Genomic DNA, 72,089 nt, shown 5'->3' on the forward strand with positions numbered 1-72,089 from the left:
TAATAACTCATCATGGGGTTGGAGGAGTATTATTGAGGACAGAAAGGTGCTAGAAAAAGGTATACTATGAAAAGTAGGAAAGGGATTTAACATCAGAATCCGAGAAGGCTCATGGGTGAAGGATTATGTTTTAATTACTCCTATTACTACCACTGCAATGACTGCTAATCTAGAATATGTTTCACAATTACAGCATTCAAACAGAACATGGAACCATAATTTAATTCAGTCCAATTTCAATCCAAAAATAGCTACAGCAATAATCAACACTCCAATTCATGAGATGGAGGATAGAGTTACCTGGATGCTGGAGAAAGGGGTGGCTTCACTGTTGCTTCAGGATACAAAATAGCCTTTAACTTCTATCACCCACCAACTGAATACCTGCCAGAACAATGCAAAAGAAAGGACTTATGGAGGAGCATATGGAAAATTAATTGTCAACCGAAAATAAAAAATTTGCTCTGGAAACTGATGCATGGAGGACTCCCTGTGAAAGAAAGGTTGAACGCCCGAATACAATCCATCAAACCCTGGTGCCCAAAATGCAATCGGTCATAAGAAAGCATTTTTCATTGTTTCTGGGAGTGTCCAGATGTGACTGAAGTTTGGAAATGTTCAAATCTGCCATAGTAGATTCAAGCTCGAGACCCATGGAAGTGGTGGATTCAGCTAGAAGAAGAACTGAGAATGGAGGAAAATCCGAATGAAAAAAGAGCAGCAAATCTCTTATGACAAATCTGGTTAGCAAGAAACGCCTAGGTATTTGAAGGTAAAATCACTCTTTCAACAACTATGGTGGAAATGGCTAGAAGAAGTGTGCGTGAGAGAAAATGAGACCCTTAAGTTTTTACTTTACCTCTTTAGTTTCCTTATGCTTAAGTCATTTTATTAAAGTTGGAACTTTCTATTCTCTTTATTACAATTTCTGCTTGTAGTCCAAATTTAACCAATTTTCAGTAATGAATTACATAACTTTGATAAGAAAAAAAAAAGAAATACAATTAATTTAATTAAAAAAAAATTTCACTTAAAAGAAAGCAAATTTCTATTCTAATTAGTATATGCACTCGCGTCCTGCACAGAGTAATATATATTATTATATGTATTTATTTAAAAAATTTAAATATATATTTAAATTTTTTTTAAACAAAAACACATATAATAATAATTATGGCTACAAAAAATTTACAAAAGTTAATTAAATTTAAAGTTAGACTATTTTTAATATTAAAAGCATTAAAAATAATGAGTAATTATTTTATGAATTATGTACTATTTTAATCTTTATAATTTTAATTGAAAATTAAAATTATTTCTATTTTTTATGTGTTTAAAATTATCCCTAACATTAATTTTAATTTTAAAATCATCTTTTCGATTCTAAATATTTTTCTAAGAAAAAATTGTCTCTTTGTTTATTTTCTTCTTTTTTTTCATTCTTATAAAATCTTTATCCACCTTTCATTACTTATAACATAACCCAAAAAAAAAAAATACACACACCAGGATAGTTGCTCAAAATCTTAACACGAATTCTCTTTTATTGAATATGCACTAGTGTTAAGCCTTCAAGTAACTATCTTAGCTTGGTGATTTTTTTTTTCCGTTATGTTATGAGTGATGAAGGATCAATGAAAAATTTTGCGAGAATGAGAAAAAGTAAACAAAACAAAGAAAAATGTTATCTTTAAAAAAATATTTGAGACCTAAAGAATGATTTTAAAATTGAAGTTGAAGTTAACGTTAGGGATAATTTAAAAAAAAAAGGTTAGAGATTCAATTTTTGGTCAAAATTGTAAAGGCTAAGATAATGCATAACCCTTATTTTACTTGTCTTCAAAGTAGAAACAATTACTTATTGCCAGTAATACATAATTTTTGATCAAATTAAAATACTTACATTGGAATTTTATCCTTTTAAAGACTTATCTTAAAATAATATTAGTGGTTGAATTTATAAATATTTTCTCATAAATTATACTAAAATTTTAAACCTTTTTATTTTTATATTAAAATTAATTTAAATATAATTTATCATGAGATAAAGTTTATCTTTAAACTTTTTTTATTATGATGACAAAAGATACTATTATGAATAACTATTTTTATTGAAATCTATTTGTTGGTATTATATTTATTATTGGAATTAAATGAAGGGTATTTACAAATTTGATTAATTAATATTATTAATATTATTAATATTATTATTAATATTATTAATATAAATAAATGGTTATTAACCGTTTTGTACCATTTGGTTGAAGGGACACAACCTTTTAAGGATTGTGTATGTTCAAAACATTATGTCTATTGGCTAAAGGGACACAACTCTTTAAGAGTTGTATATGTTCAAAACATTGTATCTATTGGCAATAGAAATGACACAACCATTTGTATACGTAACTAATCATAATTGCTACGTGCAATATGTATAAATAAGTCCTTGTCCACTATTTCATACATGAAGTACTAAGCGTACAATTTACACTACTATTAAGAGATTTTCTTTGTTCAAGAGAGTTGAGAATTTCTTACTATTGCTAATTAAGAAATTCTTAGGTTTCATTGTATCTTGGGAGAGTATTGTCATCAACCCTATAGCAACTAAGTGTGGGGACAAATATCTCTCTAAAGAAAGCGATCTAATCGTGCCTTGAAACCACTACACAAATATAAGATTTTGTCATCTTCTCATACAATATACACAACAATTTTAGAGAGATACTTCTTGAAGATGGCACAAGATCAAAACACTACGTTCAAGGTCATGAATCAAGAGTTTGTCAAATTAGATCGCTTTGATAGAACAAATTTCAACCGTTGGAAAGACAAGATGATGTTTCTTCTTTCAGTTCTCAATCTTGCATATGTGATTGACCCAAAGACTACACCAATTGCCGATGCCGTTGAAAATTCCACACCGGAAGAGAAAGAAAAGATTGTTCAATTGAAAAAGAAACGTGATGAAGATACTTTTGCATGTCAAGGTCATATTCTCAATACTTTATCCGACCGACTCTATGATCTCTACATGTCAATTCAATCACCATTAGAGATTTGGAAATCTCTGGAAGAAAAGTACAATACCGAACGACAAGGAACAGATAAGTTTATTATGATGAAATATTTTGAATTTATTATGAATGATACTATGCCTGTCATGGATCAAATTCATGAATTACAAATCCTTGTAAGTAGACTTCGTGATCTACAAGTGGTGATCCCTGAATCATTACAAGTTGGAGCAATTATTTCAAAATTGTCTTCATCTTGGAATGGTTATAGGAAGAAACTTTTACATCTTGGTGAGGACTTCACAATTGAGAAATTACTAAGGCATATACGTATAGAGGAGGAAACTCGAAAACGTGATGCTGTGTATCTTTCTCAAAGTTCTAAAGTGAATCATATTGGTAAAAACAACACCAATAAGAAGAAAAGAAAGTTCTCTAAAGATTCAAAGCAAGATAAGAAGAGACAAAGAGAGTGTTATCATTGTCACAAGAAAGGACACTATATCAAAGAATGTAGACTTCTGAAAAGGGAAGCACCAAAGACCAACTTAGTGGAAGAGAAGGATCTAATTGCTATGGTTGTAGAAAAAGTACAAAACATGCATATTGGCATGGTTACCGAAGTCAACATAGCAACACAAGGAAAATCACTTGAGTGGTGGTTAGATTCTGGGGCTACTGTTCACGTTTGCAATGATCGCAACCAATTCAAAACATATGAAGAAGTGAACAATAGAGAAGTCTTGATGGGCAATGACAACTCAGCCAAAGTTTGTGGTCAAGGAAGTGTGGAATTAAATTTTACATCTGGAAAGAAATTAAGTTTAATAAATGTACTTCATTTTCCAGATTTGAGAAAAAATTTAGTTTCTGTTAGTCTCTTGTGTAAGAAAGGATTCAAAGTTGTGATGGAATCCGATAAAGTGATCTTGCTTAAGAATGATGTATTCATAGGAAAAGGATATTGTACTGAAGGCATGTTTAAACTTAGTATTAATAAAGTGAATGTTTCCTTGTATGTTGTTGATTCTTGTGATTTATGGCATAGTAGATTAGCACACTTAAATTACAAATCAATTGAATATATGCAAAAGAATAACTATATTGATCTTAGTAACAAGGATTTTAATAAGAAATGTGATATTTGCATACAATCTAAAATTACTAAGAAACCTTTTCCTAAGGTTGAAAGAAATACACATTTATTAGAATTGATTCATAGTGATATTTGTGAGCTAAATGGCAATATTACTAGAGGAGGAAAAAGATACTTTATAACCTTCATTGATGATTGTTCTAGATTTACTTATGTGTATTTGCTTAGAAATAAAGATGAAGCTTTTGAAATGTTTAAGAAATATAAAATGGAAGTAGAAAATATGCATGATAAGAAAATAAAAGTTCTTCGTAGTGATCGAGGTGGAGAATATTTTTCTAATGAATTTGATCACTTTTGTGAATTACATGGTATTGTGCATGAATCTTCCGCTCCATATACTCCGCAACAAAATGGTTTGGCGAAAAGAAAGAACCGTACCTTAGTGGATATGGTTAATTCAATGTTACTAAATGCAAAATTGCCTTACAATTTGTAGGGTGAAGCATTATTGACATCATGTCATATCCATAATAGGATACCATCAAGACATAGAAAGGTTTCTCCTTATGAAATTTGGAAAGGAAGGAAACCTAATTTAAATTATCTTAAAGTGTGGGGGTGTTTAGCCTTTTATCGAATTCCTGATCAAAAGAGAACCAAATTGGGGCCAAGAGCCATAAAAGGCACTTTTATAGGATATGCTCAAAATTCTAAAGCATATAGAATATTAGACTTAGTGTCTAATGTAGTTGTTGAATCAAGAGAAGTAGAATTTATTGAAAATAAATTTATCAATGATTCAACTTCTAATTCAGAGTATCCCCAAAATGATACTAATATTTCACAAGAAATAAATAATCAAAATAATAAACGTCTAAGCGACAAAGAGTTTATTGAACCAAGGAAGAGCTTGAGAGTAAGAAAAGAAAAGGACTTGGGTCTAGATTTTATTTCTTCTCAGGCTATCACCTTTTTGGTAGAAGGAACTAGGAATTTTGTAACAAATAAGATTCCCATCGTTATGAACATAGAGGGTGATCCTCAAACATTCAAAGAGGCTATGGCTTCAAGGGATTCTGCTTTTTGGAAAGAAGCAATAAATGATGAAATGGACTCAATATTATCTAACAATACTTGGGTCTTGGTTGATTTGCCTCCAGGATCAAAGCCTATAGGATGTAAGTGGGTATTTAGAAAAAAGTATAATACTGATGGTTCATTACAAACCTTTAAAGCAAGGTTAGTGGCCAAGGGGTTTATACAACAAGAAGATCTAGACTATTTTGATACCTACGCACCTGTGGCAAGAATGACTTCTATTAGGGCTCTTATAGCATTAGCATCCATACATAAGCTTCATATACATCAAATGGATGTTAAAACGGCTTTTCTAAATGGAGACCTTAATGAAGAAATTTATATGGAGCAACCGGAAGGCTATGTGCTACCCGGAAATGAAAATAAAGTTTGCAAATTAATTAAGTCTTTGTATGGGCTAAAACAAGCGCCTAAACAATGGCATGAGAAGTATGATTCAGTGGTGTTATCAAATGTCTTCTCACATAATAGTGCGGATAAATGTATTTACTCAAAATTTACTAAAGATTATGGAGTAATCATTTGTTTATATGTTGATGATATGTTAATCATCGGAACAAATTTAGAAGGAATTCGTATAACGAAGGAGTATCTAACTTCTAAATTCAAGATGAGGGATTTGAATGAAGTTGATACAATATTAGGCATAAAGGTGCATAAGAATGAAGTTGGCTTTACTTTAAGTCAATCTCATTATATTAAAAAGGTATTGAAAAAGTTTGATCATCTCACAATTAAAGAATCCAATACGCCGTATAATCCTAATCTTAAATTAGAAGGAAACATGGGAAGACCTATAGCACAATTAGAATATGCTAGTGCTATAGGAAGTTTAATGTATGCAATGTATTGTACTAGACCTGATATAGCATTTGCTGTGTGCAAACTATCAAGGTTTACAGGAAAGCCTAGCAATCAACATTGGAAAGCTATAACAAGAGTTCTTGGTTATCTCAAGAAAACCATAAACTTGGGATTACATTATAGTGATTATCCCGCAGTTTTAGAAGGTTATTCTGATGCAAGTTGGATTACAAATCTTAGTGATAACAAATCCACTTCAGGGTGGATTTTCACCATAGGTGGTTGGTGCACGAAATTGCAATCACACTTTTGCAACTCCGCACAACTAACCAGCAAGTGCACTGGGTCGTCCAAGTAATACCTTGCGTGAGCAAGGGTCGATCCCACGGAGATTGTCGGCTTGAAGCAAGCTATGGTTATCTTGTAAATCTTAGTCAGGATATCAGAAATTATCAGGATTGATTGCGAAAAACAAAAGAACATGAAATGATTACTTGTTTTGCAGTAATGGAGAATAGGTTGAGGTTTTGGAGATGCTCCATCTTCTGAATCTCTGCTTTCCTACTGTCTTCTTCATCAAACACGCAAGGCTCCTTCCATGGCAAGCTGTATGTAGGGTTTCACCGTTGTCAATGGCTACCTCCCATCCTCTCAGTGAAAATGTTCCTATGCTCTGTCACAGCATGGCTAATCATCTGTCGGTTCTCGGTCAGGCCGGAATAGAATCCAATGATTCTTTTGCGTCTGTCACTAACGCCCCGCCTGCTAGGAGTTTGAAGCACGTTACAGTCATCCAATCATTGAATCCTACTCAGAATACCACAGACAAGGTTTAGACCTTCCGGATTCTCTTGAATGCCGCCATCAATTCTAGCTTATACCACGAAGATTCTGATTAAAGAATCCAAGAGATAACTACTTAATCTAAGGTAGAACGGAGGTGGTTGTCAGGCACACGTTCATAGTTGAGAATGATGATGATTGTCACGGATCATCACATTCATCCGGGTTAAGAACAAGTATTATCTTAGAATGGAAGCAAGCATGATTGAATGGGAAACAGTAGTAATTGCATTAATTCATCAAGACACAGCAGAGCTCCTCACCCCCAACCATGGGGTTTAGAGACTCATGTTGTGGAAAGTATACAAAGAAACGTGTAAAGTGTCATGAGGTACAGATACAATGTCAAAAGATCCTATTAATAGTAAACTAGTATCCTAGGGTGTACAAAGATGAGTAAATGACTTAAAAATCCACTTCCGGGCCCACTTGGTGTGTGCTTGGGTTGAGCAATGAAGCATTTTCGTGTAGAGACCTTTTCTGGAGTTAAACGTCAGCTTCCATGCCAGTTTGGGCGTTTAACTCCAAGTTTTATGCCAGTTCCAGCGTTAAACGCTGGAATATCTGAGGCTGACTTGCCACACCGGTTTGGGCCATCAAATCTTGGGCAAAATATGAACTATCATATATTGATGGAAAGCCCAGGATGTCTACTTTCCAACGCCGTTGAGAGCGCGCCAATTGGGCTTCTGTAGCTCCAGAAAATCTACTTCGAGTGCAGGGAGGTCAGAATCCAACAGCATCTGCAGTCCTTTTTGGTCTCGGAATCAGATTTTTGCTCAGGACCCTCAATTTCAGCCAGAAAATACCTGAAATCACAGAAAAACACACAAACTCATAGTAAAGTCCAGAAAAGTGAATTTTAGCTAAAAACTAATAAAAATATACTAAAAACTAACTAGATTATACCAAAAACATACTAAAAACAATGCCAAAAAGCGTATAAATTATCCGCTCATCACAACACCAAACTTAAATTGTTGTTTGTCCCCAAGCAACTGAAAATCAAAATAGGATAAAAAGAAGAGAATATACTATAGACTCCAAAATATCAAGGAAACATAGCTCCAATTAGATGAGCGGGACTAGTAGCTTTTTGCCTCCGAACAGTTTTGGCATCTCACTCTATCCCTTGAAGTTCAGAATGATTGGCATCTATAAGGACTCAGAACTCAGATAGTGTTATTGATTCTCCTAGTTGAGTACAATGATTCTTGAACATAGCTAGTGTATGAGTCTTGGCTGTGGCCCAAAGCACTCTGTCTTCCAGTATTACCACCGGATACATACATGCCACAGACACATAATTGGGTGAACCCTTTCAGATTGTGACTCAGCTTTGCTAAAGTCCCCAATTAGAGGTGTCCAGGGTTCTTAAGCACACTCTTGTTGCCTTGGATCACAACTTTATTTCTTTCTTTTTCTTTTTCTTTTCTCTCTCTTTTTTTTCGAAATATTTTTTTTTGTATCCACTGCTTTTTCTTGCTTCAAAAATCAATCTGATGATTTTTCAGATCCTCAATAACAGTTCTCTTTTTTCTCATTCTTTCAAGAGCCAACATTTTTTAACATTCTCAAAACAACAATTTCAAGAGACATATGCACTGTTCAAGCATTCATTCAGAAGGCAAAAAGTATTGTCACCACATCAAACTAATTCAACTAGTTTCAATGATAAATTTCGAAATCCTGTACTTCTTGTTCTTTTGTGATTAAAGCATTTTTCATTTAAGAGAGGTGATGGATTCATAGGACATTCATATCTTTAAGGCATAAAATTTCAATTTCATTAATTATGAATTAAGAACAAGACTCAAAGATAAATATAAGATGAGACTAGAAAAAATAAAAATAGAAAACAAAACAAAAGAAAGAAAAAACGCAAAAACATAGGCTCCTAATAATAGAGGTTTTCACAGAGTTAGGACTCAACAACCTTGATTTTGAGAAGTGGATGCTCCCTCAGCTTGAGAGGAGAGCTTTTGGCATTTCAACTCTTGGAGTTCACGCCCCTGCTTCTCTTGTTCCTTCAGCAATTTGCAGAGCATGCAGTTCTGATTCTGCTGTTCTTCCTTCAGTTGCTCCATAGTTTCTTGCAACTTGGTGATAGATGCTTCTAGGCTGGTCCAGTAGTCAATTCTTGGGAATTCAGGGAGGAATTCCTACGCCCTCCTCTTGATAGAGTTGTCTTGCATTTGTCCTTCCATTGACTTCTTGGTGATTGGGTGTTCAATGGGTATGAACTCATCTACTCCCATCTTCACCCCAGCCTCTTTATAGAGCAAGGAAATCAAGCTTGGGTAAGCCAATTTGGCTTCAGTGGAATTCTTATTTGCAATTGTGTAGATCTCACAAGCAATCACATGATGAACCTCCACTTCTTTTCCAAGCATAATGCAATGAATCATCACTGCTCTCTTGATGGTGACCTCAGAACGGTTGCTAGTGGGCAATATGGAACGCCCAATAAAGTCTAGCCAACCTCTTGCAATTGGTTTGAGGTCTCCCCTCTTGAGTTGGTTTGGGACACCCTTTGAATTGGTTATCCACTTAGTTCCAGGGAGGCATATGTCCTCTAGAACTTGATCCAACCCTTTATCTGCTCTCACCATCCTCCTATTGAAGGAATCAGGATCATCTTGCAGTTGAGGTAGTTTGAAGATTTCTCTTATTTTGTCCAGATGGAAGTACATAACTTTCCCTCTGACCATGGTTCTGTAGGTATGGTAAGCAGTTCCAGTCATTCTCTGCTTATCTGTTAGCCACAGATTAGAGTAGAATTCCTGAACCATGTTCCTTCCAACCTTTATTTCAGGATTGGTCAGAACTTCCCATCCTCTGTTTTGAATTTGCTCTTGGATCCCCGGATATTCATCTTCTTTCAGATCAAATTTAACTTCCGGGATCACTGACCTCAGACCCATTATTTTGTGATAATGGTCTTCATGTTCTTTGGTTAAGAACTTCTCTTGATTCCAAAGATTCTTTGGATTATTCTCTTTCTTTCCTCTTAAATTGGTTTGTTTTCCCTTAGGAGCCATGATCTTGAGGAATCTTGGCTTAGTGATCACGGAAAAGCACACCAAACTTAGAGGTTTGCTTGTCCTCAAGCAAAAGAAAGGAAAGAAGAGAGAGAGAGGAAGAGGAAATTCGAATGGTGTGGTGGGAAGAGGGAGCCAAACGTGTATTTATAAGGTGAGGAGGGGAGTTTTCGAAAAAAGAGAAATTTGAAAAGAGATTTGAGAAGATATGGAAAGAAATTAAGAGAAAGGTGAGTTTTTTGAACAAAATTTGGGAATGATTTGAAAGATTTGAAGAATGATTTTAAATAATTGAAAATTTGAAAGTGAATGATGAGAGATTGAAATGTATTTTTGTAGAAAAATATGGGTGAGAAAAGGAAAGTTTGAAAAAAATCTGATTTGAAAACAAAATTGTGGTCCCCCCACCTTACTGGCGTTAAACGCCCAGAATGGCACCCATTCTGGCGTTTAACGCCCATTGGATGCCCCTTTTGGGCGTTTAACGCCCAGCCAGGTGCCTTGGCTGGCGTTAAACGCCAGAAATCCTTTATCACTGGGCGTTTTTCTGAACGCCCAGGATGCTGCTCACCTGGCGTTAAACGCCCAGAATAGTGCCCATTCTGGCGTTTAACGCCCAAAATGGCACCATTCCTGGCGTTAAACGCCCAGAATGGTACCCATTCTGGCGATTAACGCCCAAAATGCCCCTTACTGGCGTTTTTTCGCCAGTAAGCTCTTTTTCTCTGCTTTTTGAGCTGAATCCTTCTGTAACTCTGTGAATTCCTTCATTTTTGATACTTGCCTTTGTAAGAATAATTCATACAACTTCCTAATGACTGGGTTGCCTCCCAGCAAGCGCTTCTTTACTGTCTTTAGCTGGACCTTTACTGAGAATCACTCAAGTCTCAGTTTTGAGCATTCCTGCTCAAAATTGCCTTCAAGATAATGCTTGATTCTCTATCCATTAACAATGAACTTCTTGTCAGAATCAATATCCTGAAGCTCAACATATCCATATGGTGACACTCCTGTAATCACATACGGACCCCTCCACCGGGATTTGAGTTTTCCTGGAAACAGTCTGAGCCTAGAGTTGAAGAGCAGGACTTTTTGTCCTGGCTCAAAGACTCTGGTTGACAACTTCTTGTCATGCCATTTCTTTGCCTTTTCCTTATAAATTTTTGCATTTTCAAAGGCATTGAGTCTGAACTCCTCTAGCTCATTTAGCTGGAGCAGTCTTTTTTCACCAGCTAACTGTGCATCCATGTTTAGGAATCTGGTTGCCCAGTAGGCTTTATGTTCCAGTTCCACGGGCAGATGACAGGCCTTCCCATACACCAATTGGTATGGAGAGGTTCCTATAGGAGTCTTGAATGCTGTTCTGTATGCCCACAGAGCATCATCCAAGCTCTTTGCCCAATCCTTTCTTCGGGCTATCACAGTCCGTTCCAGGATTCTCTTTAGCTCTCTGTTAGAGACTTCAGCTTGCCCATTTGTCTGTGGATGATACGGAGTTGCCACTTTGTGGCTAATTCCATATCTAACCATAGCAGAGTATAGCTGTCTGTTGCAGAAATGAGTGCCCCCGTCACTGATTAGTACTCTGGGAACACCAAATCTGCTGAAGATGTGTTTCTGGAGGAATTTCAGCACGGTCTTGGTATCATTAGTGGGTGTAGCAATTGCTTCTACCCACTTAGATACATAGTCCACTGCCACCAGAATGTAAGTGTTTGAGTATGATGGTGGGAATGGCCCCATGAAGTCAATTCCCCATACATCAAACAATTCTATCTCTAATATCCCTTGTTGAGGCATGGCATATCCATGAGGCAAGTTGCCAGCTCTTTGGCAACTGTCACAGTTACGCACAAACTCTCGGGAATCTTTATAGAGAGTAGGCCAGTAGAAGCCACGTTGGAGGACTTTAGTGGCTGTTCGCTCACCTCCAAAATGTCCTCCATACTGTGATCCATGGCAATGCCATAGGATCCTTTGTGCTTCTTCTCTGGGTACACATCTGCGGATCACTCCGTCAGCACATCTCTTAAAGAGATATGGTTCATCCCAGAGGTAGTACTTGGCATCTGAAATTAATTTCTTTCTTTGCACGTTGCTGTACTCCTTTGGTATGAACCTCACAGCTTTATAATTTGCAATATTTGCAAACCATGGAGCTTCCTGAATGGCAAAGAGTTGCTCATCTGGGAAAGTCTCAGAGATCTCAGTAGAAGGGAGGGACGCCCCAGCTACTGGTTCTATTCGGGACAGATGATCAGCTACTTGGTTCTCTGTCCCTTTTCTGTCTCTTATTTTTATATCAAACTCTTGCAGAAGCAACACCCACCTTATAAGCCTGGGTTTTGAATCCTGCTTTGTGAGTAAGTATTTAAGAGCAGCATGGTCAGTATACACAACCACTTTGGACCCCACTAGATAGGATCTAAACTTGTCAATGGCATAAACCACTGCAAGTAACTCTTTTTCTGTGGTTGTGTAGTTCTTCTGTGCGTCATTTAGAACACGGCTAGCATAGTAAATGACGTGCAGAAGCTTGTTATGCCTCTGTCCCAACACTGCACCAATGGCATGGTCACTGGCATCACACATTAGTTCAAATGGAAATGTCCAGTCTGGTGTAGAGATGACTGGTGCTATGACCAGCTTAGCTTTCAGGGTCTCAAATGCCTGCAGACACTGTGTGTCAAACACAAAGGGTGTGTCAGCAGCTAACAGGTTACTTAGAGGTTTTGCAATTTTCGAAAAATCCTTTATAAACCTTCTGTAGAATCCTGCATGCCCCAGAAAGCTTCTGATTGCCTTAACATTGGCAGGTGGTGGTAATTTTTCAATTACCTCTACCTTTGCCTTATCCACCTCTATTCCCCTGCTTGAAATTTTGTGCCCAAGGACAATTCCTTCAGTCACCATAAAGTGACATTTCTCCCAGTTTAAAACCAGGTTAGTCTCTTGGCATCTTTTCAGGACAAGTGCTAGGTGATTAAGACAGGAGCTAAATGAATCTCCATATACTGAAAAGTCATTCATGAAGACTTCCAGAAATTTTTCTACCATATCTGAGAAGATAGAGAGCATGCACCTCTGAAAGGTTGCAGGTGCATTGCACAGACCAAAAGGCATTCTCCTGTAGGCAAACACGCCAGAAGGGCAAGTGAATGTTGTTTTCTCTTGGTCCTGAGGATCTACTGCAATTTGGTTGTAGCCTGAATAGCCATCCAAAAAGCAGTAATAATCATGACCAGCTAGTCTTTCTAGCATTTGGTCTATGAATGGTAAAGGAAAATGATCCTTTCTGGTGGCTGTATTGAGCCTTCTGTAGTCAATACACATACGCCACCCTGTGACTGTTCTTGTAGGAACCGGTTCATTTTTTTCATTATGAACCACTGTCATGCCTCCCTTTTTGGGGACAACTTGGACAGGGCTCACCCAGGGGCTATCAGAAATAGGATAAATAATCCCAGCCTCTAGTAATTTAGTGACCTCTTTCTGCACCACCTCCTTCATGGCTGGATTTAGCCTCCTCTGTGGTTGGACCACTGGTTTGGCATTATCCTCCAATAGGATCTTGTGCATGCATCTAGCTGGGCTAATGCCCTTAAGATCACTTATGGACCACCCAAGAGCTGTCTTGTGTGTCCTTAGCACTTGAATCAGTGCTTCCTCTTCCTGTGAATTTAAAGCAGAGCTTATAATCACTGGAAAAGTTTCACCCCCTCCCAGAAATGCATATTTCAGGGATGGTGGTAGTGGTTTGAGTTCAGGTTTGGGAGGCTTATCCTCCTCCTGAGGAATTTTCGAAAATTCCTTTGCTTCCTCTAGTTCTTCTTGATCAGGTTGAGCATCTTTGAAGATGTCCTCAAGCTCTGATTCTAGGCTTTCAGTCATATTGATCTCTTCTACCAGAGAGTCAATAATGTCAGCGCCCATGCAGTCAATTGGTGTGTCTGGATGCTGCATAGCTTTTACAGCATTCAACTTGAACTCATCCTCATTGACTCTCAAGGTTACTTCCCCTTTTTGTACATCAATGAGAGTTCGTCCAGTTGCTAGGAAAGGTCTTCCTAGAATGAGAGTTGCACTCTTGTGCTCCTCCATTTCCAGCACCACAAAGTCAGTTGGAAAGGCAAAGGGCCCAACCTTGACAATCATGTCCTCAATTATGCCTGATGGGTGTTTAATGGAGCCATCAGCAAGTTGGAGGCATATCCGGGTTGGTTTGACTTCTCCAGTCAACCCAAGCTTTCTGATAGTGGATGCAGGTATTAAATTGATGCTTGCTCCAAGATCACATAGGGCTGTCTTGGTGCAAGCACCTTCTAATGTGCATGGTATCATAAAGCTTCCTTGATCTTGAAGCTTTTCTGGTAAGCTCCTTAATATGACTGCACTGCATTCCTCAGTGAGAAACACTTTTTCAGTTTCTCTCCAATCCTTCTTATGGCTTAAGATTTCTTTCATGAACTTAGCATAAGAAGGTATTTGCTCAAGTGCCTCTGCAAACGGAATCTTTATTTCAAGAGTCCTTAGATAGTCTGCAAAGCGGGCAAATTGCTTATCCTGTTCCGCTTGGCGGAGTTTCTGAGGATAAGGCATCTTGGCTTTATATTCTTCAACCTTAGATGCTGCAGGTTTATTCCTTACAGAAGTGGTTGAAGAAGCCTTGTTAGAGGGATTACTGTCAGCACTCTCAGGTGTCTGATCTTCCCTTGGCGTTTGAACGCCAGGATTGGGTGGAAAATGGGCGTTTAATGCCAACTTTTCCCCCTTTTCTGGCGTTTGAACGCCAGAACTGGGCAAGGAATGGGCGTTTAACGCCAGCTTTCCTTCCCTTTCTGGCGTTTGAACGCCAATAACCTTCCTCTCTGGGCTCTTACTGTCCTCAGAGGGATTTTGAACAGTGGTTTGGTTATCCTCTGCCAATTGATCCTTGTTTGGCTTTCTGCTCTTTTGAGCAGAGGTATTCAGTGTCTTCCCACTCCTCAGTTGAACTGCTTGACATTCCTCTGTTATCTGTTTAGATATTTGCTGTTTTGCTTGATTCAACTGTAGTTCTATGCTCTTGTTAGCAACTTTAGTTTCATGAAGCATCTCTTTAAAGTCTGCTAACTATTCTGTCATCAGGAGCAACTGTTGATTAAGCTCAATTATCTGTTCTTGAGGACTAGGGTCAGTGACTACTGCCATGACTTCCTCTTTTGGAGAGAACTCATTGCTAGAGTACAAATATTGGTTTCTAGCAATAGTGTCTATAAGTTCCTGAGCTTCTTCAATTGTCTTCCTCATGTGTATAGATCCACCAGCTGAGTGGTCTAAAGACATCTGAGCTTTTTCTGTAAGCCCATAGTAGAAGATGTCTAACTGTACCCATTCTGAAAATATTTCAGAGGGGCATTTTCTTAGCATACCTCTATACCTCTCCCAGGCATTATAAAGGGATTCATTATCCTCTTGTTTAAAGCCTTGGATGTCCAGCTTTAGCTGTGTCATCCTCTTTGGAGGGTAAAAATGATTCAGGAATTTGTCTGATAACTGTTTCCATGTCTTTATGCTTGCTGTAGGTTGGTTATTCAACCACCTTTTAGCTTGATCTTTTACAGCAAATGGGAACAGTAATAGTCTGTAGACATCCTGATCCACCTCTTTATCATGTACTGTGTCAGCAATTTGTAAAAACTGTGCCAGAAACTCAGTAGGTTCTTCCTGTGGAAGACCGGAATACTGGCAATTTTGCTGCACTATGATAATGAGTTGAGGATTTAGTTCAAAGCTGCTTGCTTTGATGGGAGGTGTACAGATGCTACTCCCATATGCAGCTGTAATGGGGTTAGCATATGACCCCAGAGTCCTTCTGGACTGATCATTCCCACTTAGATCCATAATGGATTGCAAATAGATATATTTTGTTTTGTTTTTTTTTTTTTTTGAAGAACTAAACGAAAAAAAATAAAATAAAATAAGGAAATTAAGATAAAAATTCGAAAATCAAAAAGAAAATAAGATCAAAGCAAATTGAGAACTGAATCAATTAGTTAATTAAAAGGATTTTGAAAACAGCAATTAAGAAGATATGATTGAAAAACTTTTATGAAAAAGATTTGATTTTTGAAAAGAGGAAAGGGAAAAACAACAAAAAGACACCAAACTTAAAATTTTTAGAAAATCAAACACTAATTTTCAAAAATTTTTAAGGGAAAAACACAAAGAGGACACCAAACTTAGAATTTTTATGAATCAAAGAGGGACTAAGAACATGCAAAATCGAAAATTAAAAGAAAAACAAAAGCATGCAATTGACACCAAACTTAAAATATGAACTAGACTCAACTAAAAGACTCTAAACCAACAAAAATAAAACAGTCCTAATCTAAGCAACAAGATAAGCCGTCAGTTGTCCAAACTCAACAATCCCCGGCAACGGCGCCAAAAACTTGGTGCACGAAATTGCAATCACACTTTTGCAACTCCGCACAACTAACCAGCAAGTGCACTGGGTCGTCCAAGTAATACCTTGCGTGAGCAAGGGTCGATCCCACGGAGATTGTCGGCTTGAAGCAAGCTATGGTTATCTTGTAAATCTTAGTCAGGATATCAGAAATTATCAGGATTGATTGCGAAAAACAAAAGAACATGAAATGATTACTTGTTTTGCAGTAATGGAGAATAGGTTGAGGTTTTGGAGATGCTCCATCTTCTGAATCTCTGCTTTCCTACTGTCTTCTTCATCAAACACGCAAGGCTCCTTCCATGGCAAGCTGTATGTAGGGTTTCACCGTTGTCAATGGCTACCTCCCATCCTCTCAGTGAAAATGTTCCTATGCTCTGTCACAGCATGGGTAATCATCTGTCGGTTCTCGGTCAGACCGGAATAGAATCCAATGATTCTTTTGCGTCTGTCACTAACGCCCCGCCTGCTAGGAGTTTGAAGCACGTCACAGTCATCCAATCATTGAATCTTACTCAGAATACCACAGACAAGGTTTAGACCTTCCGGATTCTCTTGAATGCCGCCATCAATTCTAGCTTATACCACGAAGATTCTGATTAAAGAATCCAAGAGATAACTACTTAATCTAAGGTAGAACGGAGGTGGTTGTCAGGCACACGTTCATAGTTGAGAATGATGATGATTGTCACGGATCATCACATTCATCCGGGTTAAGAACAAGTATTATCTTAGAATGGAAGCAAGCATGATTGAATGGGAAACAGTAGTAATTGCATTAATTCATCAAGACACAGCAGAGCTCCTCACCCCCAACCATGGGGTTTAGAGACTCATGCTGTGGAAAGTATACAAAGAAACGTGTAAAGTGTCATGAGGTACAGATACAATGTCAAAAGATCCTATTAATAGTAAACTAGTATCCTAGGGTGTACAGAGATGAGTAAATGACTTAAAAATCCACTTCCGGGCCCACTTGGTGTGTGCTTGGGTTGAGCAATGAAGCATTTTCGTGTAGAGACCTTTTCTGGAGTTAAACGCCAGCTTCCATGCCAGTTTGGGCGTTTAACTCCAAGTTTTATGCCAGTTCCAGCGTTAAACGCTGGAATTTCTGAGGCTGACTTGCCACGCCGGTTTGGGCCATCAAATCTTGGGCAAAGTATGAACTATCATATATTGCTGGAAATCCCAGGATGTCTACTTTCCAACGCCGTTGAGAGCGCGCCAATTGGGCTTCTGTAGCTCCAGAAAATCCACTTCGAGTGCAGGGAGGTCAGAATCCAACAGCATCTGCAGTCCTTTTTGGTTTCGGAATCAGATTTTTGCTCAGGACCCTCAATTTCAGCCAGAAAATACCTGAAATCACAGAAAAACACACAAACTCATAGTAAAGTCCAGAAAAGTGAATTTTAGCTAAAAACTAATAAAAATATACTAAAAACTAACTAGATTATACCAAAAACATACTAAAAACAATGCCAAAAAGCGTATAAATTATCCGCTCATCAGTGGTGGAGCAATAAGTTGGGCCTCAAAGAAACAAACATGTATTACACATTCTACTATGGAGGCTGAGTTTGTAGCTTTATCAGCCGCAGGTAAAGAAGCGGAATGGTTAAGAAATTTGTTATATGATATAAAGCTGTGGCCACAGCAGACGACAGCCATTTCAATCTTCTGTGATAGTGAATCAACCATGTCTCGAGCATATAATAAGGTTTATAATGGAAAGTCTAGACATATAAGTTTGAGACATGAATTTCTGAGGCAACTAATAGATGATGGTGTAATTACCATCACTTATGTAAGATCTCAAGAAAATTTAGCAGACCCTTTGACTAAAGGTTTGTCAAGGGATAAAATCAAAGAAACTGCTGCTAAAATGGGATTAAAACCTATTATTGCTAAATGATGGGAACCCAACCTTATTCTAGTAGACCACTAGTTTCAAGGTTTAATGGGTAATAACAAGTTATTTAGCAATTGGAGCACTAAGGTATAGGATTTAGTGCTATTTACATTAAATTAGGAGGGTGAGTTTAAACTCTTAATGGAATGATAATATTATCTATCAAAAGATTCCACCTATATGAATATAAGAGTGGTGCCGCTCTAATCGAGAATTTTAGAGGTTTTATTCTCGTAAATATTCATGAAACCAGGATGAGCACAAGGCCATATAAGTGCTTAAAATTGTAAACTCTTGAACTTGGAGGGTATAAGTAATGTGTGTAATTTTGGTACTAGCATATGGAGTATAGGTTTAATCGATTAGACACCTATTACTTCGTTAGAACTTTAAAATTTACACTAAAAGAATGTTTAATCTTAGTGACACATTCTTTATGCATATACTTGTATGACATTTAAATTTTGTAAATAGTGGGGGATTGAAGGGTATTTACAAATTTGATTAATTAATATTATTAATATTATTAATATTATTATTAATATTATTAATATAAATAAACGGTTACTAACCGTTTTGTACCATTTGGTTGAAGGGACACAACCTTTTAAGGATTGTGTATGTTCAAAACATTATGTCTCTTGGCGAAAGGGACACAACTCTTTAAGAGTTGTATATGTTCAAAACATTGTATCTATTGGCAATAGAAATGACACAACCATTTGTATACGTAACTAATCATAATTGCTACGTGCAATATGTATAAATAAGTCCTTGTCTACTATTTCATACATGAAGTACTAAGCGTACAATTTACACTACTATTAAGAGATTTTCTTTGTTCAAGAGAGTTGAGAATTTCTTACTATTGCTAATTAAGAAATTCTTAGGTTTCATTGTATCCTGGGAGAGTATTGTCATCAACCCTATAGCAACTAAGTGTGGAGACAAATATCTCTCTAAAGAAAGCGATCTAATCATGCCTTGAAACCACTACACAAATATAAGATTTTTTCATCTTCTCATATAATATACACAACATTAAAGTAATACGATAATCGTCGTTACTTGTTGAAATTTATCAACTTATTTTATCTGTTCTTGAATTAAAATTGTATTTGTACCTAGAAACAAATTCATATCTTTCTTAATTTAAATATCTAACAAAATTGCTAAGATAAGATAAATATATAATTGAATGTATAATATTTTGTGTTGATTTTCGTAGAATGATAGGAATGATTTGTCTAAATTTTTTGCTTAGTCCAACCACTTTTTTCTCTAAAAGAAAATTTTTTGTTATATTTTAGAAAAAAAATCATGATATATCGCTCAAGTATTTATCGATTAAATTTCTCACAATAGTACTTACTAACCATAGAAGCGTCTTTTCAAATTATAAATCGTTTTTCACTGACATTATTGAAAGAAAATCAGATTAAAGTTTGAATATAAAATTTCATTTGTATTTAGTGATATTTTGAACTTAATCATGCCTCATTTTTCTATTGTAAAAGAGTAAAGATATAATTTCACTTGAAATAAAATTTAGTATATAGCACATTTGAGTGAACTACTGAAATTAAACTCCAAAAAATATTGTCAAAACCTCATAACCATAAACAAAGCCAAAACTCCCTTTTCTAAAGCACAAAACCATAATAACTTTATCAAATATAAATTTTTCTGCTTAAATATATTGCAAAATGCAAAGGCCAATGTGGTTCACGCTATTTGTTTAGTTCATCCCTCTCAAAATTTATTTCTCTCAGAAATTATTTTAGTTAACAAAGAATTATTAATTTTAGTTGCTAAGAGCATAGGAGGATAATCTTTTAAGATTTTAATTATCATAAAATTGTAAGATTTTATCTATATAAAAAATAAGCACAAAAATGCTGAAGATGGTACATTATGTAAAAAACTAATTTTAAATAGTCTCAATTTATATTTTATGACATAATTAAAGTACAATTTATAATTTTTTATTTTGTAATTAATTAATATTTTTAAAATTTTTTGGTTGGGTCTTCTATACTTTATGATTAACAAATTTTTTCTAAAAAAATTAATTCGTGATGAATCATTACGATCATAAACAATTAATACAATAAAAAAATTATAAAAAAATCAAATATAAAAAAGTAGAGTAGAAGTTTGTTTTGAAAGTAAAAATTTGTTGGTTGTGTTAGAAATTCTAAAAGTTAGTATGTTATAAGATAGGACAAATCACACTATTAAATCAGAGTGGAAAAGAAATTACATGATTCAACCAAAGCCAAAAATGTAACATAGATCAATTAGAAGCGTGTTTCTATATAATTCGAATTAAACTAATTCGAATTACAAACCAACAGCAATTCGAAGTTGATCAATTCGAAATATGCAGCCAAAATTCGTACGTAATTCAAACCTATCTTATTCGAATTATGCATGTAGGTTGACCCAGGTTGACCTAGGGTAGTTCGAATTACACTAATTCGAATTATAAGGGATGCAATTGGAATTACACTAAAAAAACAAAATTATATCTATTTAAATTTTAAATTACAAACTAACACAAATTTTATAATTTAAAATTCTAATTATTTAAATAAAATTAAATTGATTAAAAATAAAAATATACTAATACAATTCAAATCGTATTAAAACATAAACAAGTTTGCTAAGTCCATAAACAAAATTTTACGTAAATAAATAAGTTTAGTCAATGTGATAGGTAAATTTTGTGCAAACTTTATGAAAACACAATAAAAAATTATATCCTAAAAAATAACATGATTTTTTTAGAATTAATTTTTTTATATTTTATAATAGAAATAAAAAATCTAATTAACATTGAGCTAGTCCAATATAGTAGATAATTTTTTTTTTAGTGTAATTCGAATTGCATCCCTTATAATTCGAATTAGTGTAATTCGAACTACCCTAAGTCAACCTGCATGCATAACTCGAATAAGGTAGGTTCGAATTATGTACGAATTTTGGCTGCATATTTCGAATTGATCAACTTCAAATTACTGTTGGTTTATAATTCGAATTAGTTTGATTCAAATAACATGAAAACACATTGATCCATGTTACGTTTTTTGCTTTGGTTGAATCTTATAATTTCTCCTCCACTCTGATTTAATAGTGTGATTTGCCCTGTAAGATATGTATAATCAAATTTATTACTCATTCCAACTTCATAGACTTTTTGTATCCAAAAAAAATATATAATGTCACACCTTTTTAAAAAAAAAAATAAAACTCTTCAAATAATACAAGGAATTGAAATCTATCATAATAAAATATAGATCTCAATTCAATAGTTGTCTTTTACATATCTTATTTGAATTTAAATTTTAAAATTTAATCTGTATCTTTTTTTCTCCTAATATATATTTTTTTGCAAAAGAATGAAAAAGAAAAATAAATCTATCTGACCAAAATTATATTTTATCAAAGAATTATTATAAGAAGATTTATAATTGGAGATAATAATAATAATAATAATAATAATAATAATAATAATAATAATAATAATAATAATAATAATAATAATACATAAGAAATGAAGCTCACATTAAAGACGGTTAAAAAAAAGATAATAAAGTTCGTATTAATAATAATAATAATACTGAGGAATATGTAACATTCTACCACACTCAACTTTACGCTTAAGTCGTAAAACAGAGGTGATGTGGTATTACGACCTTTAAAATAAAATGTATACATATGATAGCAGAAAGATTATAATGTACTAGGAGCCTTAAAAAAATAGATGAAATAAAAATCGCGAAATAAAAGTGCAACGCTCAAGAAACGAGTTAACTTGCGTGCTAAGAAAACTATAACTATCAAGCATAAGATAACAAAAGTAGGAATAGGGCCAAAGATATAAAATAACAAGCTCCTAACTCAGCCCGCGAAGACAAGACTGGCCGGAGAATATATACACATATATATACATATCCAAAATCCAAATTTACATAAACAAAATCCTGCCTCTCCATAAGCCTCAAAGAGGGTCAAAAGGAACAAGTCATGCGGAGAGAATACCACACACACACACACATATGACTATACAATCTAAAAAGTAACCCGATAACTACTTCGCTTCAAAAGCTCAGACGCCTAAGGAGGTGCCTCTCGACCTGCATCTGAAAAACAACAACATAGTATGGGGTGAGAACCAGAGGTTCTCAGTATGGTAAAGGTACCACATATATAAGATATAAGGTCCTGGGAATGCCAGAGGCAATCGTAGAACACCGACACTCAGATTATAAAGCTTAAAGTATTAAACAAAAGTCATAAAAGGTGGTTTTCTAAGAGTATCTAAGCCTAACTTAACTTAATCTTGAATCTAGTCTTACTTCCTTCCCTCCATACCTCTATCTCCGACAACATATCACATCATAAATATCAAGGATACTAAGCATTGTACATTTCCGCGTGTTTCAGCTTATCCTATGGTCATCTAGCCTATGTTTTTACCGAACATTATATATTAAATGCACGAAACCTAAACCATACCTTGGCTGGTTTCCTTGTAGTAATTAAGGCAACTCACTAAACAAACATAGCCCCCTAAAAGTTTAATAAACACTAGGTTCAACTTCCTCCAAGTTCCAATATCCACAATTTCAAACTCCAATTATTTATTCACAACCTAATACACATTCAGAACATATATATACCCAATTTAATACCCAAAGCTCAAATTCAGTAAAATCAAAATGGAATTATGGTATCATCACCTTACCCAAGCTTCATATAAGCAAGAGTGAACGTTTCCCTCAAGCTAATTGGATCCTAAAAGATCAAAAGTAAAGAAATTCAACACCCCTACAATATTTTTGAAAATTGGGGGAAAGGAGTGGCTGAGAGTAATTAATGGCTTACCTATGAAATTGTTCCGGTAAAAACATAGAGCTCGACACGGTGGTCACGTGGTTGCAAATGATGCGACAATCAGAACTCGACAGAGGAGTTACGGTGATTTGAGTTTACCGTAAGGTTAGAGAAATTTCTTTCTTCTCTCCTCTGTATGGCTTCAGCATGTTCTGAAATAAGGAGGAGGAAGAAGAGCCCTTGGCTCATTTAAGTGCTGGGCCGATTGGGCCCACAAGCCCGGTTCAATCGGTCCGACCCATTCGGTCCAATCTTGGGCCGAATTTCTTTAAATTAGTGTTAAAATTTTTGTTTTGATGAGCTCTATCCTAATTTAATATAATATTCACATTTCTAATTTTTTATTAAAAAATTAATTTATTGACTAATTATTTTCTAATTTAACGGGGTTTACATCATACCCACCTAAGAAAGAATTTTGCCCTCAAAATTCAAATTTAGTTACTTAAAAAGAGATGTGGGTAGTCTTTTCGCATATCTGATTCGAGTTTCCAAGTATGTTCCTCAATACCAGCTCGACTCCAAGCTACTTTTACCAATGATACTTCCTTCCTGCGCAATTGTTTAACGCTAGTGTCATCGATTCTCACCGGAATTACTGGAAGTGTTAAATCTTCTCTCACTTGAATCGGTTCCGGTTCCAGAACACGACTTGTGTCAGGAGTATATTTCCGAAGCTGTGACACATGAAACACGTCGTGCAAGTTCGAAAGATATGGCGGCAAAGCAATCCTATAAGCCACCGGCCCAATTCTTTTCAGGATCTCAAATGGTCCAATATAACGGGGATTCAATTACTTAGTCTTAATGGCTCTTCCCACTCCAGTGGTTGGTGTAACCTTCAAAAATACATGCTCCCTTTCCTCAAATTCCAAAGGCTTTTGTCTTTGATCAGCATAGCTCTTCTGATAGCTTTGGGCTAGCTACGAATCTTCTTTATCTGCTGAGTAGTTTCAGCTATCATCTCAGGTCATAATAAACTTCTTTCTCCAGTTTCATACCAACATAGTGGGGATTGGCATTTCCTGCCATATAGAGCCTCATATGGAGCCATTCCGATGCTCACATGGTAGCTGGTTATTATAAGCAAACTCCACTAGTGGCATATACCGATCCCAGCTCGCCGGCTGATCCAAGACACAAGCCCTTAGCATATCCTCCAAGGTCTGGATAGTTCTATCTGATTGACCATCTGTCTGAGGGTGATATGCTATACTCAAACTTAACTGAGTCCCAAATGTACGTTGAAAGGCTCCCCAGAACCTTGATGTGAAACGAGGATCTCTGTCAGATATAATGGTGGAAGGCACGCCGTGCAATCTGACAACCTCTTTGATGTACATTCGAGCCAATTCTTCCATTGTGCAACTTATTCGAATGGGGAAAAAGTGAGCTGATTTTGTTAGTTGGTCCACAACCACCCAAATAGCATCACAACCAGTTCGAGTCCTAGGTAAACCCGTCACAAAATCTATTGCGATACTTTTCCATTTTCATTGTGGAATCTCTAAAGGCTGAAGGGTTCCTGATGGTCTCTGATGCTCAATTTTAACCTTCTGACACGTTAAACATTTAGATACATGCATCGCCACATCATTCTTTATCCCTGGCCACCAGAACATCGCTTTCAGATCTTGATACATTTTGGTGCTTCCTGGATGGATTGAAAACCCGCTTTTATGAGCTTCCTTCAAGATACTTTGCCACAAATCTCCGACGTTTGGCACAATAATCCGGTTCTTGAACCTCTATAACCCATTCTTATCTTCTGATACTTTCCACTATTTTTCATGTTCAATTTCCGGCAATACCTTACGTAACGCTTTACCATCTTGATGAGGTTTTTAGAAGTTTCGATTTAAAATTACTTGAAATTTGCAACTGACTCAAACATAGAATTCTGGATTCTTTCTTAACTCCCAGTTTCAAACCCTGCAATGCCTTTAGTAACTCTTCTTCTCGCAGCATCATCCAAGCTGCATATAAAGACTTCCAACTCAAGGCGTCCGCCACAACGTTCGCTTTCCCTGAATGGTAATTCAATTCGAAATCATAGTCGTTCAGAAGCTCCATCCACCTCCTCTAACGCATATTCAACTCTTTCTACTCAAATAGATACTTCAAACTCTTATGATCTGAGAAGACATGAAACTCAATACCATAGAGATAATGCCTCCAGATTTTCAAAGCAAATACAACAGCAGCAAGTTCTAAGTCATGAGTCAGATAGTTCATCTCATGCGGCTTTAATTTCCGTGAGGCGTATGCCACAATATTTCGATGCTGCATTAGAACACACCCCAAACCCTTTAATGATGCATCATAGTACACTTCAAACGGTTCACTTGGCTCAATCAATACCAGCACGGGTGCAGTAGTCAACCTTTGCTTCAATGCTTGAAAACTCTCCTCACACTCTAAAGTCCAGACAAAAGGTGTATCCTTCCTAATCAACTTAGTTAAAGGTAAGGCAAGCTGTGAAAATCCCTTAATGAATCTTCGATAGTACCCCACCAAACCTAAGAAACTCCTGATCTCTGTCACTGAAGTAGGTCGCTCTTAATTCATTACCGCTTCTACCTTAGCAGGATCTACTGCTATTCCTTGCTTGCTCACTATGTGACCGAGAAACTTCACCTCACTCTTTCAGAACTCACATTTAGATAAATTAGCATATAACTTTCTATCTTTCAGAATTTGCAGCACAGTTCGCAAGTGATCAGCATGCTCTTCTTCAGTCTTAGAGTAAACAAGGATATCATCAATGAAGACAATAACAAACTTGTTCAGGTACGGCCAAAAAATCCTGTTCATATAATCCATGAATACTGTCGGAGCATTGGTTAACCCGAAAGATATCACCGTATACTCATAATGACCAAAGCGCGTTCTAAAAGCAGTTTTCAGAATATCTTCACTTCTAACCCATATCTGATGATACTCGGATCGCAAATCAATCTTGGAGAACACGCTGGCACCCTGTAACTGATCCATTAGGTCGTCGATTCTAGGTGATGGATATTTATTCTTCACAATAATCTTATTCAGTTGCCGATAATTGACATACAAGCGCATACTCCCATCCTTCTTCTTTACCAGTATCACTGGCGCTCCCACAGAGAAACACTTGGTCGGATAAAATGCTTACCCAACATATCTTCCAACTGAGCCTTCAGTTCAACCATTTCTAAAGATGACATCCTATAAGGAGTAATTGAAATTGGACCGGCTCCAGGCACCAACTCAATGGTGAATTCAACTTCCCAATTAGGTGAAAATTCATTAATATCATCCGGAAACACGTCTGGAAATTCACATACAACCGGAATCTGCTCTAAACTCTGATCATCACCTGATACTCCCGTAATTAATAGCATAATACACTGACATTCAGTTCTAGAACAATTTATTATCATAGAGTTCAAATAGTAACTATTCACCACAACCGGCGCTTCCGACCCTTCTGGCATAAACTGTACTGATTTCTCAGAATAATCAAGCAAAACATGATTCTTAGATAACCAATCCAATCCCAAGATGAGATCAAGATCAGTCATCAGCAAACAAATCAAATCATGCACAAATTCACGTTGTTGTACTTGAAATGGAACTTGTGGACATCCTAACCTAGTCACCATAACTTCATGAGTAGCATTATGCACTTTCAAATCATAACCTAAAACCACCATCCTCAATCCTAATTCATTAGCCTTTTCAAATTCAATAAATGAATGAGTTTCTCCTGAATCGAATAAAGCATTTAAGATTTTACCAGCCATTTCACAGTTACCCCTCATTAGTGTCTCAGATCTTTCAGCACCTACTGCAGAAGTGGTATACACCCTCACTGGTTGCTGTATCCTACCAGTCTCATACTTCTTCTTCTCCAGACAATTACTGACCAAGTGCCCAGGCTGTCCACAAAAATAGCATACCCCAAGTCCTGATCTGCACAGAACTCCAAGATGATACTTCCCGCACTTCTGACAGCTCAAGTCCTGCTGTGGCTGCTTTCCAAACCTTCTTCCTTGATTAACATTAGTATTCAGTCTTCTGTAATTGCCTTAACCTTGATTCTACTGCGAAACAAATCCACCACGCTTGAAATTCCTACCTCTCGGAGCAAAGTTTCTCCCTAAAGGCCTTTGAAAAGGCACCCTCAAACTTCCTTTCTCTGCTGCCGCCTTCCTCACACATTCCTCAGCTACCCTACTCTTATTCACCAATTCAGAGAATACTCTGATCTCCATTGGGTCAACAAAGCTCATAATATCGCTCCGAAGACCTCCCTTATACTTAATACATTTCCACCCAGCAAAATCTTTAGGCGCACATTGACAGATACGAGAAAAGTGACATAACTCCTCAAACCTGCTAGTATACTTAGTAACAGTCATTTGGCCTTGCTTTAATTGCATTAATTCAAGTTCCTTGGTGTTTCTGACCGAATTAGAAAAGTATTTCTTATAGAAGTCTATTCGAAAGACCTGCCAAGGAATCGCAGTGCCATCTGGCTACAGAATGTGTCGTGTCCCCTGCCACCAATACTGAGCCTCGTCTTGCAGCTGATAAGTTCCAAACTCAACCCATTGCTCCTCAGGAACCTGTTGAGCCTGCAGTGCCCGTTACATAGCTTGAATCTAATTATGCATCAATGGGATTTGAAGTTCCCCTGAAGGTCGGAGGGTGAACTTTCAGAAATGTTGCAAGTGTCATAGGGCCTTCCTCGTCATTATTGTTCCCAAGATTACCCTGGTTTATCTGATTACCCAATCCCTCGGCTGTCGCCTGCAAAGCTACAGCCATATTTCCTAGGGCAGCCATAAAGTATACTGGATAGTTCCCTGCCAGGCCAAGAGTAACGGTGCCTATCCTACCTCTACCTTTCCCGCAACTATGTCCGCGAGTCGACATCTAGTCCTTATATACACCAAACAAGTGATATTAAGTTGATCAGTCTCAATATCGCAGGTCTAATGCTTTAAGTTCCAAATGCATGCTCACAAATGTTTATACCATATTTATCAATCAGATATCCTAATAGCACATAAACACATATACAAAGAAAGCACAGAAGCATAATCAGTCCGTTTTCAAGCTCTATAGGAACAAACTGCTCTGATACCATAATGTAACACCCTACCACACTCATCTTTACGCTTAAGTCATAAAATAGAGGTGGTGTGGTATTACAACTTCTAAAATAAAATGTATACATATGATAGCAGAAAGATTATAATGTACTAAGAGCCTTGAAAAATAGATGAAATAAAAATCACGAAATAAAAGCGCAATGCTCAAGAAACGAGTTAACTTGCATGCTAAGAAAACTATAACTATCAAGCATAAGATAACAAAAGTAGGAATAAAGGGCCAAAGATATAAAATAACAAGCTCCTAACTCAACCCGCGAAGCCAATACTGGCCGGAGAATATATACACATATATATACATATCCAAAACCAAAATTTACATAAACAAAATCCTGCCTCTCTACAAGTCTCTAAGAGGGTCAAACGAAACAAGTCATGTGGAGAGAATACCACACACACACACACATGACTATACAATCTAAAAAGCAACCTGATAACCACTTTGCTTCAAAAGCTCAGACGCCTAAGGAGGTGCCTCTCGACCTGCATCTGAAAAATAACAACATAATATGGGGTGAGAACCATAGGTTCTCAGTATGGTAAAGGTGCCACATATTTAAGATATAAGGTCCTGAGAATGCCAGAGGCAATCCTAGAATACCGACACTCAGATTATAAAGCTTAAAGTATTAAATAGAAGTCATAAAAGGTGGTTTTCTAAGAGTATCTAAGCCTAACTTAACTTAATCTTGAATCTAGTCTTACTGCCTTCCCTTCATACCTCCATCTCCGACAACATATCACATCATAAATATCAAGGATACTAAGCATTGTACATTTCCGTACGTTTCAGCTTATCCTATGGTCATCTAGCCTAGGTTTTCACTGAACATATATTAAATGCACAAAACCTAAACCATACATTGGCCGGTTTTTCGTAGTGATTAAGGCAACTCACTAAACAAACACAGCCCCCTAAAAGTATAATAACAATAGGCTCAGCTTCCTCCAAGTTCCAATATCCACAATTTTAAACTCCAATTATTTATTCACAACCTGATACACATTCAGAACACATATATACCCAATTTAATACCCAAAGCTCAAATTTAGTAAAATCAAAATAGAATTATGGTATCCTCACCTTACCCAAGCTTCATATAAGCAAGAGTGAACGTTTTTCTCAAGCTAATTGGATCCTAAAATATTAAAAAGTAAAGAAATTCAACACCCCTACAATATTTTCAAAAATTGAGAGAAAAGAGTGGCTGAGAGTAATTAATGGCTTACCTATGAAATTGTTCCGGTAGAAATGTAGAGCTCGACGCGGTGGTCGCGTGGCCGCAAACGGTGCGGCGATCGGAGCTCGGACGGAGGAGTTACGGTGATTTGAGTTTACCGTGAGGTTAGAGAAATTTCTTTCTTCTATCCTCTGTATGGCTTCAGCATGTTCTGAAATGAGGAGGAGGAAGAAGAGCCCTTGGCTCATTTAAGTGCTGGGCCGGTTGGACTCACGGGTCCGGTTTAAATTCGGTTCAACCGATTTTGTCCGTTCGGTCTAATTTTGGACAGATTTTTTTGAAATTAGTGTCAAAATTCTCATTTTGATGAGCTCTATCCTAATTTAATATAATATTCACATTTCTAATTTTTTTTTATTAAAAAAATTAATTTATTGACTAATTATTTACTAATTTAACGGGGTTTACAGAATGACATTGCCATTTTAGCTTTCTAGCTTCTGCTTCTAGCCATTGTATTTTTTTCTCTCTTTGCTTTTTTTAATTGTTAAGTCATAAAAAAAATAATTTAACAAAATGAAAATAGCGATGCTATTAGTAACTATACAAATCAAAATATAATGAAAAAAAATAAATTATTATATAACAAAGTTAACATGAATATATTTTATTATTAAATAAATAAAATTAAAGTAAAATAAAATTACACCTAAAGATAAAAAGATAAAGAAAAAAGTTAAAATAACAAAAATAATAAAAAAAAATAATTCTTACAATTTTGTTCTATCATCTTTATACATAAAAGACTTGAAACTAATGAATTTTTAACTAAATTAATTTGTATTTATTGTATTCAATTTAAATTAATAAAAAATTATTTTATTTTAATTTAATTCTTAAAATTTTACATGATTTAATTTTGGCTCATAAAAATATTTAATTTAAAATTGATATAAAAATTTTAGTCGTACTCATTACAAAATAAATAAATAAAATAAAAATTTTTAAAAGTTATAAATAAATTAATATAAAATGAATTAATGATTAAGTATAGTATAACTAACTTTATACAAAAATAATAGTAAATCGGTTTATGTTAAATTGATTTACACATGTTTTGTTATATAACTAAAATAATATGATTTTTAATGGATGTTCTTAATGCCTCTTACCATTTAGTAAAAAATATAAGCCTATAAAAAATATATTGCATTCTTATAAAGTTTAAAAATTTGTATTATGTAACAAGTACATAATGAATATATTACAAATTTTTATGCTACTCAAAGCATTTTGTAATGAATTTTTAAATATTATAAATACTTAAATAAAATTTTTAAAATTTTATAAAAATATTTAATTTTAATAGTTATACAAAGGGTTAAGTACTGTTTTCGTCCCTAAGGTTTGGGGTGAAAATTAAATTCGTTTCCGACCTTTTTTTGTTATTAAAATCATCCCCAACGTTACAAAACGTTATAAAATCATCATTTTGTTCATAAACAAATTTTTTTGGACAATTTTACCCTTTAAATAAAAATAAAAAATATTAAAAAAAATCATCCCACCCCCTTACCTACACCCCTCTCCCTTATCACTACCTAAAACAGAAAAAAAAAAAGAAAACAAAAGACAAACGAAAGAAGAGAGAAACAGAGGAGAAGAAGAAAGAAAAGGAAAGGAAGAAAAGGGAGGTGACGGCGGGAAAGAGTGCAGCCGTCGCCGTCGCTGTCGCTATTGTTTCGTGACTAGAGAGAGACAAAACGAGAGAAGAGAGGAACAGAGGGAGAAGAAAGAAAAGGAAGAAGAAAGAGGTGACGGCAGGGAAGAGTGACGGCGGAGAACTGCTCTGTCGGCGTCGGACTACATCATTGTCGTTGAGCTTTTGGTGGTGAAGGGCTCTGCTCTTCCTCCTCGCTCAATCTGTCCTCTCCTCAGCCATAGCTGTGACGGCAATGGCGACGGCAGTAGCTTCCGTGCCACATCTTCTCTTCCTCCTCTTTCCTTCAACCACGACAGCAACGGACGACAGCAATACCACCCCTCTTCTTTGAGTTTCCCTCTTTTATCTTTTTTCTCACTACGATAGCTAATCTATGTCTTTTTTATTTTTAAATTTAATTTTTTAAATTTTTAATTGAGAATTGAGTCTCTCTTTTAGTTTAGTTTTTGTTATGGTTATTTGCACAGTTGCATACAAGATGTTTGATAAAATGCCCAAAAAAAATTAAAAACACCTCCTATTGAATGGAATGAATGATTTGATTTTGTATTTTCATTTTTATTTTCGATTTCTAGCTTCTGATGGATAAATGAGTATCATAATCATGAAAAAGAAAATAGTAGCTTCTGGTCATTGCATGAATTAAGTTAAGTACTTGCATATTTGTATCTGTTTTGTTCATATGAGTGTATCTGTGGTTTTGTTTATAAAATCCTTGTCACTGCACTAACTTGCATCTATCCTGCTGTTTTTGTTTGATTTCATATTTTGCTTGATACTTGCTTTCTGTTTTATGTTTAGTTATCCATCCTCATGGCTTCATTTGTACTTACCCTATTTTTGTATTTTTCTTTATGGTCTTAAGGTGTATTTGTTTCGTTGATTCCAATATAGTGACGACTGATGATGCAGGGGATAGTGGTGATAATGGGGGAGGATTTTTTATTTTTGTTTAAAGACAAAATTGTTCGAAAAATTTTATTTATGGACAAAAAAATGATTTTATAATGTTTTGTAACGTTAGGAATGATTTTAATAACAAAAAAAGGTGGGAGACGATTTTGATTTTCACCTAAACCTTAGGGACAAAAACAGTACTTAACCTTCATACAAATTTTAAGATATCTCACCTATTTAAATTTTTATGGTATTCATGAGTCATGACATCTTGTAACGAATTTTAAATCTTATCAAAATACTTATAATAATTAAAAAATGCTTACAATAAAATTAATATTTTAAAATTTTATAAAATATTTAATTTTAAATTAAATATTATATTTAATTTTAAATTATATATATTTATAAAATTTTAAAATATTAAATTTTATTGTAATTATTTTTTATAAACACTTTTATAATATTTAAAAAGTTATTATAAATATTATGAGTACTATCAAAATTTATAATATACTCCTTACATATTTGTTATATAATAAATTTTTTTAAAAGCTCATATTTTCTACTAAGTGGTGAGAGACATTAAGAATATATGTCAAAAATCGTATTATTTTCTTTGTATAATAAATTGTGTTATTTTATTTGTATAATGAAAATTTTAAAGTTTAATTTATAAAACTGTTTATGATAGAAGTGGTGAGGATTCAAGTAAGTCGATTTAAGTAAGATTGAATTACACAAGTATGAGGTCCTAAATTAATAAATCGGCTTTACATAGTTTAATTTATCATATTTTTTGAATTTCCTAGTAAATTATTTTAAGATAAACCAATTTACTATTTAAAGTTTATTTTCTATCGATTCAACTTAAACTGATTTATTAGGCTTCCCTGGTAAATCGATTTTAAGTTAGGTCAATTTATATGAGAACAATTTTAAAACAAAAATTAAAACAGGAGGTAATATTAAATCCCAACTATTTAAAAAAGATGATTTATCTTTTTTTATTATACTCCTATGGCCATTATATATAGAGTATTCCGTTTGTAGCTTATAAGCATATGTTTTAAAGCCATGTTCTTTTGTCATCTTTTTTAATGTCATTATTTAAGAATATTTACAAATTTAATTAATTAATATTAATAAATAGTTATTAATTATTTAGTATTATTTAGTTAAAAAGACACATTTTTTTAAAAATTATGTATATTTAAAATATTGTGTTTATTGATTATAGAGACATTATTCTTTAAGAATTGTGTATGTTCAAAATATTATATCTATTAGCAATAAAAAAGACAAAATCATTTGTGTACGTAACTAATTATAATTACTACGTGCAATATGTATAAATAAGTTCTTGTCCACTATTTCACAAAAAATTCAAGTACTGAGTGTACATTTTACTTAATTATTAAGAGATTTTCTTTGTTCAAGAGAGTTGAGAATTTCTTAGGTTTCATTGTATCGTGAGAGAATATTGTCATCAATCCTATAGCAACTATATGTAGGGACAAATATCTCTCTAAAGAAAGAGATCTAATCGTGCCTTGAAACCAAAACACAATTAAAGTTCTATCATCTTTCCATCTTTATATACCCAACAATTTTAAAGAGATATTACTTGAAGATGGCACACAATCAAAACACCACGGTCAAGGTCATGAATCAAGAGTTTGTCAAGTTAGATCGCTTTGATGGAACAAACTTCAACCGTTGGAAGGACAAGATGATGTTTCTTATGTGATTGGCCGAAAGACTACACCAATTGCCAATGCCGCTGAAAATTCCACATCGGAAGAAAAAAAAAAGATTGTTCAATTGAAGAAGAAACATCAAACATGATGAAGATACTTTTGCATGTCTGAGGTCATATTCTCAATACTTTATCCAACCGACTCTATGATCTCTATATGTCAATTCAATCACCATTGGAGATTTGAAAATCTTTGGAAGAAAAGTATAATACCAAACGATAAAGAATAGATAAGTTTATTATGATAAAATATTTTGAATTTATTATGAATGATACTATGCCTGTTATGGATCAAATTCATGAATTACATATCCTTGTAAGTAGACTTTGTGATCTACAAGTGGTGATCCCTAAATCATTACAATTTGGAACAATTATTTTAAAATTGTCTTCATCATGGAATGGTTATAGGAAGAAACTTTTACATCTTGGTGAGGACTTCACAATTGAAAAATTACTAAAGTATATGCGTATAGAAGAGAAAACTCGAAAACGTGATACTGTGTATCTCTCTCAAAGTTCTAAAGTGAATCATATTGGTGAAAACAAAACCAATAAAAAGAAAAGAAAGTTCTCAAAAGATCCAAAGTAAGACAAGAAGAAATAAAGAGAGTGTTATCATTGTCACAAGAAAGGAAAAATCGTACCTTAGTGGATATGGTTAATTCAATATTACTAAATGCAAAATTGTCTTATAATTTGTGGTGTGAAATATTAACATCATGTCATATCCATAATAAAATACCATAAATATATAGAAATTCTCTTTATAAAATTTGGAAAGTAAGAAAACCTAATTTGAATTATCTAAAAGTGTGGGGGTATTTAGTCTTTTATCGAATTTCTGATCAAAAGAGAATCAAATTGTGGCAAAGAGTCATAAAATGTACTTTCATAAAATATGTTCAAAAATTTAAAGTATATAGAATATTAGACTTAGTGTCTAATGTAGTTGTTGATCATCTTACAGTTAAAGAATCCAATACACCTTATGATTCTAATTTTAAATTAGAAGAAAATATGGGAAGACCTATAGCACAGTTAGAATATGTTTGTGCTATAGAAAGTTTAATGTATGCAATGCATTGTATTAGACTTGATATAACATTTGTTGTGTACAAATTATCAAGGTTTACAAGAAAGTCTAGTAATCAATATTGAAAAGCTATAACAAGAGTTCTTGGTTATCTCAAGAAAAAAAAAATCATAAACTTGGAATTACATTATAGTGATTATCCCGTAGTTTTAGAAAGTTATTTCGACGCAAGTTGGATTACAAATCTTAGTGATAACAAATCCACTTCAAGATAGATTTTCATCACAAGTGGTGGAGCAATAAGTTGGACCTCAAAAAAACAAACATGTATTACACATTCTACTATGGAGGCTGAGTTTGTAGCTTTATCAGTCGCAGGTAAAGAAGCAGAATGGTTAAGAAATTTGTTGTATGATATAAAGCTGTGGCCACAGCAGACAACAACCATTTCACTCTTCTGTGATAATGAATCAACTATGTCTCGAGCATATAATAAAGTTTATAATAGAAAGTCTAGAATATAAGTTTGAGATGAGTTCGTGAGGCAACTAATAGATGATGGTGTAATTACCATCACTTATGTAAGATCTCAAGAAAATTTAGTAGATCCTTTGACTAAAGGTTTGTCAAGGGATAAAATCAAAGAGACTACTCCTAAAATGGGATTAAAACCTATTATTACTAAATGATGGAACCCAACCTTATTCTAGTAGACCACTAGTTTCAAGGTTTAATGAGTAATAACAAGTTATTTAGTAATTGGAGCACTAAAGTATATGATTTAGTGCTATTTACAATAAATTAGGAGGGTGTATTAAAACTTTTAATGGAATAATAATATTATTTATCAAAATATTTCACCTAAATGAATATAAGAGTGGTGCCGCTCTAATCGAGAATTTTAGAGGTTTTATTTTCATAAATATTTATGAAACCAGGATGAGTACAAGGCCATATAAGTGCTTAAAATTATAAACTCTTAAACTTAGAGGGTATAATAATGTGTGATTTTTGGTACTAGCATATGGAGTATATGTTTAATTGATTAGACACCTGTTACTTTGTTAGAACTTTAAAATTTACACTAAAGCTCCATTTGGTTGATGTATATGATGAGACATAGACACAAAGACACAAACATTAAAGATATAGACATAAAATATTTGTATTTATGTATTGTGTCTGACAAAAATAAGAAATAAGACACACATATTTAAAAAAAACTGAATTATCATTCGTTTAACCACAAGTTTTACCACCATTACTGTATACCTATTATCCCAAACACTGCATGTCATCACCATTGAATTTTTATTTCTTCTAATATCATCTTAAATTATCATTCAAATGTTAAATATATAATTTTTCTTGAAAAAAATAAAAAACTAAAGCTCAGAATTTATCAAAGATTAATCAAAATTTAAATAAATAAAAAAATTAAATATACAATTTTTTTGAAGAAAATAGAAAAATAAATTTAGTTGTAGAATCTAAGAGAGGAAGAGAAAAAAAAAAGAAAGGTTTGGAAAAATAAGACGACAAATTTTAAAAACTCAATAAGGGTAAAAGAGTAAAAAATTAGTATCTTACAAGTTGTGCCTCAGTGTCTCACCAAATTAGAGGTACACAAATTTAGTGTCTCCGTGTCCATCCATGTCCTTCCGTGTTCTTCAAAAATCTGTGTCTCACTAAATCAAACAGTAGACATGTGTCACCGTGTACCACCGTGTCTATGTCTCAGTATCTATGTCCCTCAAACCAAACGCTGCCTAAAAGAATGTTTAATCTTAGTGACACATTCTTTATGCATATACTTGTGTGATATTTAAATTTTGTAAATAGTGGGAGATTGAAGAGTATTTATAAATTTAATTAATTAATATTATTGATATTATTATTAATATTAATAAACGGTTACTAACCGTTTAGTACCATTTGGCCGAAAGGACACAACCTTTTAAGAATTGTGTATGTTTAAAATATTGTGTTTATTGGCTAAAGGGACAAAACTCTTTAAAAATTGTGTATGTTCGAAATATTGTATCTATTGACAATAGAAAAGACACAACTATTTGTGTACGTAACTAATTATAATTGTTACTTACAATATGTATAAATAAGTCATTGTCTACTATTTCACAAAAAACTCAAGTACTAAATGTGCATTTTACTTAATTATTAAGAGATTTTTTCTATTCAAGAGAGTTGAGAATTTTTTACTATTGCTAATTAAAAAATTCTTAAATTTTATTGCATCAAGAGAGAATATTGTTATCAACCCTATAGTAACTATATATAAAGACAGTTAAAATTTTATATTTTTTCATCTTCCTATAACCAACAATTATATTATCTTAAAACCGATAGCATTTTTTTATCAAACATACTGATATAGTGCATTTTAATGATAATATGCATACTTCTCTCTTTATAAAGTCATATTAAAAAAGGTATCCTCTGTTCAGTTATACACTAATTAATATTTAATGATTAAAATATTACTAATTATCAATAATTGTAATTCATATTTTTTTATATTAATACATAATTTAATGATTAAATCATTTTCATACAAATATATAAAATATTTTTTAATATATATTTAATTATTAAATCATCTGAAATAGACATTTAATAATGATCATGATTCTTTTTTATATTTTTATAAATCAATCATTTTAATATTTTATATTTTTATTTCATATCTTTTTAGTTATTATCAAGATTCTTTCGTATATTTTATTAAACATTTTTATTAATGTTATAATAGTAAGTCTACATGAAATATTGAATTTACAGGAAAATTTTAAAAGTGTTATAATTAAATAAATGGACATAAAATTAAGCCCTAATTAAAGAAATTTTAGATTAAAGGGATTTTAAAATGTGATGAATTTGAACGGATTTTTTAAAATAATTTATATTTAATTTTTTTTTTATATTAACTACATGGCTACATTTAATTGAATAATATATATAAGAATAAATTTTTAAAATAAAAATATTTTAAATAATATTAAATATTGCTAAATTTATTTTAATTTATTTAAAATTTTAAATAGTATAATTTTTTTATTATGTTTACAATTAATGCACGAATCAGAATCATGTGATTTTTTAGAAGAAATATTTTTTTTTGAGAAGAAATATATTTGAGAGACAGAATTTATGATATCAGTGAATCAAAATTGATTAAAAATAATATAATAATGATTTATATAGATATGATTATTCATAAATAATTATAATTATTTTAACACTAGTTACGTAAAAATATACTATTGTATGAATGCATGATTGACATAGTTATGAAAAAATTAAATACATGGAAAAATTATATTAGAATATAAAAAATTAATCAGATATTTAACACTATTAATTAGAACAGTCTTGTTATACATACAAATATTTTTGACGTACAACTTCATACAAGTTAATCTTAATCCAACAAAACTCACTTACATAATATGCGTGTGAAATCACACCATTCCTCCTTCAACGTTTGTATCACGCGTTCCTCCTTCTCCTCTTCGTCTTCCTTCTTTTTCTCCTTTATTTGCGTTCCTCCTCTTTAGCTTTTTTTTTTCACGTGTTTCATCCTCATCGTCGTTCTTTTTATTACTGTTATTATTGCTGCATTTTTTTCACCTCTTTCTATTAATTTTGTAACATTATATATTTTTTTTCTTCTTTATTTGATTTTTTTCTGTCAAGAAGAATTATAAGAATATGAAATAAGAAGATGAAGAAGAAGTAGCTGTAGAAGATGAGGAGGAGAAAGAAGAATAGTTTTGAATTATGCAGAACTTATCAGAATAATAATACACCAAAATATTTTCAAAATACACCAAAATGAGAATGAAACAAATTCATCACAATAATAATTCAAATTCAGAACTCTTACATGAAAATTTTGCTATAAATGCAAAAAAATATTTTTTTTTTAATGCATCTTTTCTTCTTCTTTTTTTCCTTATTTCTTTCTTTTAGTTGAATGAATGTGGCTTCATCCTCTTCCAAGTAATTTTACAGTATTATGTGTTTAATTTCTTCTTCTTCTTTGTTTTTTTTTTATTTATTCTTGTTAAGAGAGTAAAACAAAAAGAAATTTGAGAAGATAAAACAAGAAGAAAAAGATGATAAGAAAAAAAAAGAAGATGATGAAATCAAGCTCTAAAATCAGTTTTGAATGAACAGTTATCTCGTTGTTGAAGATAATGAATGATTCAAGTTCAAATTGTCAATTGAACCAGAGCGAAGTGGATTATTGTTTTGAATCCAATCAAGTGGTTGAGGTGTGGTTCGATTCTAGTTAATGTTTTTGTTAGTAGTTTATGATTCTGTAGCTGAATAATGTTGTTTTTGCTTGTGAAAATTGATGTTCATCGTTGATGGTTTGAATCGAATGTAATGTAGGAGTTGTACATTAAAAAAATATTTTTGTGTATTTGTAGCAAATTTAGATGTAAAACTAAGATATTTATGTGTTTTATTTAAGAATTTTCGGTGTATGTGTACTAATAAGGTCTGCATAATTCAAAACTCTTCTTCTCCCTCTTCCTCATCTTTTGCTTTTTTTTCTTTTTCATCATTATCTTCTTCTTCTTCTTTTTTTATTCATCTTTTTCTTCTTATTTTACCTTCTCAAGTTTTTTCTTGTTTTAGTCTCTTACAAGAGTAAAAACAAAAAAAAATCAAACAAAGAAGAAGAAACATATAATGTTACAAAATTACTTAGAAGATGATGAACTTATATTCATTCAACTAAAAGAAAGAAAGAAAAAAAGAAGGAAAAAAATCTAACATTAAAGGAAATATTTTTGTGTATTTGCAGTAAATTTCGGTGTAAAACTAAGATATTTATGTGTAAGAATTTTCGATATTTTTGTACTGATAAATTCTGCATAATTTAAAACTCTTCCTTTTTTTCATGCTCGTCTTGTGCTGCCTTTTCTTCTTTTTTTTCACCATTATCACCATCATCTTCTTCTTTTTTTTTAGTTTCATCTTTTTCTTCTTATTTTACCTTCTTAAGTTTCTTCTTGTTTTACTCTTTTAATAATAATAATAATAAAGAAACACATCATGCTACAAAATTACTTGGAAGAGGATGAACTTATATTCATTCAACTAAAAAGAAAGAAAGAAATAAGGGAAAAAAGAAGAAAAAAATGCAACATTAAAGGAAATATTTTTGTGTATTTGTAACAAATTCTGGTGTAAAACTAAGATATTTATGAATATTGTTTAAGAATTTTTAGTGTTTTTGCACTGATAAGTTTCATAATTCAAAACTCTTCCTCTTCCTTCTCCTCGTCTTCTGTTACTTCTTCTTCTTTAATATATTTGTTCCTTCTTTTTTTTCTTTATTTCTTTTTTTGTTTTTGTTGAATGAATGTAGGTTCATCCTCTTTCAAGTAATTTTGTAGCATTATGTGTTTTTTTCTTCTTTGTTTGATTTTTTTGTTTTTATTCTTGTGAAGAGAGTAAAACAAGAAGAAACTTGAGAAGGTAAAATAAGAAAAAAATAAATAAATAAAATAATGATGATAATGAAAAAGAAGAAGAAGCAACAGAAAATGAGGAAAAAAAAGAGAAAGAGTTTTGAATTATGCAGAACTTATCAAAATAAAAATACACTGAAATATTTCTAAAATACACCGCAATATTTTCAAAATACACCGCACGTTTTCCAAAAAATATCGAAACGAGAATGGAACAAATTCATCATAATAACAATTCAGATTTAGAACTCCTACATTAAAATTTTTCTAAAAATGTACAAAAATATTTTCTTTAATTTTGAATCAGATAACGTCATTAATATGACAAAAATTCTACGATAACGATAACGATAATACATATAAGAAGAAGAAGATGACAACGATGATGATCATGATGATGAAGATGATGGAGGAGAAGGAGGAAAAGAAAAGAGGAGAAAAAATTCCAATAAAAAAAAAAGAGGAAGAGGAGGAGGTGGTATTGGTGACGACGATAACGAAAAAGAAGAATAACGAAGAAGAACGTGTAGTAGCGATACGAAGAAGAACGTGTACGCATAAATATAAATGACCTGTATGGACTTGTATAAAAAAAAATTTGTATGTAGAGAATAATTGTAATTAGAATATAAAAAGCATTCACATATTTATGAATGGAAAAATTATTATAAATTCAGCTTCGAGTATTAAGATTAGGGGAGTTCATGGCTACGAGTAATCCGATTATTCATCTAAAATCGATTCGATTTAATTATATTGGTTATACACTTGATGGGTAATCAGATACAATAAGGTCAAACCCGATTAAACTGGATCTTAATTGGTTCGAGTATTGGTTATGAGATCGCAAAATCCGAACCAATATGATTATCCAATTAGTTTAATATTAGTTAAAAAATAAATAAAATTTTAATAATATATATGCAAATTTATCTCTTAATTCTAAAGTCTTTCAAATTATGATAGTTATTTAAGTTTGAATCGATGATGCATTATTTTTTTTAATATTATTATTACATATTTATAGTATTTAGATATTTTTATTTTTTTAATTTTTCTTTCATTTTTTTTCTGAATTTTATTTTAAATCGGGTACCCAATTACTAAAAATTCAGAATCGATCCAATTCAGATTTAATCGGTTTGAATTCATTCACTAAAAATCATAAATTCAATCATAAATTCAAACCAACCCAAACCAATTAAAATTTAATTGAATCGATTCTCATTTTTCTCCTAATTCAAACCAACCTGATCTTTAAATACCCCTCATTAAGACCTTAAACATAATGCACATTTAATTTTGGACAATTTATTGTGCAATAAATTAGTAAAAGAATAGTGATGTACTGTCCGTTGTTCTTGGTGAGGAAAAGATACATTTTACTTTAAATAATCCGTGTTGAAGAAGATCATATAAAAAATAATTTAAAATTCTTTAGTACAGAAGTATTGAACGCTCTTAATTTATATAAGGTAAATACATCGATAAATTCATATGAAAAAAAAATCACCAAATAAGTGCGGTGGCTTTCCCTCCAAAGTACCTTTCATCAAACTAAATTCAAATGCCTATGTTTTAGGATAGGAAGACGACTTTGTGGAGAAATCCTTAAAGATTATGAAGGAAAATTTCTAGCAGCTTATAGTGCTAATTTGGGTATTTATATGGAGACTTTTGCTGAGCTCTAAGGCATCTTTCTAAGGTTGGATCTGGCGTTGAATATGGATTTTACTTTTGTGGAAATAAAAATTGACTCAAAAGTGACTGTGTCTATGTGTCTTCAAGATTCAATTGACATTCATTCGACATTTTCACGAGTTCTTTTCTCTTGAGGATCCGAAACTGTTGCAGCAAATTGGCGAGTTAGAGCATCCACCATCAGTTTAGAGAAGCAAGTTGTTGCGCGGATAGATTGACCTTAGATGGGCATGACTAATAATATGGTTGTTATATATTTTTGTCTTTACCTCTATCCTATGAAGCATCGACATTGACACAGACATGAGATACAACACTGTACAAGGACACGCGAATACGTGAATTTTAATTTTTTTACAAGAGAGGGGGACATGATTTTTTAGATAAATTGTAATAATATTATAATATTTTATTCATATTAAAATATAATTGTATATTTTAACTATTTTTAATATTTTTTTTAAAAAAACTACATAGATAAATTGATTAAGAATCAAAATTACGCAATATCCTAAATTGAATTTGGTTATATACATGTCTCGTTTGACCCTCTATGTAAATCGAATCAATTAAATTCGATTTACACTTTTTCAATGTAAATCGAATCAATTGGATTTGACTTAATATGTATATGTTGTACCAGTATTAAATTGAATTAGCCTGATTCAATTTACTACTGTACAGTACAAATATACTAAATCGAATAAGCTTGATTCGATTTACTACTAATACAAATTATTGATATTTCTTAATCGTTTATTTATTATTCATTAACTTTAAAATATAAATGTCAATAAGAAAATACCCCATTTGGATTCAAATAAAATATCAAAAAAATCAAAACGAATAAGAATAGAATTTCAAATTTTGTGTTTTAGTTTAAATTCCAAAAAATCTACATTTTTGCAAATTTATAAATTCAAAACGGAACAATAAACGATTTCTAAAAATTCGTTAAAAATCATCCTTTGACTCATTAACGTCTAAAGAATCATTATTGAGTTTTTTGATATTGAAAAAATTAATATATAACAGAGATAAAACTTGAATTTTTTCATAATTAAAAATAATAGATAGTTATACAATATAAAAAGACTAACTATATTTATACCATATGCAATTTTGAAATAATTGAAATGTTATATTAATTAAATTATCATTTAATTTGTGAAACTAAGTGTAGAATAAACGTTTTGATGACGTTACTTCTAACTCAATTAAAATTTTCATATCATAATATCATCAAAATATAAATTCTACACTTAATTTCACAAATTAAATGATAATTTAATTAATATAATATTTTAATTATTTTAATTAATTACATATTATATAAATATATAATTTATGAGATAATTAAAATATTATACTAATTAAATTAGTTTAATAATCTCCCATGGTATTATCATATATTGTATAAATATTTATAAAATAATAATTTAATTAGTATAATATTTTAATTATCTCACAAATTACATATTTTATAAATATAGTTGATCTTTTTATATTGTATAACTATTTATTATTTTTTATTTTGACAAATTTAAATTTTAACTCCTATACTATTTTGGAGGGCTATATTTTATATTAACTTTTTAACATTAAATATTCCAATAATGATTATTTAGATGATAATGAGTCAAATGATGATTTTTAACGAATTTTAGAAATCATTTATTATTCTGTTTTAAATTTATAAATTTATAAAATGTAGATTTTCTAGAATTTGAACTAAAATACAAAATTTGATTTTCTATTCTTATTCATTTTGATATTTTATTTGAATCCAAATAGGGTACTTTCTTATTGACATTTATGTTTTAAAGTTAATAAATAATAAATAAATGATAACATATAAAGTATTTAAAATAATCTGCGAAATTTTAATTCTCAATCAATTTAACTATGTAATTTACCCATCTTTTTAATTATATAAAGTTTTAAAATAATTTGTTGCGTTAATAAATAATAACATATATTATTTCTAAACTCATTTTAAGAATATAGGTTAAAAATAAGGTTGGATACGGTTGACACATGATGGTATTTAATTGTGTCTAAGTGTGACTTAAAAAATATTTTGTATTTTTTATTAATACACAATTAGACACGGAAAATACTTGTATCAGACAAATATTGTATCCAAAATATATTCGACACATAAATATAATAGTTCAAGAAATGTTTGTGCTTCTTAGCCTCTATCTATCTCTCTTAGTTTCTTTGTTGATCCAATTGGAACAATGTTTCCTAAAGTAGTGGTTATTTATTTTGTTTTTTCTTGGGCGTTTCTACCCCATTATTTATTTAAGAAAACATCAATATTTTTTTCTAAAAACATATCTAGGAAATAAATACAAAAAAAATTGTGCATCGTACGAATATATACACTAACTTTTAAACAGAACTACAATAGTACTTATGTCTAATAGAATTAACATATAAATTTTTATTTTGGTATGAAATGGATATTGATATTGTATTTTTTAAGAGGAGATAGATCTGTTAAAAAAGAGAAATTACTCAAACTAGCTCTTAGAATTTTTAAAATTGAACAATTTAATCTCCTAGATTTCAAAATATACAAAACAATCTCTTAACACTTATTTTTATTAGTGATGAGCCAAAATTGATACGCTTGTATATTGGCAAGTGCACCAAATCGCTCCAATTAATACCACGGTGAGTGAATATCGTTTCCACGAGAATTAATGAATTGAATCAAGCAACGTCTAATTGAATCTCTAATTAGATCGATCAAACCCTCTTGTCAGTCCCCAGGAGCACGAGCTCATACTGACGCTCTGCATCACCGCTCCCACAAATCGCCCCCTGATCATGGAGTTGCTGGAGATCCACTTTCGTCACCCGAGACGGCGTTCCCTATACATCAGAGGCCACACAGTAATACGTTCGGAAAACACCACCGGTCGGGACCACGGAAACCCCAACATTCTCACTCCTCTGCCGGGTCATACCTAAAAGAGAAGGGCACCACTATCAACCCGCCAGAAGCAGACGGAAGAAAATCACGCAAACACTAATCTACCTAGCACAAACCAAAACTACGCCCAGAATAGTGGTGCTCACCCTCTTTAATAACTCACTACTCCTACCCAGAAAATAACTCCAAAATGAAGAAATGCATAACATAGAACAAACGAAAGAGAAAACGCAAAAAACAAATGGTCAAACATGCACCAAAAAGAGGAGAAAAATACCAACCTGATGGAGATGGACAAAAACAGAGATCAAGGAGCAGCATGAAGTACAAGACGGTCGCACAAAACACACAAACAAACCGGAGATTCGAAGCGGCAGAGAGAAGAATATAAAACGATAGAAAGAATATGAAGCAGAGCAAAAGAAGAAGGAAAAACTGCAAGCTAGGGAAATAAAAAGAAATAAAAACGATTACAAATTAGAAACCAAAATGCCCCAAAAAAGAAAAACGAAGAGGCAAAGGATAAAAGTGGAAAGAAACAAAATGTCCCTTCGCATTAAATGTCATTATGACGCCTAGGAGAACGCAACTGACAAACTTCCCTTCCAAAAGAGTAACGGGCATGTGATGAGATGTCTAAACCACTCGACGACTATCGATCTCGCCCAGACAATGCACTCTTTGCCTAACCATGAAACGGTCAGGAACTTCCCAAATCCCCAACCTTGTTCGGGAAACCAAACGAGTTTCTTGCCAAGTCACAACGGCGAGGAAAAGATTCCTCTAGCAATGAGACCAAACACACTCACTCTCTCGCTCCGGGAATAACTGTTACAAACCTAGTTCCCAAATCCTACACCGGAACGGCCTCCGACCTGGTTACTCGAGGTTGGCCTCCTTTTGACAACTCTTCGATTTTTAACCAACATTCAAATTCAAATACATTCCTTATCTTAGTCAGATAACATAGGATGAAATAAATATCACTAACTATATAAAAAGAAGCCCAAGACCCCTCAGTTACGTCACTCATCTTACACACCTTATATTTCTCAAATCCATTCTGACTTGAGCATCAGAATGTCTTTGCAAGTACAACCCTCCGTCGCTCCAATCACACAATCCGACAACCGCTTTTACACGCAAGTCCCCGATCCATCTCATTATCCGTAACAAAAACTTATAGTACAATCAAGAATATCAATTGTCCTTCCCGTAATGGCAAAATTAACTTTGGAATGACAAAATCAATTCCCAACACTATATAAATTACACCTTGATGCATTTGTTCACAACCTCTCAAAATAAAATATTGATGTATATTCCTGATGCAGTTCTTCAACTTTTAATAAACCCTCGTAAACTCGAAACAAGGAAATTTAAAATAAGAAAAAAGAAAAAAAAAACTTGTGCAAGATCACCCAGGGCTGCAACGCATTATTATGATGGACAGAAAGCATATCTCAAAATTGGAGGTATGTAAGCTAAATGCAACTCCAATTTCTAAGCCGTTCAAATCTTTATACTTTGCAGCTTCCACCATCAGAATATCATTTCTCATCTGTCCTATATTGTTCCTATCCTGAACCGAACCGAACCAAATCAAATCAATCATTTGAGCCTTGTACTCCTTGAAAGCAATGGTGATTTCATATTCTACGCAATGATAGGAGGATCTGTTGATACTGAAAATTGCTGCAGCAGAGATGCACACAATAATGATTTTAAGGAGAGAGATCAATTGGTAAAGAAAACTGCTGAGACATGAAGACGTGTGAAGCTGCCGAACTTTACATTCTCAATGGAACCAATGACTTGGATGACATTCACTTGCTATGTTCCGTTTTCTTGGGCTTTTTGGGAGACAATAAGGTGATGTTGCGCGACCTATGTGTTTGATGTCCAAAAGCATTCTTCAATGGACCATATTCTGATTCATCATCGTCACTGTCAATGTCATCCGGAGTATTCCTATTTTGGTATCCTCTGCGCTGCAAAATAAAGACATTGAAGTAGTAACTTACTAAATCTTCCCTGCTCTTTGTAGGAAATGATTTGAAAATTTGATCCCAAAAACATTTTTCAAGTGAAGGAGGGTTTGATTTCACCACATCCTTGAACTTCTTCTCATCGTCTTCTGTCCACAATCGCCTAACATCTTCGCCTGTCTTGTGTAAATTCCACAGATAAAAAGCCACACCCAATTCCAACTTAACTTTAGCCCTTTTCTGAGCAATGTGGAACCGGACACACTCAACAGAACCTTGTACTTCACAGCCACATGAATCTTTCCTTCCTGCTCCAATAGGATCTCTTTCTATGACTTTGGACTTTATCTCTGCTGATGGCCATATTTGGCTTCCCAACCACTTGGAATCACTTTCAATTGCCACACCAGTCCATTCAGGCACTTCAGCTTGATGGGATGGCCCAACAGGAATGGGCACCATGCTACATTGGTCAAGTAACAGTTTCTCCACTTCTGAATGAGGACTTGGGTTTCTCTCGGAACCTCCCTGTATTCCTCCCATATTTGAAGAGACACCACAAGTTAAATTCTTGTCAGATTTCAACCTCTCTCTAAGGTTGTAGTTTGCCCCAACCTGATCATCATACATGCAAGGATGCATCTTCTGACTCTACCAAAAAAAAAAGGAATAATATTTTGGTTTTAGCATATGTTCAATTTTTTATTTAATGGAAACAAGTAGGCAACAATTTGACAAATATCCAAGGAATCTCGAGAACCAGCTTATAAAAAAGCATTTGACATCTACAAAGTAAGCAATCACTTCTCCTAAGAACTTCTCTATAGATGGTAACTTAATGAATTGTGGGATCCATTAAAAATTAATCTACAGTTTGGTAATTTCCCTGCAAAAAAATTGTTCAAAATCTGTATACAGTATTTGTTCTTTCAACAAGATAGGCTATTAAAGTTAAGCAAATGTCTGCCTAGATATAATCCCGTTAATATAAATCAAAGTCGTTAATGCTTTTGAATTATTACAAAAGACCAGGTTTGAGCACAACAGAGGCATCACATATGTTTCGGAAACATATATATATATATATGTGTGTGTGTGTGTGTGTGTTTGTGTGTGTAATAAATTGCACAATTAAATTATAGAGGATTTGAGAGCATATTGAAGTCAGGCACACCATTGAAGCAAGCATACAGTACAAAAAGAGACGGTCGGAAATATATTTGTATAAGAGGAAAGTATCGTTTTTGTCCCCAACATTTGGGGTAAGTCCCAAAATTATCCCTGACGTTTAAATCGTCCTATTTAAGTCCCTAACATTTCAAAATTGGCTCAATGTTATCCTATCGTTAGGGATCTATAAACAGGATTGACAGCGGGACAAAATTGAGACGATTTTGAAATATTAGGAACTTAAATAGGACGAAAACGTTGGAGACAAAAACGATACATATAAATAAATTTTAATTTTATCCTTCAATAATATCAATTTTTTACAGTACATAGTTATTCAGTTTTTTTTTTAATCACATCTAAGTAAATTACACTTAATCACATTACTTTCATTCTAAATAAATTTATTTTTTTATAATTTTATTCTTAAAGATTTTTACTCATTATGAAATATTTGTAGTATGACTAGTACATAAATTTTTTTTCTTTTTCGCAAGTTTATGTATTAAACATTCTACAAACATTTCATAATGAGTAAAAATCTTTAAGAGTAACATTATAAAAAAATAAATTTATTTAGAATGAAAGTAATGTAAATAAGGGTAATTTACTTAGATGTAATTAAAAAATAATTGAATAACTATATACCGTAAAAAATTGATATTTTTGAAAGATAATTTCTATGTATTGTTTTTGTCTCCAACGTTTTCGTCCTATTTAAGTCCTTAACGTTTTAAAATCGTCTCAATTTTGTCCCGCCATCAATTTTGTTAACAGATCCCTAACGGGCTAACGGCAAAATAACATTGAGCCAATTTTGAAACGTTAGAGACTTAAATAGGACGATTTAAACGTTAGGGACAACTTTGGAACTTACCTCAAACGTTAGGAACAACTTTGGAACTTACCCCAAACGTTAGGAACAAAAACGATACTTTACTCTTTGTATAATATAATCTAAACACAGCATATGTGATTCCATTTATAAATAGAATAATTACAAATGCCTAATGATTGATAAGACCAATATCAGAAGAAAATTCATAACAATTTGAAAAGATACCGGAGATTTAAATTGCTTAGAGATATCTAATCAATTAGATATTCAGGGTAAAAAAGCAATATCATGTTAGGATTTTCTACATTTTATTGTCTCAGCACAAAACATCACTAATGATCTGCATAACAAACGAACAGTCCATAGTTATATAATATATTCACGATTACCTGCCAACTGACGTGATCACTGCTAAAATAGGTGGCTTGCCGAAACAGCAAAACCTGCTTCCAGATCTCCTCACTACCATAAGACTTCCACTTTGACTTTTCAGGCATTGAACCAACTGCAGGATCACAAGGATTCTTAGCAATACCAGTAAGCCAGCTTAGCATTTCAGACATAGACTCTCTCTTCCTCTTTCTACCAAAGCTCTCTTTATTAACAGTGGATGGATCCAATACCATCACATCATCATCGTCGTCATCGTCGTCATCATGACCATCATTTTTATCACAACTATCACCTTCTTCCGACAATGTAGGCATTATGTTTGCTTCATCAGATATGTCCACTGTTGATGTCTTAATTTCATTCAAATGGTTCTGTATATCACTTGAATTATTTGAAAAGTTATTGCTGCAAAAGCTTCCAATACTAGGCCCATTTATCTTATGGTCCAGTGCATTCAAATCAACAATTTTCTTTGCACCGCTGAGCTCAGGATTCAATCCCCTAACCCTATTAGTTCCACACAACTTCCTTCCATCTGCGAAATCACATACTGTCTTAATTTTATCCCCTGCACCTTCCTCGCTATAAACATCTAACAAGAAATCAGCCTGCACCTCCATCAACTTCTTACCAAAACTAACCCTATCATCCATTAAACCACACTCAGGGAACTTACTATCAGCAACATTCTTCAGCCATGTCTCTAGTGTACTCAAGTGCTTACTATAAACAAGTTCAATAGATGAACCAACATTTAAACCTAAACCATATTCTTCCGCAACCAAATCCCACAGCATATTCTTACAAACAGCATCATAGCCACCTTTCTCCTTCACCACCATGAATAGCTTATACAAATCCAAAGGCTCACCACTACACATCATATTTCTAGAACTAGAACTAAACTCCTTTCTAAACAATATTGAAAAGGAAACAACAACCAACACAAATGTTAACTTCACCTTCAACCTCTTCTAAGGGCTTTTAGTAAAATTCAGAAGAAACTCCATCATCGAACATCAACCACCCTGCCACGTATAACAGATTCAAATCCATAAACCCAAAAGTATCATTCTAAAGTTGTTTCAATTCTATTCCAACAACAACAACAAAAGCGCACATGCACAAACGAAAAAAAAAACAAACGCACAAAAAAAATTTCGAAAGCAAACTTCGAATTGAAGCATTCGGAGTGAGAATTGAGAAGTAAAGGTACCGATTGAGAAACATAGGGTGGTTGAGTTAAAGAGAGAGAAAGCGCTATGTGTGGCTTCTTTCTCTCTGTACATATCGAAGAGAGATAGAAATTTGGGCGTCCCGCGCTTTGTTTCTCTCTCTAAAACAAATAAGAAAGCAGAAATTGCAGATGGCATCAATGGGAAAACGAAGACGAGAGAAAGTGAGGGGTCGAATTTCAAGTTTTGAACAGATTCAGACCCCTCTTCTTCAATTTTTTTTTTTATTTTTTTTTTGGAAGTATTAGGTGTTTTCCAAAAATCAGAAAATAAACAACCTTTGCACAATTTGCAGGAAAGTATATTAATAATAAAAGAAGGGTTTTGTATTATTTAAAAAAAAAAATCCAGATTTTCATTTGAAGCAAGTATGATTCAATTTTTTTTATTGGGAGTAAAAAGAGATTAAAAATACAAATAAAAAAAGTAGATTGGAAGGGGAGAGAAGACATACCTCTGATATGAAGTTTATATAGAGAGAATAAGAGAAAATGGCTTCTTATGATGATTTGTAAATTGTAACCCTATTGTGGCCCTAAATTGACCTATTTGGCTTTTGTACCAAATTTCTCCTAGGTTTTGAAATGGTTTTGTATTATCAACCCCCAAAACTCTTATAATTTCCTTCTTTTGTTTCTTTTTTTTTTTTCTTGGTGACTTCTTTTGTTTCTTGTTTAAGATGAGAAGAAGAGAAGGGAGAGTTTAATATATTTTATATTTTATATTAAAACAAAAGTTGAATGACCCTATTTTTTTATATTGAGGGTGGATGAGATAATTGATAAGGATGCTATGAATTCCCCCTCTCCTCCCTATTTCTCTCTCTTTCTATAATAATAAAAATATTATTATTAAGTTTAAATTGTATTGAATTAAATTGAAAGATACATTAACTATAGTTAACATTTAACTATAGTTATTATGGTTGAGTTAGATTTTTGGATAGGTGAATGGTAGAAGGTGATTAGCTGGCATTTTTTACAAGAAAGTGAAAAAAAAGACCTTGTGAGAAAGAATAAATGAATTATTATTTTTTGTTTCGATTCTGTTAGAGAACTAACTAGGATGTAATTAATTTAGATTTAATTAATTAATTAAAAAATAAATCTATTATAAAAAAATAAATTTTTATTATTTTAATTTTTAAATTTTAAAATTAAAAATTATTTTTTAATTAGTTACCTCCAAATTAACTACATCTTAATTGATCCTTTTTTTGTAGTCTATAATTGATTTTCGCAATTTATGAAAAAAAAATTGTTATTTTTGGGTTTTTTTAATTTGTCAAAAAAATTTAGTTTTTGCAATCTGTAAAAAAATTTATTATTATTTTGAGAAAAATTATTAACGACTCCTAGCAATTATCTCAAAAGATAACGAGGCATTCAATAAAAAAATATCTTTTTTGGTCCTTGGTTTTTTTTGTGAGACTGGTTAACCTCTTTCTCAATATTTTTTATTGTTAACACAAAACTAACAAGTTTCACAAAATTAAATATCAAGAATCGAAAAAGACATTTTTTTTGTTTAGAAACCTTGTAGTCTCTTCAAAAAAATATATTTTATTTTATTTTAATGTGTTATATCAAATTAATTTTATTTTAAATTAAAATTTAATTTTAATACACGTTCAGTGTAAAACCGTTTTGCACGTGTATCTAATCACATAACGTAATATTAGTAAAAATCATTATTTTTTATATTCACATTGAAAGTATGAATGGTATGTTGGAATAAATAATTTTATTAACCTCGATTATCGATATTGAATCACCAAAATATCACATAATGCGAAAGCGTACCTTTACTCATAAGAGTCAGAAATTGATAGAATGATTTGAATCTTGTGGTTCTTTCGATCTTACTCAACCAAAATTTTCTGTATTCCTAGGCGGTTGAATTACAACTTCTCTGATGGGGAAAGACTTGCAAAGGCGACTTTGGTATCTTTGGGGACCGAAACCCTGAAGGCACTATTTATATTTGAGCATGTCATGCATTAAACCCTAAAACCAAAATAAAATAGTATCTAAAGTCCAAAAGATAATATATCTAAAATCCAAAAGATAATTATCTAAAGAACAAAAGATAATATCAGATTTTATTCTCATTTAATTCAAAATCAAAAGTAATAATGACTTATTCAATTTAGCATTTAAAACAATAAATGAGATCACCATTATATAAGTCATTTAATTTGAAATAGCATAATTTGTTATTATAATTAATATATGTATTGCCCATAAACAAATTAGGAAATTAAAATAATTTCCTAATATGGTAACGATTCTGATTGCACTACTATGCAAAACGTTTTACATTATCAGTGCATCGAAATTAAATTATATAAATTATTAGATAAAATATATTTTTTATCCTTAAAATTTTTTAAAAATTTCAAAAATATTTCTAAATTTTATTTTGTTTTAATTTTATTCCAAAAATATTTTATTTGCATCAAACATACTCTTAATAGCTAAACTTTTAAAAAATTTAGGATCAATCCAACAATAATGCATGATAACTGTTCCAGGAGTTACCTGAAACGTCGGGTCGAGTCTGAACATGAGGTCTAGGTCCCTTTGAATGGCAGCGTCCGACTTGATGATGTCGAGGTGCCACCTGTCCGAGTTTCTTGTAAGGAGGTGGGGTGGTACCTGCAAGAGACTCCGATGTTTAAATTAGTAAGGGCTTTAGGCAGGTTTTTAGTAGATTAGAACGTGAGTTATACCTAAGAGGCGCCAATGTATTTATAGTAGAGTAGGATGACTTCTTTGGTGGCAGTAGTTTCATCTTATCTTATCTTATCTTATATCTTGGGAGTTTGTTGGAATCTATCCCTCTAGTCACTGCTTTCTAGAAGCGGTGACCTCACCTTGTTGGGTATGTGGGGTTTTGGACTCCTTAGTCGGTATCCGACCTCTTCCAAGAGTTCGGGTAAGGGATGGAAGACCCTCCTCTAAAGTCGGCCCTTTGTTCTTGTTGGACCCGACCTCATTCTTAGATTAGGGTATGAACAATAATTATCTCTAATTTATTTGTGTTGATGTTGTTTTTATAAAGTTGTTGTTGAAATGGTCCTAAGTTTGTTTTAATCATCAAGATATATTTGATACAAATCGAAAATTTTTGAGACAAAATTAAAATAAAATAAAATTTAAAATATTTTTAAAATTTTAGCAAATTTTAACGAAAAAGTATATTTTATCCTAAATTATTTTATATATATAAGTGCCCTTTATTATTTTCAAGTTTTATTGAATGCTTGAAAAAAAAGATTTATTTCATGATTTATGATTGATCAAACTTCAAGGCTACAAAATACCAAATTGATTGGAAATAATATCTTGGAGCTAATAAAATTATAAGCCACATTGATGGACAAAAAAAATTATATTTAATTTATATTTTTGTTAGGATTTTTAAATTCCATTTTTCACTAATTTATTTAGTTTGTATACATTCTATTTTATTGTATAGATATTATTGAATAATTATTTGATATATATTTAACGTTTCTTGTAGAAAAATTCCAAATATAGATAGATAGATATGAGTAGATTTAAAAACTAAACCGATATAATTTAAAATAGATTGCGATTTTAAATCTAATTTTGAAAATTGAAGAAAAATAAATGAAAATAAAAACTAATAAATGAAGGATTTAAATAAGTGAAAGAAGAAGAGGTCAAATGTCTTTTTTTAACTAAGTTGGGTTGGTTTAATGGTTATCTCATTAGTCTGCCTAAACAAGTGTTGGGGGGTTCGAATTGAAGCAATTCACTGGTCAGCGGCAAACCCTTAAATGGAGCTCAGTACCGCGGCTCATTAGTCAGCGACAAATCTTTAAATAGAACTCAATACTGCGGCGAATTAGTCCTTGACTTGTCGAATTGGAAAATACCATTAAAAACTAAAGAAGATGTCAAAGGAAGATTGGAAGTTGAATATAGTTAGACACGTCTTCTTTGTATTCGTTACAAATTTTAAAATAAATTTAAATAAATATTTTTAAATAAAATTAATTTAATTAATAAATAACAATATTTTTAAATTTTTTATGTACTCTTTTAAGTATTAATTGAGATAAAAATTTGTATGTACTCTTTTGAGTATTAATTGAATTAAAAAAATTCAAATGGATAACGTTGTATAAAATTGAATTGTATTGAAACAGGTTTTAAGATATTAGTAACTATACAATAAAAAATTGGATTGATTTAAAAATTTATAATAATACACATATCATGTTTGAGATAATTATTAACTTATCTCGTTTACAAAGAGGATAGGTTTATAATTATCTCGCTTGAGTGCAAATGAGATAAATAATATCACTTTAAATTAATAAATATTTTTTTAAATTTTATATATTGATAAATAAAATATTTAATTTATTTATATAAAAAATTAACCTTAGATGGTACAATTAGAACATAATAATAAAATATGAATTAAAAATAGTTCTAGCATATAAGTACTTACAATGATCGAACGGGGATTAGTCGTCACCTCAAAGCGGCAAACAACCTGCTTACTTTATAGCCGCATTGGAGAACATGACTGTTGTTATGCAAGTTACTGTTGAGATTTTGGAATAGAATGCTTGAAATGAAAACAGAAGTAGAACTAATGGACCTAATAGAGGACTGATGACGTTGGCTATTTTTCTGAAGGTAAATCCACCAATTTTTAGAGGTACCACACACCCTATTGAGACATATAACTGGTTTCAGGCCATAAAAAAGCGTTGCAAGCTCAACATGTTCCAAAGGATCAATACGTGGAGTTTGCCACATATCAATTAGTGAGAGAAGCTCAGTTCTAGTGGCAAAGAGCTCGTCGTTTACTGTAGCAAGGCGATGCTATGATATCTTGGGATGCTTTTCGAGTTAAATTTTACAAGAAGTATTTTCCAAACTCGGTTAGGGCCGTGAAAGAGTTAGAGCTACTGCAACTGAAGGAAAGCTCAATGACGGTGGCAGAATACACTAGCAAGTTTGAAGAGTTTTGTCAGTTTTCGAGGGTTTGTCAAGGTGCTCCAGAGGATTATGAGGAGTGAAAGTGTATAAAGTATAAGGATGGACTTCGAAGTAATATTCTGAGTGCTGTGGGGCCTATGGAGGTCTGAATTTTCTTTGAATTGGTGAACAAGAGACAAGTGGTGGAAGAATGGTCGAGGAAGACTGTTTTGGCTAAGAGTGACAGCCAAGAATCCTACAGAATGAGGCAAGGTAGGAGCTTTACACCAAGAAGCCAGAATTTCAAAAGGAACAGTTACATCCCTCCACATCCTCAGGGCAGAACAATTACCGAAGGAATGACAACCACCGCAAAAATGGAAAGAGAAAGTAGGCGAGGACATATTCAGATGAGTTAAGGTGTTTCAAGTGCGGGTTACCAGGGCATAAGACTATAAATTGTCCCCGTATGAGGGCTCAAGATGCCAATCAAGCTCAATAACAGGACTGAATCGATGCTGCTAGATCTGACTCTCGGATTCAAGGTATTGCTGAATTGATGAAATAACTGATTTTTAGTGGATGTTGAGGATTTTGAAATATTTGGTATGATATATTGATTGGGTTTGAGGGACCCTTTAATGATGATTAGGTCTGATTTTAGTTAATATCAAACGTTCTCTCTGAAGGTCTTAATTATATGATTTTCTTGAGGGTCGTGAATTCGATTGAGGTTCTAGTTACAACATAATCATGGAGGTCGAGAATTTTGATGGGACCTTAAGTTGAAATTAAGAATGCATTAACGCCCTAAAGTGTGGTTTTAGTCTTAGGATATACCTACATTTTTCACCTTTTCTCGATAGATAGAATTTGCGATAGAACTAGTGCTAAGAGCAAGACTATTTTCAATGGCACCACATGAAATATCAACGTTAGGGCTGGTAGAACATAGGATTTAGTTGGAGTAACTAATGGAAAAGAAATTTGTTCGATCAAGTATTTTTCCGTGCGGAGCACCAATTTTTGTCAGTAAAGAAGAAAGACGATAGCATGAGGCTTCATGAGAGAGAAAGAGAGATAGAGAGAGAGAGAGAGAGAGAGAGAAGAGAGAGAGAGAGAGAGCTAATGAATCTTTGTAACTTAATTTACCTTTGAGTAAAAGACAAATAGGTTCCTGGCCTTTTTTTTGCGGACATTTTCGTCCCTGACCATTCAAAAATACTTTTAAGTCCCTGACATTCGAAAAAACTGGACGAATCAGCCCTTCCATCCAAATACCTCTGTCAGACCCAACGGAAAATGCTTGTCACACGTACGCGTGGGTCACGCGTATGCGCCGCCATGAATTCTTTACTTGACCATAAATTCTCCGCTTTGTATGCTTTTTTTCCATTTCTTTCAAGCGATTCTTGCCTTCAAAACTTTAAATACTAATAAAATACTGATAAAATACATAAAAAATAATTAGAAATATCATAAAAAATTAAATATAATATACATAAAAAAGCAAAACACTAAAAAAATATAAAAAATATTAATCATATAAATAAAATAAATACAATAAAAAATAAAAATATGAAAAGAGTACTATATATTTTAAAATATCAAACAAAAAGAAAATGTTCTATAATTTTTTTAGTACCGTTAGTACTCTTTAATTTAGTATCATTTTGGACTATAAATTTTTATTACTTATCATTAGTATATAATAAAAATGAAAATAAAGTATAGTGAGAAGTACAATAAAAACAACAAAAAAAGCAAAAAAAATTTATATAAACATAATATATAATAATTACAACCAACAACATATATCATATGAACAAATAAATTATAATAAGTAAATAAAATTATATGAATAAAACCAAATAAATGAAGGGTAGAGTTGGTAGAAAATGAATGAATTTCTCATTTAATTTCTCAACTGTAATAAACCTTTCCCAACGTAAACACAAAAGTTAGAATTTTTTGCTTCACATGAACGTACGTTCAGAGGTGAAAGCAATTCTGGGTTTAGAGTTTTACAAAGTTGTCAAACATAAAAATGGAACGTTCAAGACACTCAAACGGACTTCTCTCTTTCCCAACGTGAATCCCAAACACACCCCTAAATGGCTAAATTTAATTTACTTTTCTGCCATTCGATGCCTTGATATGTTTGTTTGAGTGATTTAAAGTTTTAAAGGCAAGAATGACTTGAAAGAAATGGAAAAAAAGCATGCAAAGTGGAGAATTCATGGCCAAATGGAGAATTCATGGTGATGCGTACGCGTAATCCACGCGTACGCGTGAGAGGGAAGTCTGCCAGGCGACGCGTACGCGTCACCCACGCATACGCGTGACAAGCATTTTTCGTTGGATCTGACGGAGGTATTTGGATGGAGGGACTGATCCGTCTAGTTTTTTCGAATGTCAGGGACTTAAAAGTATTTTTGAATGGTCAGGGACGAAAATGTCAGCGAAAAAAAGGTTAGGGACCTATTTGTCTTTTACTCTTTATCTTTTGTTTTGTAACTTGCATTGAAGTTTTTTTTGTCTCAGATTCTTTCTTGAAAAATGATTTGATCATCTTCCCAATCATATTATTTACTCGCATATATCCATGCACGAATCTTGTACCTTTCAAGCTGAGCCTGAACTTGTCTAATATAATGAAGCGATCCTTAAATCCTCGGGGACTTGTATTTTTTTAAAATCAGTTGAGACTTATTTGATATGCTTTGTTCTCTCTATCTAGGATTCTTGATTTAGATTCCTTTCTTGATATGCACTTAAATTCTCTTCCTGGGACATTTCGTTGTTTTTCTATGACTTTGCTTGATCGCAATACAAGATCTCCTCTTGATTTTTTGCAACTACCGTACGTGTTGTTCGTTCTCTTTTGAGCTTAGTATCCCTTCAAAATGAACTCGAGCTTATTTCGGTGTCATGTGCGATTCCTAGATGTGACCATCGAGACGTTAATTCCTTAGAACACGACTTGTGGATGCGGAAGATGAAACTTGTAAGTATGCGACATCACGATGAGTTGTGAAGCTTTGATTTTTGCAAATTGCATTGCCTATGACTAAGTCAACTCGCAAGGATGCACCTTTTTGTATGGATGTCTGACTGTGAGAAGAGTTTCCAAATTCTGAAGGAGGGATTAAGCACAGCGCCAGTGCTTGTGTTGCCTGAACCTCATGAACCATTTGAGGTTTAATGTGACTCTTCGTGAAGGGTCTAAGGTGTGTTCTGATGCATCATCGGAATGTTGTGGCTTATGCCTCACAAAAGTTAAGGCCGCATGAAGTGAACTATCCGACTTGCACCTAAAGCTTGCTGCAGTTGTGTTTACGCTGAATATGCGTCAAACGGGGTGGATGGAGATGTTGAAAGACTATAACTTTGAATTGAATTATCACTCGGGGAAAGCTATTATGGTGGTGGATGTGTTAAGCAGAAAATCTCTGAGCATTGCTTGGATGGTGATTAAAGACGAAGAGTTGTTGAGTCAGTTTGCGGATCTTAACTTGGGTGTTAAAGAGGTGACTGGGAGTGTATGCTTGAACCAGCCGTATATCTCTAGCAACTTCAAGACTGAGATTCAGGAAGCTCAGCAGGATAACTAGGAGCTACAGAAGATGGTGCAAGTGATTGAGCAGAGAAAATAAGGAGAGGTTATCCAAGATAGAGAAGAAATTTGGAGGTACAAGAAGGGATCTGTGTACTGAATTGAGAGATTTGAGACAAGAAGTGTTTGACGTGTCAGAAGGAGAAGATTTAGCACCAAAAGCCATCAGGAACATTACAATCTCTGGAGATTCTACAGTGGAAGTGGGAAGTATCGCTATGGACCTTATGTCAGGTGTGCCGAAGACTAGAGCGGAATTTGGTATTGTGTGCATATGAGGCCGGAGAATCACACCTGTTAGATTTTGAACTAGTGTCAAGAGACTTCACAGCAAGGAAGTTTCATTGATGGAAGTGGCTTGGAGTCGAGCTGGAATGGAAAAACATACATGGAAGCTCGAATCCGATACGAAGAAGGATCACCCTTACCTGTTTACAAGTAATTAAATTTTGAGGACAAAATTTCTATTTAGGTGGGTAGGATATAAAATTTCGATTAAGTTATCATTAATACATTAATTATGAGCAAATAAGGTTAAGAAATTTAAAATTTATAAATTGGGGTGATAAAACATTTTGAGTACGAATTAAAACATTTATCTTAAAGGTTTTGGTCCAAAGTTAGGCCAAACACGCCAAAAATCGAACTTGGGCCACACTTGGGCCCAAGGCCCACACATAACCACCCCCCACTTAGCACATTCAGCACAAAGAAGAGATAAGAGAGGAAAAGAGAACCCTAGGTGTACTATTCACCATCTCGTTCAATTACTCATAACTTCCAATCCATAGTTCCGATTGACAAGCCGTTTACTGCCAAGTATTTGTCTCGGATCCCTTTTCAATTTATCTAAGTATTGTGGTAAGAAACTGATGAGCGGATAATTTATACGCTTTTTGACATTGTTTTTAGGTAGTTTTTAGTAGGATCTAGTTACTTTTAGGGATGTTTTCATTAGTTTTTATGCTAAATTCATATTTCTGGACTTTACTATGAGTTTGTGTATTTTTCTATGATTTCAGGTATTTTCTGGCTGAAATTGAGGGACCTGAGCAAAACTCTAATAAAAGGCTGACAAAGGACTACTGATGTTGTTTGATTCTAACCTCCCTGCACTCGGAATGGATTTTCTGGAGCTACAGAACTCCAAATGATGCGCTCTTAATGGCATTGGAAAGTAGACATCTAGAACTTTCCAGCAATATATAATAGTTCATACTTTATTCAAGATGAAACGATGCAAATTGGCGCTCAACGCCAGTTCTACGCTGCATTCTAGAGTCAAACGCCAGAAACACGTCACGAATCAGAGTTGAACGCCAAAAACACATTACAACTTGGCGTTCAACTCCAAGAGAAGTCTCTGCACGTGTAAAGCTCAAGCTCAGCCCAAGCACACACCAAGTGGGCCCCGGAAGTGGATTTCTGCATCAATTACTTACTTCTGTAAACCCTAGTAGCTAGTCTAATATAAATAAGACATTTTACTATTGTATTAGACATCCTGGATTGTATTTTTGATCCTGTGATCACGTTTTGGGGGCTGGCCATTCGGCCATGCCTGATCCTTCATCACTTATGTATTTTCAACGGTGGAGTTTCTACACACCATAGATTAAGGGTGTGGAGCTCTGCTGTACCTCTAGTTTCAATGCAATTACTATTATCTTCTATTTAATTCAGTTTATTCTTGTTCTAAGATATCACTCGTACTTTAACCTGATGGATGTGATGATCCATGACACTCATCATCATTCATCCCTATGAACGCATGCCTGACAACCACTTCCGTTCTACAAGCGAAAGCTAGAGTGTGTATCTCTTGGATTCCTGATGCACAACGCATGGTTGCCTTCGCCTGACAACCAAGACTTCCATTCTGTGAGATCAGAGTCTTCGTGGTATAAGCTAGAATTGATGGCGGCATTCATGAGAATCTGGAAAGTCTAAACCTTGTCTGTGGTATTCCGAGTCGGATTCAAGGATTGAATGGCTGTGACGAGCTTCAAACTCGCGATTGTTGGGCGTGATGACAAACGCAAAAGAATTAATGGATTCTATTTCGACATGATCGAGAACCGACAGATGATTATCCGTGCTGTGACAATAGTATTTGGACCTTTTTCACTGAGAGAATGGGATGTAGCCATTAACAACGGTGATGCCCTACATACAGCTTGTCATGGAAAGGAGTAAGAAGGATTGAAGGAAGGTAGTAGGAAAGCAGAGATTCAACAGGAACAAAGCATTTCCATATACTTATCTGAAATTCTCACCAATGATTTACATAAGTATTTCTATCTTTATTTTCTGTTTATTTATTATTATTATTCGAAAACTCCAAAACCATTTAAATCCGCTTAACTGAGATTTACAAGATGACCATAGCTTGCTTCATACCAACAATCTCCATGGGACCGACCCTTACTCACGTAAGGTATTACTTGGACGACCCAGTGCACTTGCTGGTTAGTTGTGCGGAGTTGTGACAAAGTGTGATTCACGTGTGAGAGATACCAAGTTATTGGAGCCATTGTTGATGATCACAATTTCGTGCACCAAGTTTTTGGCGCCGTTGCTGGGGAATCAATTTCGAACAACAATTTCACAATTGTTTCCAGACCACAATGGTGCCAAGTTTTTAATCCGGCAACAACACCAAGTTTTTGGCGTCGTTGCTGGGGATTGTTCGAGTTTGGACAACTGACGGTTCATCTTGTTGCTCAGATTAGGTAATTTTCTTTTTGTTTTCTTTTCAAAAAGTTTTTCAAAAATCTTTCAAAAAATTTTTTTATTAATTTCTGTTTTTCTAAAAACATTTTTCGAAAAAATATATATCTTTCAAAAATTTCTCATCTGTTTTCTAAAATTATTCTAAATTTTTAAGAATAAATTCTAGTATTTCATGAAGCATGTTGAAGCCTAACTGGCTGTAAAGACATGTCTAATTCTTTTGGACTGAGGCTTCCAACCATCAGCATAGAGGCAAGTTAATTGAAACATCAGCTATTGTATGACTGATTTATATCCTAAAGCTGGCTGGCTATTAAGCCATGTCCAACCCTTGGATCGGAGCTTTAGGCTAACATTGAAAGATTCCTGGAATTCTTATTAAAAATTTTTGAATTTCTTATTTTCTTTTTCCTATATGTTTTTCGAAAAATACAAAATAAAATCCAAAAAATTTAATAAAATAAAAAAAAATCAAAAATATTTTGTGTTGCTTGTTTGAGTCTTGAGTCAATTTTTAAGTTTGGTGTCAATTGCATTTTTCTATAAATTTATGCATTTTTCGAAAAATTGATTCATGCATGTGTTCTTCATGATCTTCAAGTTGTTCTTGGTAAGTCTTCTTGTTTGATCTTCATGTTTTCTTGTTTTGTGTCTTTTCTTATTTTTCATATGCATTTTTCGTTTGTTAGAGTCCAAGCATTAAAGATTTCTAAGTTTGGTGTCTTGCATGTTTTCTTTGCATAAAATTTTTTTCAAAAATATGTTATTGATGTTCATCATGATTTTCAAAGTGTTCTTGGTGTTCATCTTGACATTCATTGTGTTCTTGCATGCATCATTGGTTTTGATCCAAAATTTTCATGTTTTGGGTCATAATTGTGTTTTTCTCTATTGTAATTAAAAATTCAAAAAAAATATATATTTTCCTTGTTTTTCTCATAAATTTCGAAATTTGAGTTGACTTAGTCAAAAAAATTTTAAAAATAAGTTGTTTCTTGTAAGTCAAGTCAAATTTTCAATTTTAAAAATCCTATCTTTTTAAAAACTTTTTCAAAAATCAAATTTTTTTCATTTTTCCTACTAATTTTCGAAAATTTCCTTTTAATAATATTTTTTCAAAAATATTTTTTTAATTTTATATTTATTTTCGAAAATTATGCTAACAAGTAATATGATTGATTCAAACATTCGAAGTTTGTTACTTTCTTGTTCAGAAATGTTCAATCTTTAAATTCTAGAATCATATCTTTTAGTTTCTTGTTAGTCAAGTAATTAATTTTTTATTTTTAATTTTAAAATTAAATCTTTTTCAACCATATCTTTTCTATCATATCTTTTTATCATATCTTTTTAAATTTTATCTTTTTAAAAAATTTGATTTCAAAATATCTTTTCCAACTTCTTATCTTCTTATCTTTTCAAAATTGATTTTCAAATCTTTTTCAATTAACTAACTAACTTTTTGTTTGTTTCTTATCTTTTTCAAAACCACCTAACTACTTTCTCTCTCTCTAATTTTCGAAAATATCTCATCCTTTTTCAAAATTCTTTTTAATTAATTAATTGTTTTAAATTTTAATTTTAATTTTATTTCTTATTTTTATTTTCGAAAATCATCAACTCCTTTTCAAAAAAATTATTTTCAAATTTCTCCCTCTCTCATCTCTTTCTATTTACTTATTTATTTACTAACACTTATCTTCATCTCAAATCACTGCCCTTATCCTCACCCTTGTGGTTAGACTATTCATTCTTCTTCACTCTTATTCCCTTTCTTCTTCTACTAACAATAAGGAACCTCTTTACTGTGACATAGAGGATTCATCTTCCTTTTCTGTTCTCTTCTTTCTCATATGAGCAAGAACAAGGAAAAATACATTCTTGTTGAAGCTGATCCGGAACCTGAAAGGACTCTAAAGAGGAAACTAAGAGAAGCTAAATTACAACAATCCAGAGACAACCTTGCTAAAATTTTTGAACAAGAAAAGGAGATGGCAGCCGAACCTAACAACAATAATGCAAGGAGGATGCTTGGTGATTATACTACACCTACTTTTAAGTTTGATGGAAGAAGCATCTCAATCCATACCATTGGAGCAAACAATTTTGAGCTAAAACCTCAATTAGTTGCTCTAATGCAACAAAACTGCAAGTTTCATGGACTTTCATCAGAAGATCCCTACCAGTTTTTAACTGAGTTCTTGCAGATCTATGAGACTGTTAAGACTAATAGAGTAGATCCTGATGTCTACAGGCTCATGTTTTTCCCTTTTACTGTAAGAGACAGAGTTAGAACATGGTTGGATTCACAACCTAAAGATAGCCTGGACTCATGGGATAAGCTAGTTGCGGCCTTCTTGGCTAAATTCTTTCCTCCTCAAAAGCTGAGCAAGCTTAGAGTGGATGTACAGACCTTCAAACAAAAGGATGGTGAATCCCTCTATGAAGCTTGGGAAAGATACAAGCAGATGACCAAAAGGTGTCCTTCTGACATGCTTTCAGAATGGACTATTCTGGATATATTCTATTATGGTCTGTCTGAGTTCTCTAAGATGTCATTGGACCATTCTGCAGGTGGATCCATTCACCTAAAAAAAATGCCTGCAGAAGCTCAAGAACTTATTGACATGGTTTCAAATAACCAATTCATGTACACTTCTGAGAAGAATTTCATGAATAATGGGACGCCTCAGAGGAAGGGAGTTCTTGAGATTGATGCTCTTAATGCCATATTGGCTCAGAACAAAATGTTGAGTCAACAAGTCAACATGATCTCTCAAAGTCTGAATGGATGGCAAAATACATGCAACAGTACTAAAGAGGCATCTTCTGAAGAAGAAGCTTATGATCCTGAGAACCCTACAATGGCAGAGGTAAATTACATGGGTGAACCTTATGGAAATCCCTATAATTCATCATGGAGAAATCATCCAAATTTCTCATGAAAGGATCAACAAAAGCCCCAACAAGGATTTAATAATGGTGGAAGAAACAGGCTCAGCAATAGCAAGCCTTTTCCATCATCTTCTCAGCAATAGACAGAGAATTTTGAGCAGAGCACCTCTAGCTTGCAAACATAGTCTCTGATCTGTCTAAGGCCACTTTAAGTTTCATGAGTGAAACAAGGTCCTCCATAAAAAATTTGGAGGCACAAGTGGGCCAGCTGAGTAAGAAAGTCACTGAAACTCCTCCTAGTACTCTCCCAAGCAATACTGAAGAGAATCCAAAAAGAGAGTGCAAGGCCATTGACATAGTCAACATGGCCGAATGCAAGGAGGAAGGGGAGGACGTGAATCCCAATGAGGAAGACCTCATGGGACGTCTCCCAACCAAGAAGGAGTTCCCTATTGAGGACCTAAAAGAATCTGAGGCTCATATGGAGACCATAGAGATTCCATTAAACCTCTTTCTGCCATTCATGATCTCTGAAGACTATTCTTCCTCTGAAGAGGATGAAGATGTAACTGGAGAGCAAGTTGCTCAATATCTAGGAGCTATCATGAAGCTGAATGCCAAGTTGTTTGGTAATGAGACTTGGGAAGGTGAACCTCCCTTGCTCATTAGTGAACTAGATACATGGGTTCAGCATACTTTACCTCAAAAGAGACAAGATCCTGGAAAATTCTTAATGCCCTGTATCATAGGCACCATGACCTTTGAGAAGGCTCTGTGTGACCTAGGGTCAAGCATAAATCTTATGCCACTCTCTGTAATGGAGAAGTTGGGGATCATTGAGGTACAGCCTGCCATATTCTCATTACAAATGGCAGACAAGTCAGTAAAACAAGCTTATGGATTAGTAGAGGACGTGTTAGTAAAGGTTGAAGGCCTTTACATTCCTGCTGATTTCATAATCTTGGACACTAGGAAGAATGAGGATGAATACATCATCCTTGGAAGACCTTTCCTAGCCACAGCAGGAGCTGTGATAGATGTTAACAGAGGAGAATTAGTCATTCAATTGAATGGGGACTACCTTGTGTTTAAAACCCAAGGGTGTTCTTCTGTAATAATGGAGAGAAAGCATGAAAAGCTTCTCTCAGACAGAGTCAAACAAAGCCCCCACAATCAAACTTTAAGTTTGGTGTTGGGAGGCCACAGCCAAACTCTAAGTTTGGTGTTGAACCCCCACATTCAAACTCTAAGTTTGGTGTTGGGAGTCTACAACATTGACCTGATCACCTGTGAGGCTCCATAAGAGCCCACTGCCAAGCTAGTGACATTAAAGGAGCGCTTATTGGGAGGCAACCCAATTTTTATTTATCTAATTTTATTTTTATTTTATTGTTCTTTTGTGTTTTATTAGGTTCATGATCATGTGGAGTCACAAAATAAATACTAAAATTAAAAACAGAATCAAAAATAGCAGAAGAAAAATCACACCCTAGAGGAAGGACTTACTGGTGTTTAAACGACAGTAAGGAGCATCTGGCTGGCGTTCAACGGCAGAACAGAGCATGGATCTGGCGTTGAACGCCAGAAACAAGCAGCATCTTGGCGTTTGAACGCCAGGATTGCACCCTAAGGAAAGCTGGCGTTCAACGCCAGAAACATGCTGCAGACTGGCGTTGAACGCCCAGAACAAGCATCAATCTGGCGTTAAACGCCAGGATTGCATGCATAGGGAATTTTACATGCCTAATCGGTGCAGGGATGATAAATCCTTGACACCTCAGGATCTGTGGACCCCACAGGATCCCCACCTACCTCAACTCGCCTTCTCTCTTCTTCACACAATCCAATCACCTCAATCTCTCTTCCCAATTACCTCTTCACCACTCACATCCATCCACTCATCCCCCTACACCCCCACCTACCTTCAAATTCAAAACCTCTTTCCCACCCAATCCCACCCATATGGCCGAATACACACCTCTCTCCCTATTCTCCATATCTTCTTTTCCTTCTTCTTTTCTTTCTTCTTTTGCTCGAGGGTGAGCAACATTCTAAGTTTGGTGTGGTAAAAGCATAGAGTTTTTGTTTTTCGATAACCATTGATGGCACCTAAGGCCAGAGAAACCTCAAAAAAAAAGAGGAAAGGGAAGACAATTGCTTCCACCTCTGAGTCATGGGAGATGGAGAGATTCATCTCAAGGGTCCATAGCTCAGTAGTAGAGCATTTGACTGCACATCAAGAAAGCCCACTCATGGACCTCCACAAAGCATGAGGAATTCCCTCATCAAGAAATCCCTGAGATACCTCAGGGGATACATTTTTCTCCACACAATTATTGGGAATAACTAAGGATAGGAGCACCAAAATCACTAGGGATCAAGCAACAGAGGCAAGGAAGAGACATAGAGGAGCTCAAAAATATAGAGGACCTCAAGTGCTCTATTGATCTTCAAGAGGGAGACGCCACCCACACTAAGGTGGAGTCATTCCTTAATCTCCTTGTTTATTTATTTGTTGTTTTCGGTTTTTATGCTATATGCTTGTCTATGTTTGTGTCTTTATTACATGATCATTAGTATTTAGTAACTATGTCCTAAGGCTATGAATAATTTCATTAATCCTTCACCTCTTTTAAATGAAAAATGTTTTTAATACAAAAGAACAAGAAGTACATGAGTTCAAATTTATCCCTGAATTTAGTTTAATTATATTGATGTGGTGACAACATTTTTTGTTTTCTGAATGAATACTTGAATAGTGCATATTTTTGATCTTGTTGTTTATGAATGTTAAAATTATTGGCTCTTGAAAGAATGATGAACAAAGAGAAATGTTACTGATGATTTGAAAAATCATAAATTTGATTCTTGAAGCAAGAAAAAGCAGTGAATAGCAAAAGCTTGCGAAAAAAAAAAGAAAAAATGGCAAAAAAATTTATTAAGAAAGAAAAAGAAAAAAGCAAGCATAAAAAGCCAATAGCCCTTAAAACCAAAAGGTAAGGGTAAAAAGGATCCAAGGCTTTGAGCATCAATGGATAGGAGGGTCCAAGGAAATAAATCCAGGCCTAAGCGGCTAAATTAAACTTTTCCTAACCATGTGCTTGTGGCATGCAGGTTCAAGTGGAAAACTTGAGACTGAATGGTTAAAGTCGTGATCCAAAGCAAAAAGAGTGTGCTTAAGAACTCTGGACACCTCTAACTGGGGACTTTAGCAAAGCTAAGTCACAATCTGAAAAGGTTCACCCAGTCATGTGTCTGTGGCATTTATGTATCCGGTAGTAATACTGGAAAACAAAGTGCTTCGGGCCACGGCCAAGACTCATAAAAGTAGCTGTGTTCAAGAATCAACAAACTTAACTAGGAGAATCAATAACACTATCTGAAATTCTAAGTTCCTAGAGATGCCAATCATTCTAAACTTCAAGGGATAAAGTGAGATACCAAAACTGTTCAGAAGCAAAAAGCTACAAGTCCCGCTCATCTAATTAGAACTAATGTTCATTGATATTTTGGGATTTATAGTATATTCTCTTCTTTTTATCCTATTTGATTTTCAGTTGCTTGGGGACAAGCAACAATTTAAGTTTGGTGTTGTGATGAGCGGATAATTTATACGCTTTTTGGCATTATTTTTAAGTAGTTTTTAGTAGGATCTAGTTACTTTTAGGGATGTTTTCATTAGTTTTTATGCTAAATTCACATTTCTAGACTTTACTATGAGTTTGTGTATTTTTCTATGATTTCAGGTATTTTCTGGCTGAAATTGAGGGACCTGAGCAAAACTCTGATAAAAGGCTGACAAAGGACTGCTGATGCTGTTGGATTCTGACCTCCCTGCATTCAGAATAGATTTTCTGGAGTTACAGAACTCCAAATGGCGCGCTCTCAACGACGTTAGAAAGTAGACATCCAGAGCTTTCCAGCAATATATAATAGTTCATACTTTATTCAAGATGAGATGACGCAAACTAGCGCTCAACGCCAGTTCTACGCTGCATTCTAGAGTCAAACGCCAGAAACACATCACGAATCAGAGTTGAACGCCAAAAATATGTTACAACTTGGCGTTCAACTCCAAGAGAAGCTATGCACGTGTAAAGCTCAAGCTCAGCCCAAGCACACACCAAGTGGGCCCCGGAAGTGGATTCTGCATCAATTACTTACTTCTGTAAACCCTAATAGTTAGTCTAATATAAATAAGACATTTTACTATTGTATTAGACATCCTGGATTGTATTTTTGATCCTGTGATCACATTTTGGGGGCTGGCCATTCGGCCATGCCTGAACCTTCATCACTTATGTATTTTCAACGGTGGAGTTTCTACACACCATAGATTAAGGGTGTGGAGCTCTGTTGTACCTCGAGTTTCAATCCAATTACTATTATCTTCTATTCAATTCAGTTTATTCTTGTTCTAAGATATCACTCGTACTTCAACCTGATAGATGTGATGATCCGTGACACTCATCATCATTCATCCCTATGAACGCGTGCCTGACAACCACTTCTGTTCTACAAGCGAAAGCTAGAGTGTGTATCTCTTGGATTCCTGATGCACAATGCATGGTTGCCCTCGCCTGACAACTGAGCCTTCCATTCCGTGAGATCAGAGTCTTCGTGGTATAAGCTAGAATTGATGGCGGCATTCATGAGAATCCGTAAAGTCTAAACCTTGTCTGTGGTATTCCGAGTAGAATTCAGGGATTGAATGGCTGTGACGAGCTTCAAACTCTCGATTGTTGGGCATGATGACAAACGCAAAAGAATTAATGAATTCTATTCTGACATGATCGAGAACCGACAGATGATTAGTCGTGCTGTGACAAGAGCATTTGGACCTTTTTCACTGAGAGGATGGGATGTAGCCATTGACAACGGTGATGCCCTACATACAGCTTGCCATGGAAAGGAGTAAGAAGGATTGAAGGAAGGCAGTAGGAAAGCAGAGATTCAACAGGAACAAAGCATCTCCATATACTTATCTGAAATTCTCACCAATGATTTACATAAGTATTTCTATCTTTATTTTATGTTTATTTATTATTATTATTCAAAAAGTCCAAAACCATTTAAATCCACCTAACTGAGATTTACAAGATGACCATAGCTTGCTTCATACCAACAATCTCTGTGGGATCGACCCTTACTCACGTAAGGTATTACTTGGACGACCCAGTATACTTGCTGGTTAGTTGTGCGGAGTTGTGACAAAGTGTGATTCACGTGTGAGAGCTACCAAGTTATTGGAGCCATTGTTGATGATCACAATTTCGTGCACCAGAAACTTTAAACATTTTTCCTAGTTTTTTATTCACTTCTAATTCGCATTTTTGGGACAAGTTATTGAGAGAATTATGATTGTGATACTTTAAGGGAAGCTCAAGCACAATCTCAAGTGGAATTTTGGCCCAAGATTGAGTGATACAAGGTGAGTAAACTCGATCTCTTTGTTATCCCTAATTTTGAATAAAAACTCTAGTGTGAATTGAGTTATTGTTGTGATTAAATTATACGGATTAGCTTAGCTTGTTTAGAATTGGTTTTGTTGGGGTTAATTTGGTGTGGAGTTGAGTTGCGGATCAAAGTTGTGAGGTTTTGGTGGATGTTAAAGTTGACCAGAGGAAAGCCAAGTGTTGGAGGAACTGCCGTCAAGAGGTACGAGTTTTAATTTTGGGTAGGCATTATGTAAATTTATGTGGATGCCTAGGCTAATTGCCCCTAGGATAGGATTGGATTGAAATTAGATGTTATTGTGATTAGTTGAATGGATGTATATATATGTATGCATGATTTTAATTGGTTGTGATATTGTGAATTGATGGTATTATTGATTATAATGATGATTGATGTGAAAATTATGCTAGAGACCGTGATAGGGTGAGAAATCTCCTAATTGGTAATTTGAGGTAAGCATTAGTGTACCATATTGTAAATTGTTGGAAATAATGATAATGAGTTGGATGATTGGTTTTTGTTTGGTTGTGAATGTTGGAATTATGAGTGTTGTGTGTTGTTGTTGTAAAATGGATGTAATGATGGAATGTACTAAATGAATTAGAATGGTGTTGGTTAGGCTTGAAATAGTTGGACATTGGTGAATGAGTGTTTGGAAGGCTTAGAAATGGCAAGAAAATGGTTTGAATCAAATTGGATTGAGAATTTGGTGAGATTGAGTAATGGTATAAAATTTGGTAATAACAAATTTTTAACCAACTTCGACGGGCCATAACTTGGTTCTCGGACCCTTAAATTTTGTGGAACTTATTTTAAGTAAAAATTGGATTTGTTTAGTTTATGACGTTTAAAGAACGGATGAAAAATAATTTTTAACAAAAAAGTTACGCACGTTTGAAATTATGGTTAAAAAATTGAATTATGTAGAAGTTGCAGAAAAATAAGGTCATGCATACGCACAACTCATGTGTACGCATGATGGGTGTTACAAAATTCAAAGAGTATTGTGTGTATACTATGCATACGCACAAAAGCCAAGTTATGCGTACCATGCATTCGCACAGCTTGTATTACAAAATTGAATGTTTTCGTACGCGTTCCATGCGTACGTGCTAAAGGGGACTCGTGCGTGCGTATACACGAGGCATGTGTACACACAGCTGTCCTGTTTTTTAGAAAATGTTGATTTTAACTATTTTTGCCTATCCAATATGATTTTTTTACCTCTGTAACCCCCTGTTTAAGGTCTGCTAACTAGTATTTAGGTTTCAGAATGAGTGTGAGCATATTTAATGGATAAAATTGATAAGTTTGAATAAGATTGTGGATTGAAATGTCAAAGATTAATGATGAGTTGATGAAACCTTGTAATTAATGAACTTACTGAATACTATATTGACTCAAGACATGAATAATGAGGATAACTGTAATCTGATTCAATGTGCTGGCAAGGGCTGAAGTCGAATCTCGCTTGCATGCTGAACTGAGATGAATTCTGGCAAGGTCAGTGGTATAACCCACTTGCATATTTATTGCTGTTTACTTTTGGTAAGGACGTGGCAAGGACGGTGATAAATTCTGCTTGCGGACTGAGCTAAAATATACCAGAACAAGGACAGTGGTAGATCTCACTTGTTCTTGGTTCTCTCTATTTGCAAGGTGGTAGGCCATTAATCCCCGATCTGTAGGGCACGTCCTCACTAGGGGAAGATGGTAGGGCACTCATCCCATGATTTACGCCCTCTGA

General features: G+C 33.7%; 2 protein-coding genes and 1 non-coding gene across 9 annotated transcripts; all 3 read right to left on the minus strand.

Annotated features, from left to right (window-relative positions):
• Positions 1 to 23,595: 23,595 nt before the first annotated feature.
• LOC112795284 (uncharacterized) lies at positions 23,596 to 24,519 on the minus strand. The gene is made up of 2 exons (XM_025837223.1): positions 24,269 to 24,519; positions 23,596 to 23,911 (listed from the first exon to the last, which is right to left on the minus strand). The coding sequence occupies exons 1-2, from the start codon at positions 24,517 to 24,519 to the stop codon at positions 23,596 to 23,598; spliced, it is 567 nt and encodes a 188-aa protein (XP_025693008.1).
• Positions 24,520 to 46,190: 21,671 nt separating this feature from the next.
• Positions 46,191 to 51,527, minus strand: LOC112797484 (AT-rich interactive domain-containing protein 1). Of its 7 annotated transcripts, none has more exons than XM_072236099.1 (4): positions 51,135 to 51,387; positions 49,442 to 50,473; positions 46,851 to 47,695; positions 46,191 to 46,751 (listed from the first exon to the last, which is right to left on the minus strand). In XM_072236099.1, exons 2-3 carry the CDS (start codon positions 50,327 to 50,329, stop codon positions 46,883 to 46,885), a joined length of 1,701 nt encoding a protein of 566 aa, XP_072092200.1. In that variant the 5' UTR covers positions 50,330 to 50,473; positions 51,135 to 51,387; the 3' UTR covers positions 46,191 to 46,751; positions 46,851 to 46,882. The 7 variants fall into 7 exon arrangements, with proteins under 7 accessions (XP_072092200.1, XP_025696238.1, XP_072092202.1 ...); XM_025840453.3 differs by lacking the exon at positions 51,135 to 51,387 and adding an exon at positions 50,662 to 51,121; XM_072236101.1 differs by lacking the exon at positions 51,135 to 51,387 and adding an exon at positions 50,662 to 51,021 and having other exon boundaries at positions 46,851 to 47,689.
• A 12,853-nt stretch (positions 51,528 to 64,380) lies between these two features.
• Positions 64,381 to 64,488, minus strand: LOC112798571 (small nucleolar RNA R71). Its single transcript, XR_003200179.1, has one exon. It is a non-coding gene; the product is annotated as a small nucleolar RNA R71 (small nucleolar RNA).
• Between the last annotated feature and the right edge of the window lie 7,601 nt (positions 64,489 to 72,089).

This window comes from Arachis hypogaea, chromosome 4 (genome assembly GCF_003086295.3).
Source record: "Arachis hypogaea cultivar Tifrunner chromosome 4, arahy.Tifrunner.gnm2.J5K5, whole genome shotgun sequence".
NCBI classification, from domain to species: Eukaryota; Viridiplantae; Streptophyta; class Magnoliopsida; order Fabales; family Fabaceae; genus Arachis; species Arachis hypogaea.

Bases quoted from the DNA above. Each gene is read 5' to 3' on its own strand.
- LOC112797484 (XM_025840452.3), bottom strand. From the start codon at position 50,329: ATGATGTGTAGTGGTGAGCCTTTGGATTTGTATAAGCTATTCATGGTG. The intron at 47,696-49,441 runs GTAATCGTGAAT...TTTTTTTGGTAG, and splicing joins GTGATCACGTCAGTTGGCAG to AGTCAGAAGATGCATCCTTG.
- LOC112795284 (XM_025837223.1), bottom strand. From the start codon at position 24,519: ATGGAAGAATTGGCTCGAATGTACATCAAAGAGGTTGTCAGATTGCAC. The intron at 23,912-24,268 runs GTATATGCCACT...GATCCTGAAAAG, and splicing joins CAGCCGGCGAGCTGGGATCG to AATTGGGCCGGTGGCTTATA.